At 39.7% G+C, this 72,089-nt stretch overlaps 1 protein-coding gene across 1 annotated transcript; it reads left to right on the top strand.

Annotated features, from left to right (window-relative positions):
• The first annotated feature begins 31,049 nt into the window (after positions 1-31,049).
• On the top strand, positions 31,050-59,820 carry LOC124599560. The gene is made up of 6 exons (XM_047136087.1): positions 31,050-31,203; positions 31,303-31,371; positions 31,490-31,818; positions 33,634-33,890; positions 36,250-36,451; positions 59,284-59,820. The coding sequence occupies exons 1-6, from the start codon at positions 31,136-31,138 to the stop codon at positions 59,460-59,462; spliced, it is 1,104 nt and encodes a 367-aa protein (XP_046992043.1). The 5' UTR covers positions 31,050-31,135; the 3' UTR covers positions 59,463-59,820.
• Positions 59,821-72,089: the final 12,269 nt, after the last annotated feature.

Genomic DNA, 72,089 nt, shown 5'->3' with positions numbered 1-72,089 from the left:
ACAGTGTAATAGATGTTCTGGTACTGTTGTTGCTTAGACTGTGGGATAGGAAATTTTACGAAGGTGTATCATAGATCAAGACAGGAAAAAAACTCCACTAAACATGGGCTCTAAAATGCATCCCTGAGGAGCTATGGACACTTGTTCATTTTCGCTGCTGTGAAACACATCTCTATTCAACAAGTGCTCATAGCTCTTAAGATATGCACTTTAGAGCCCATATTTACTCGCCTTTTTTTCTTTTTTGTTACACGCTACCACGTCTAAAAATTGGCTACCCTACGATCTTAGCAACAACAGTACCGGTACATGTATTCCACTGTCAGAGATATCAGAACGACTTTCGCTTATAACTTTTGACTCGTTTGTTTTCGGACCAGGATCCCTTAACAGTTAAGGCTCAACTCCATCATCCCTGAAAGTTTGTAACATCATCACCTTATCACCAGTACGTATAAGTTCGACGTTCCATAATGTCTTTGGATAACAACTGCGGGCATGGGTTCTACCCTCATTTTGTTCCTCAACATACCTTCTATATCCCTCGAAGTTTGTCGGTGTAATTTTGAAACACTCCGTACATAGTTTGCGTGCAACTGCGAATTTAGCAAACTTGAATAACGGTCAATTGTTAAGTGCTGCACAATCAAAATTATTAGGGGACGCTAGAACACTTTTAATGTGTAGTGAGAAGTTACGGTATCCTCAGTCTTTCGTGGACTTACAGGAAAGGTTAGTGGACAGTTACATAAGAAAAAAATAAGTGTAAGTACTATCGAGGACAGCTTAATGGAGTAGCTGAAAAACAAGGGGACTCAGCTGACGGTTTTGTAGTTCTTATTAGGAAAATCAATATTAATATGTATTAACTAACTGATTATGACAGTGCCAAAAGGCAATTTTGCAAGAAGCAGAACAACAGGCGCTTGAACCGTTTTTGGAGGGTCTACCAGCTGAAATGTCATGAAAACGTTGGACAAAACAATACCAACCGTAGTAGCCCTAGATGAGATTGGCACAGTGACTAGTCTGAGAGAAAGGAGAGTAGTACAAGTTGTTTCTTGCAAAGAAGAAAACAGCAACCAGCACTGTTATTATAAACCTAATATTTTATATTCAGCCAACATGTCAAAATGTCAGTTTTCGACAAAATAGCACGAGGAGAGTAGTTTTAAATATAGACGGTATGTGTTACAGATTGTAACGTTATGCGTACGTAGGCAAGTGATTTGGTCGACTGGAAGTGGTATGAGGGAAGTGAATTGTTGCACGGCTGAACGTTAGCGGGTCCAGGGCTCAGGGAGCGACGCAGCAGATGCGACCAGGTCACCGACGCGGACGAGCCCAGGTACACAGACTTGCAGTGTCGCTGGAAATGGGTGAATCCCAAAGCTGAGAATTAGGACGGCTGTTACTCGCATGGCCTTCTTGTAGGAGACTATGCTCCAAGAAATGGTGGAGTTTCAGAGAAGCTGAAAGATGGCTTCTTACAGATTTCCAAGAATCTATAATAATTCACGGTCAAGTATTAAAGTAAATCTGAATATATCTGCGACATCAGAAAAATTGACAAAACAATATTGAAATATCTTTAACCTCTGAAACAACAATTTTTAAACGCTTCATATGGTTACAACATACGGTATCTCAGATGTATCTGCGACCTCAAAAAAATGATACCCAACCATTGACACAACAATATTTCAATATCTTTAACCTCTGAAACAACAATTTTTAAACGCTTAATATGGTTACAACGTAAGGTATCTCAGATGGTAGCATTGAACTACCGTTATCATCTCTGGAAGATAAGTACCTGTTTCTATTTTATTCCTTGATTTATTACGATTTTTATAACTTTGCATTATGTATATGTTTGTCAGGTCATCATATCCTCCATACATACACAGCAAAAAAAAAAAAAAAAAAAAAAAAAAAAAAAAAAAAAAAAAAAAAAGGGTTCAAATGGCTCTGAGCACTATGGGACTTAACATCTATTGTCATCAGTCCCCTAGAACTTAGAACTACTTAAACCTAACTAACCTAAGGACATCACACAACACCCAGTCATCACGAGGCAGAGAAAATCCCTGACCCCGCCGGGAATCGAACCCGGGAACCCGGGCGTGGGAAGCGAGAACGCTATCGCACGACCACGAGCTACACAGCAAAAGAGTGTAGCATGAACACCTCAAATTTTGTCATACTCCTGTACTTATTTCAAGAACAGATTACTATTTTCTCAGTAACTTTATTTAAATGTTGATTGCAAGTGCTAATTTAAAAGATGGTCAGTTGCATGTGTTAGCAGACACCACGATTGAAAAGAGAACCAAAAGATGCTTCTGTCAAGAAAGTATAATTAATAGCCTAATCAATATTCAGCAACAAGTCGTTGTCATTTAATGGGAGTGCACTCTCACAAAAATACTAACTTATTTGTTTATGAACAAATATTTATTTGTAATTATTGTGAATGATCTGAATGTGACCGAATTTTTATAATATTTCTTTATTTAAATATTGTTGTAATACATTATGAGGGTTGTCCAGGAACTAACGCACTGCATTTTTTTCTTTGACGGTTCTTTATTGAACATAATGAGAATCACACACACGAAAGAAAGGTGTTTTATGTACGCACTCCATGTAATCTCCATCCCGTTACATGACCTTCCTCGAGTGCGAAACAAGGGCGTGTATGTCCTGTCAGTTCCAATCCTTGTCCTGGTGGCGGAGGCAGTGCTTCACTGTGTGAATCACCTCATCGTCCTCATGTCTCCCAGGAATGGCATCCTTTTTAATGTCCCAAACAAGTGGACGTCCAAGGGGGTTAGGTTGGGGCTATCAAGTGTGACAACCGTGGATGGTCTCCCCGAGCGCTGCAAATCGTGGAGCTCCACCAAACCGCCTCCTGATGCCATACCCTCCATGCCCACTGACTAACTGTACTTCAGTCGACAGCAGATACTCCATAGCCTTTGCACAAGTGTTTGTGAATATTCTCCACAGTTTCTTTCTATGCAGTGAGAAATTCCATGATGGCACATTGCTTGTAACGTACATCACCTACAGACGCCGTTTTGAAACTGTCCTGCAGCTATGTTATCTGTCGGAACTGATGGAAACTTAGCGCACTCACTCAGGAGACTTCAAATAATACACATATAAAATTACGCATAATACACATATAAAATTACGCATTCGTAGTCTTGTTTTCGGATGAGAAAATAATGCGGTGCATTGCTTTCCGGACAACCCCTGCAGTTTAGTCCAAGAGAGTTAAAATGAGTTGAATCATGTCTTTAGAACTTTAGAACATTGTATTTTTGGTGGGGACAGCCTTCAGCCAATGGAAAAGCAGACAGTAGCTTAACGCTCTGGGAGTAAATTGGAGACAGGGGCTTTTTTGAGTGAAGACCTCAAGGGAGCGATTCTGGGCACTTCTATGACTGTGTTTGAAGAAAGCAGACCTACCTGTGGTAATTTAATTATGTAGCTGATGGATTCTGGATGCTGGATGCCCACTATTATACTTTACCTTGTGCGGGAACTTTATATTTCGAGAGGTGTGAACGAGTTCCAGTGTAGGACTCTAATTGCTTCTGCTTGTATTACGTAACTAACGATAGACAGAGTATGAGTTCTTCCTTGTCATCTTGCATGTGTTAATTTTTAAGTCATCTTGTTAAACTCTGAACTGTTTTGAGCTGGTGAACATTTCGTGTATTGTGATTACGAAATGGACTTAGTTTTCGCCTATCTTTGAAGACTATTCAATTTGGAGGTTTTGCTACCATTCTCGTAACACTCTCGTCGTAACTTTGGTGCACTTGATGAGGGTAATTTCTGTCTGTAGTTTTATTGGTGTAGAACCACTTCCCATTTTTTTGATATGTCCTTTCTCGAGTAAACATTATTCAACATAATTCTTTGTCATCTACATCAATTACAGAGGTTAGGACAGAAGTCTTGTTATTTAATTATTCATTTACCTTCTATTTGTGTTTCTGTGTATTTTATTAACTCGCAGTTCTAGCTAATGCATAGACTATTTGACTGTAGGATGACAGTTGCCAAATATTATTTGCAGCATTTAAGCTGTGGAGCATGAAAGCAGACGTACAGGCTCGACTCTTTGACTACATCGAGCTATTATTTTTAAACGGAGCCATTCATAGCTCAAATACCTCAGGTATGAGTAATAGCAGGTAAAGACGCAACTGGTTTGCTTGTATGGGATTATGTCTGGAAGAGCAACTACACTAGCATTAATAGTGAGGTATCTTCGTTATATCTTTTCTCGTCTGGGATATGAGTGCAATCCCTTTAGAACTGATAGGAAGTGAACAGGGCTTACTATGTCAGACTTTTAATAGTTATCCAGTCAATATTTTTATGATGGTAGAATATTGTTATACATTAAATGGCAAGCAGTGCATCCAAACCACATCCTTTTAATTACTAATATGGGTATGGATGTAGGAAACCTCGAAAACACCATGACATTGGTCGGTAAAACCAGTTCTTAACTGCCTAGGGTTGAACCAAAACGGTCCACATCCTCCTAGCTTGACACGTTCTTGTGTAGTGGTGGCAACTGGACTACACAGGTCATAACTCTGGCTGGATGCCGCGCTGTATTGCACCTCATATAGCTTAAGAGCAATGTGGCGCCAGGAGGTCCAAACACTTTTTCGACCTTTATATATTTCACGATTTTTTTTCCTCTTGCGGCGCAGAAATTAGTGTTTCTTCCGCATTTGGGTCCACAGATGAAGGTGAATATACACTGAAGAGTCAAATAAACTGGTACATCAGCCTAAAATCGTCAGCCGCCCCCCCCCCCCCACACTCCAAGCACACATATACCATGAATCCTGCAGGGCTGTCCATAAATCCGTAAGAGTAAGAGGAAGTGGAGATCTCTTCTGAACAACGCGTTGCAAGGCATCCCAGATATGCTCAACAATGTTCATGTGTGGGGAGTTTGGCGTCCAGCGGAAGTGTTTAAACTCAAAAGAGTGTTCCTGGAGCCACTCTGTAGCAATTCTGCCCGTGTAGGGTGTCGCATTGCCCTACTGGAATTGGCCAAGTCCGTCGGAATGCACAATGAACATGAATGGATACAGGTGATCAGACAGGATGCTTACGCACGTTTCACCAGTCAGGGTCGTATCTAGACGTATCGGGGGCCCCATATCACTCGAACTGCACAGGCTCCACACCATTACAGAGCCTCCACGACCTTGAACAGTCCCCTGCCGTCATGCAGAGGCCGTGGATTCTTGTGGTTGTCTCCATACCTGTACACTTCCATCTGCTCGATAGAATTTGAAACGAGACTCATCCGACCAGGCAACATGTTTCCAGTCATCAACAGTCGAATGTCGGTGTTGACGGGTACAGGCAACGCATAAAGCTTTGTGTCGTGCAACCACCAAGGTACACGAGTGGGCCTTCGGCTCCAAAAGCCCATATCGATGATATTTCGTTGAATGGTTCGCACGCTGACACTTGTTGATGACCCAGCACTGAAATCGGCAGCAATTTGCGGAAGGGTTGCACTTGTGTCACGTTGAGCGATTCCTTTCAGTCGTCGTTGGTCCCATTTTTGCAGGATCTTTTTCCTGACACAGCGGTTTCGGGAATTTGAAGTTCTACCGGATTTCTGATATTCACACCTCGGAGAGGATTGTCCCATCGCTCGTGCGCCGACTATAATGCCACGTTCAAACTCACTTAAATCATGATAACCTGCCTTTGTAGCAGCAGTAGCCGATCTAGCTTATTGTCTCATACAGGCGTTGCCGACCGCAGCGCCACATTCTGCCTGTTTACATGTCTCTGTATTTGAATACAGATGCCTATACCAGTTTCTTTGGCGCTTCAGTGTACAGAGTTTGCATCTCGCCGTGAGTCATGCACGGATAGCCAGATGGCAAGCCGACCGCTCGCGGTTAGTGGGGTTCAGCACAAATTTTCATCGTCCTCATTCCATTGTATAGCTGATGGTTGTCCAAATCCGCAATTGCGAATACATTTAATGTATTTCATAATGGCTGTAGTCGCCGCAATGCCTCTTCCTTTTGGCACCCAAGCAGGTCCAAAGGAACTTTGCATCGTAATTCAGAATAACACAGGCACTTCAGTATCCTATTTATCTGCCGAAACCAGGCACGGGATTTCAAGTAAAATGTCTCACCTGTACGGGAATATACGTAATGGCTATACGAGTACTGGTTGTAGACGCATGGTTGACGACGCACCGAAGTTTGGCTCTGGCCTTGAGTTGTGCACAGATAGGTAAGGCGACCGCTCGCGATAAGCGGTAAATCCGGGTTCGAGTCCAGTCCAGCACAAATTTTCATTGTCGTCGTTCCAGTCTACTGCTGATGGTTGTCCATATTCACAACTGTGAATACGTTTAATGTATTACATAAGTACTCTGTAGCGTGTTGTATAAGGATGTGGGTTATGGAATCGAAAGAGGCAAATTCGTATCTCACAACGTGCTAATATTCCTTTTATCGCAGCGTTGTTAACACATTCTTGGTCTTTCTTATGAATGTAATACCTGTATTTCTCCAATATTGGATGTTATTCACCTTTTTCGTCTGATTAAAGAACGGAAGATGAAATAAATATTTGGCTGTTTATTTCCGAATATGTGGTGACTTCCGAGTGTACTGTTAGGCAGGAACCTAGGATAGCTTAAATTGCACCCAGTGAAATGATGAGCAATAACATTCATATTCTTCCTTCGCACAAATATTTCGTGAGCACCGAGCGAGGTGGCGCAGTGGTTAGCACACTGGACTCGCATTCGGGAGGACGACGGTTCAATCCCGTCTCCGGCCATCCTGATTTAGGTTTTCCGTGATTTCCCTAAATCGTTTCAGGCAAATGCCGGGATGGTTCCTTTGAAAGGGCACGGCCGATTTCCTTCCCAATCCTTCCCTAACCCGAGCTTGCGCTCCGTCTCTAATGACCTCGTTGTCGACGGGACGTTAAATACTCACCACCACCATTTCGTGAGCAACAATCATTTTCCAACTGCTCCTGCAAATCAGTGGCACTTCCAATTGGTATATTTCTGCCGTTAAGGACGTAAGTGAGCTGCCGCCCGTGCGACAGAGGCCCACAACGAACGCTAATGCAAGTTGATAGCAGTTCTACGGTCGTCGATATCGTGCGTGACGTCAAAATGACGTCACGTTTGCAGGAAGTAGTGTGAAACGAGCGTTATCGGTAAACGTAAGTTCAGTTTGTGCTGTAATTGTCAACGTTCTTTTGGTTAATGTACTCACATGGTGTAGTTCAAATCAACAGTATTTTTAACAGATCTTTACTATTTTGTGTTCATATTTTGTGCATTTGTTCCCCAGAAAATAATTCCATTGCTAAAATTTCTGGCCGATAACGCGAGTAAATTGTGGTTCTACGTGAAATCGCTAAGCAGGTCTAAGGCTTCTATCTACTGACTCGTTGACCAATCTGATGTGGCAGCACAAGAAAGCGAAAGGGTAGTGGAAGTTTCAAATTTCGCGTTTAAGAAATCGTTCACGCAGGAGACTGGTACACACATACCAACGTTTGCCCAACGCACAGAGTCCCATGTGGACGACATAGTAATAAGCATCCCTGGCGTAAAGAACCATCCGAAAGAGTTCAAAATAAATAAGGCGCCACGTCCGCATGGAACCTCAACATTGTTTTACAAAGAGAACTCCCTTACTTAGCTTGCATTTATTGCGAATCTCTTGCCCAGTGTAAAGTTCCAAGCGACTGAAAAAAAGCGTATATGACTCCTGCATACAAGAAGAGTAAATTAAAAGACTGGCAAAATTACAGCCAATGTCCTTAACATCGGTTTGCTGCAGAATTCTTGAACGTATTCTCAATTCTAATATGGTACATTTCCTAGAGACCGAAAAGTTTATGCCCACGAAGCAACACGGTTTTAGAAAGCGTCGCCCTTGTGAACCTCAACTTGCCCTTTTCTCACATGATATACTGCGCCATAGGGATGAATGGTGACGCGCAGAGTCCATATTTCTAAATTTCCGAAAAGCATTTGATACAGTGTCCCAACGCAAACCGTTAACGAAGGTACGAGCATATGGGACAGGTTTCCAGATATGTAAATGGCTCGAAGACTTCTTAAGTAATAGAAACCAGTATGTTGTACTCGACGGCGAGTGTTCATCAGAGACAAGGATAATTTATTACTTCTATACTATTAACTCTATTCACAACACATTTTGCAGACAATATCCACATATGCCACTAAGTGTGTGTACAAAATTATATCATATCACGACATATACACTCCTGGAAATTGAAATAAGAACACCGTGAATTCATTGTCCCAGGAAGGGGAAACTTTATTGACACATTCCTGGGGTCAGATACATCACATGATCACACTGACAGAACCACAGGCACATAGACACAGGCAACAGAGCATGCACAATGTCGGCACTAGTACAGTGTATATCCACCTTTCGCAGCAATGCAGGCTGCTATTCTCCCATGGAGACGATCGTAGAGATGCTGGATGTAGTCCTGTGGAACGGCTTGCCATGCCATTTCCACCTGGCGCCTCAGTTGGACCAGCGTTCGTGCTGGACGTGCAGACCGCGTGAGACGACGCTTCATCCAGTCCCAAACATGCTCAATGGGGGACAGATCCGGAGATCTTGCTGGCCAGGGTAGTTGACTTACACCTTCTAGAGCACGTTGGGTGGCACGGGATACATGCGGACGTGCATTGTCCTGTTGGAACAGCAAGTTCCCTTGCCGGTCTAGGAATGGTAGAACGATGGGTTCGATGACGGTTTGGATGTACCGTGCACTATTCAGTGTCCCCTCGACGATCACCAGTGGTGAACGGCCAGTGTAGGAGATCGCTCCCCACACCATGATGCCGGGTGTTGGCCCTGTGTGCCTCGGTCGTATGCAGTCCTGATTGTGGCGCTCACCTGCACGGCGCCAAACACGCATACGACCATCATTGGCACCAAGGCAGAAGCGACTCTCATCGCTGAAGACGACACGTCTCCATTCGTCCCTCCATTCACGCCTGTCGCGACACCACTGGAGGCGGGTTGCACGATGTTGGGGCGTGAGCGGATGACGGCCTAACGGTGTGCGGGACCGTAGCCCAGCTTCATGGAGACGGTTGCAAATGGTCCTCGCCGATACCCCAGGAGCAACAGTGTCCCTAATTTGCTGGGAAGTGGCGGTGCGGTCCCCTACGGCACTGCGTAGGATCCTACGGTCTTGGCGTGCATCCGTGCGTCGCTGCGGTCCGGTCCCAGGTCGACGGGCACGTGCACCTTCCGCCGACCACTGGCGACAACATCGATGTACTGTGGAGACCTCACGCCCCACGTGTTGAGCAATTCGGCGGTACGTCCACCCGGCCTCCCGCATGCCCACTATACGCCCTCGCTCAAAGTCCGTCAACTGCACATACGGTTCACGTCCACGCTGTCGCGGCATGCTACCAGTGTTAAAGACTGCGATGGAGCTCCGTATGCCACGGCAAACTGGCTGTCACTGACGGCGGCGGTGCACAAATGCTGCGCAGCTAGCGCCATTCGACGGCCAACACCGCGGTTCCTGGTGTGTCCGCTGTGCCGTGCGTGTGATCATTGCTTGTACAGCCCTCTCGCAGTGTCCGGAGCAAGTATGGTGGGTCTGACACACCGGTGTCAATGTGTTCTTTTTTCCATTTCCAGGAGTGTAGTTCACGAGGTATAACTTCATAATCAGTGAAATATGCGATAACCTGCCACATCAGGTATAATTTTTTAATTTCTTACTTCTTTACTACTATCTCTATTCCCCGCTGCTGCAGGGAAGTGTGATGGGACCGGTATTGTTTTCTGTATACATAAGTGATCTGGCGGACAGCGTGAGCACCAGTGTGCGGTTGTTTGCTAACGATACTGTGGTGTATGGGAAGATGCCGAAGTTGAGTAACTGTAGGAGGATACAAGGTGGCCTAGACAAAATACCTAGTTGGTGTAATCAATGGGAGCTAGCTCTAGATGAAGAAAAATGTACGTTAATACGGATGACTAGGAAAAACAGTCCCATACTCTTCGAACAGAGTATTAATGGTGTCCTTCTTGACACAATCACGTTGTTTAAATATCTGGGCATAGCGTTGCAAAGCGATATGAAACGAGCTTGAGAAGAATGTAGTAGGGAAGGCGAATGGTCGACTTCTGTTTATTGAGAGAATTTTAAGAGAAGTGCAGTTCATCTGTTAAGGAGACCACATATAGGACGCTAGTGTGACCCATTCTTGAGTGTTGCTAGCGTGTTTGGGATCCGCACCATGCTGGGTTAAAGGAAGACGTCGAAGCAATTCAAAGGCGGGCTGCTAGATTTGTTAGCAGTACGTTCGAACAAGACGCAAGCAGTACAGAGATGTATCGGGAATCAAATGAGAATCCCTAGAGGGAAGGCGACGTTCTTTTCGAGGAACACTAGTGATAAAATTTAGAGTGCCAGCATTTGAAGCTGACTGCAGGACGATTTTACTGCCGCCAACATACATTTCGCGTAAGGTGCACGAAGATAAGGTACGAGAAATTAAGCTCACACAGAAGTTTTTCCCTCGCTATATTTGCGAGTGGAACAGGAAAGGAAATGACTTGTGGTGGTACAGAGTATCTCCTGCTGCGCACCGTACGGTGGTTTGCGGAGTATACAGGGTGAGTCACCTAACGTTACCGCTGGATATATTTCGTAAACCACATCAAATATTGACGAACCGATTCCACAGACCGAACGTGAGGAGAGAGGCTAGTGTAACTGTTAAATACAAACCATACAAAATTGCACGGAAGTATGTTTTTTAACACAAACCTACGTTTTTTTAAATGGAACCACGTTAGTTTTGTTAGCACATCTGAACATATAAACAAATACGTAATCAGTGCCGTTTGTTGCATTGTAAAATGTTAATTACATCCGGAGATATGGTAACCTAAAGTTGGCGCTTCAAACCTCCGACGTTCAATTGCGTGTTGTAACGAACACGGGCCACGGTCGGCGAGCAGCATCGGCAGGGACATGTTTACGATGACGACCGTGTTTACGAGTGTGGCTGTAGTGCACTGTTGTGGTTTGGTCTAGCGGTCGCAGTGTCCGCATGTAGCGCTTGCTGCTATTGTTATTCTGCATTCGTCTCCGCACGCAGACCAACTGTAGTACACCGTGTTACCAGACGTCTGTGATAGTGTAGTGTTGTAGGAACTGTGACCATGGTGTATTCGAACTCTGAGAAGGCGGAGATGATACTCATCTATGGCGGGTGTCGACGAAATGCAGCTGAAGCCCGCAGGGTGTATGCAGAACGATACCCGGACAGAGAGCATCCAACGTGCCGCACATCGCAAAACATCTACCGCCAACTGTATGCAACAGGTATGGTCGTAGCACGCAAGCGGGTCCGTAACAGGCCCGTCACAGGAGAAGCGGGTGCAGTTGGTGTGTTAACTGCTGTTGCCATGAACCCACACATGAGTACACGGGACGTTGCGAGAGCCGGTGGACTGAGTCAAAGTAGTGGTATGCGCATACTGCATCGTCACCGCTTTCACCCGTTTCATGTGTCGCTACACCAGCACTTACATGGTGATGACTTTAATCATCGAGTGCAATTCTGTCAATGGGCATTAACAGAGAATGCGTTGCAGTTCTACCTGTTTACCGATGAAGCGGGTTTCACAAACCACGGGGCAGTGAATCTACGGAACATGCATTACTGGTCCGTGGACAATCCTCGCTGGCTCAGACAGGTAGAGCGACAGCGACCGTGGACTGTAAATTTATGGTGCGAAATCATTGGCGACCACCTCATTGGTCCTCACTTCATTGCAGGGGCCCAAACAGCTGCAACATACATTGCGTTTCTACAGAATGATCTGCCAACGTTGCTCGAAAAAGTCCCACTGGAAACGCGTCGACGTATGTGGTATCAGCATGATGGTGCACCTGCACATTCCGCAATTAACACTAGGCTGACCATTGACAGGATGTTCGACGGGCGTTTCATAGGACGTGGAGGACGCATAAATTGGCCAGCCCGTTCTCCTGATCTTACACCTCTGGACTTCTTTCTGTGGGGTACGTTAAAGGAGAATGTGTACCGTGATGTGCCTACAACCCCAGAGGATATGAAACAACGTATTGTGGCAGCCTGCAGCGACATTACACCAGATGTACTGCGGCATGTACGACATTCATTACGCCAGAGATTGCAATTGTGTGCAGCAAATGATTGCCACCACATTGAACATCTATTGGCCTGACATGTAGGGACACACTCAATTCCACTCCGTAATTGAAAACGGAAACTACGTGTGTACGTGTACCTCACCCCTCATGGTAATGTACATGTGCGTCAGTGAAAAAGACCAATAAAAAGGTGTTAGCATGTGGGCGTAATGTGCTGTTCCAGTCTCTTCTGCACCTAAGGTCCATCACCGTTCCCTTTGGATCCCTACGTAATTCGGTGCTCTCCGATACACACGATCGAACAGCGGAGTGGTACTCAAGCGTCAACTTTAGGTTACAATATCTCCGGATGTAATTAACATTTTACAATGCAACAAACGGCACTGATTACGTATTTGTGTATATGTTCAGATGTGCTAACAAAACTAACGGGGTTCCATTTAAAAAACGTAGGTTTGTGTTAAAAAACATACTTCCGTGCATTTTTGTATGGTTTGTATTAACCAGTTACACTAGCCCCTCTCCTCACGTTCGGTCTGTGGAATCGATTCGTCAGTATTTGATGTGGTTTACGAAATATATCCAGCGGTAATGTTAGGTGACTCACCCTGTATATGCAGATGTAAGCGCAGAAGATTTGAGTGTACGAGGGGCGTTTGAAAAGTCCGTGCAAAAATAAAAACTACTTAAGTGTTTGGCGTAAACCTTTTTAATTTTTCGACATAGTCTCCTCTTATACTTATACACTTCCTCCAACGCTGTTCTAATACGTTGATCCCTTGCGAATAATAGAATTGTCCAAGTCTGCAAAATAGCTATTAGTTGCTGCACTCATCTCTTCGTTTGAATAAAATCTTTGTCTCACCAGCCATTTCTTCAAATTGGGGAACAGATAGTAGTCCGAGGGAGCCAAGTATGGAGAACAGGGGGGGATGCGAAACGAGTTGGAATCCTATTTCTATTAATTTTGCGACCACAACTGCTGAGGTATGTACTCGTGCATTTTCGTGACGAAAAAGGACTTTTTTGCGGTGCAATCGCCGGCGTTTTTCTTGCAGCTCGGTTTTCAAACGGTCCAATAACGATGAATAATATGCACCTATAATAGTTTTACCCTTTTCCAGACAGTCGACGAGGATTATCCCTTGCGAATCCCAAAAGACAGTTGCCATAACCTTTCCAGCCGAAGGAATGGTCTTCGCCTTTTTTGGTGAATATTCTCCCTTGCTAACCCTTTGTTTAGATTGTTTTTTGGTCTCAGTAGTATAGTAATGTATCCATGTTTCATACACAGTGACGAAACGACGCTTAAAGTCCTGCGGATTCTTCCTGAACAGCTGCAAACAATCCTTGCAACACTTGACACGATTCCGTTTTTGGTCAAGCGTGAGCAATCGCGAAACCCATCTTGCAGATAGCTTTCTCATGTCCAAATGTTGATGCAAAATATTATGTACACGTTCATTTGAGATACCCACAGCACTAGCAATCTCACGCACCTTAACTCTTCTGTCATCCATCACCATATCATGGATTTTATCAATGATTTCTGGAGTCGTAACCTCCACAGGGCGTCCACAATGTTCAGCATCGCTTGTACCCATATGACCACTCAGAAAATTTTCAAACCACTTATAAATTGTTCTAATCGAAGGTTCAGAGTCACCGTAATGTTTATCAAGCTTCTCTTTAGTCTCCTGAGGCGTTTTGCCTTTCATAAAGTAATGTTTAATCACTACACGAAATTCTTTTTCGTCCATTTTTTGACAATCACTCGACTTCCTCGATTCACACGAATGCCAAATACAAAGAAATAGTCCTGTATGGCTCAAACTTGGTGTGCGTTCTTTCGAAAGATGCTACTAACTAAACATGACCTCGATACGCGCCGATGGTGCCAGCTCTCGGACTTTGCACGGACTTTACAAACGCCCTTCGTACATATGAATAGTATATAACTAAAAGACACTGGCTGTTAGATACTGATAAAAGGACTCTAAGGGAATAACATGCTGAGGACATTCTGTTCGCAGGTGTCTTTGTGTGATCACACCACTTCAACTGACTTGAGAATCAGACTTGAGAATCGATATTCATCCGTATAAATTTTGTGTTTCTCACGCATTATGCAGATGTTCCATCTATATTCAGTTTAACAGTGGCATTTTCCATCTTCGAACTGTAATTCAGAGCACTTTTTTCTTTACATTCAATTTCACTTTACTGCATACTGACCAATTGTAAGCTTCCTTGAGGGCTTATTTACTTTCTGTGCAAGGAGTTCTTTGTTTCTTCAGTGACTATAATATTGCCGTCATCAGCACGAGAATTTTTCTCTATGACGAACACTACTGGAAAAGTCACGGATGCATACCAGGAACATCTCGTATCGATATAAAATGACGTTGCGGTTGTTAATGGATGCAAGACTGAAGATTAATCAAGACATGTTCACAGGAACTGTCGACCTGGAAAATCCGTTCGACAATGTCAAATGGTGCAAACTGTACAAAAGTCTGAGAAAAATATGGGTAAGCTATAAGCCAAGATGCGTAATATACAATATGTAGAAGAACAGAGAGGGAACAATTAGAGCGGAAGACCAAGAAGGAAGTGCTCGGATTAAAAAGGATGTTAAGACAGTGAGTAGTCTATCGCCATACTGTCAATCTATACGTCGAAAAAGTAACGACGAAAATAAAAGAAAGATTTGAGAGTGGGATTGAAATTCAAGGTGAAACTATATCTATGATAAGATTCACTGACGACATTGTTATCCTCAGTGAAACTGAAGAAGAATTACAGGATCTGTTGAATGGAATGAACGGTCTAATGAGTATAGGATATGGTTTGAGAGTAAATCAAAGAAAGACGAAGGTAATGAGAAGTAGCAGAAATAAAGAACAGCGAGAAACTTAGCAATGGAATTGGGGATCGCGAAGGTAAGGAATTATGCTACCTAGGTAGTAAATTAACCCACGACAGATGGACCAAGGAGGGCACAAAAAGCAGACTAGCTTTGGCAAAAAGGGCATTCCAGTAAAGGGAAATCTACTAGTGTCAAATATAGGTCTTAGTTAGAGGAAGAAATTTCTGAGAATCTACGTTTGGAGCAGAGCATTGTATGGTAGTGACACATGGACTGTGGGGAAAACAGAAACAGAAAAGAATCGAAGAATCTGTGACGTGGTGCTGCAGAAAAATGTTGGAAATTAGGTGGACTGATAAGATAAGAAACGAGGAGGAAAGGAATATACGGAAAACATTGACAAGAATAAGGGGCAGGATGATAGGACGTCTTTTAAGACATCAGGGAACCGTGGTTCTAGACGGAGCTGTAGAGGGTAAAACCTTTACGGGAAGGCAGAGAAGGAATACATCTTCAAAATTTAAATGGGTAATAATCAATATTTTGTCTTTTGTAGACACCATGTAGGAGAGATGAAATTTTTATTATTTTATTTCTGATTTTCAATCACTGCTCGGCAGCTAGCTGTGTCAATATAAATTTCTGAAGAACTAGTAGTTATTGTAAATGACGAAAGAGGGAAGTTTGTACTTAGTTGTTGAGTGGTAGCTTTTGTTATTGCAGCAGTGCATCGAAGTATAGAGTTAAGTACACTGTGTCATTTGTGAGGTGACACAGCTCCTCATAAGAAGCGACTTTCTTTGAATTTTCTATTTGCTCTTTAGATAAAAGTCCTAAATTTCCTGCTTGTTTATGTATTTATGAGATTCATTTGCACGTTTTAATAACTGTCTAGAGTATGTTTCCACTGTTTTTAGAATGGTAGAAACTGTCATTGCGGTGTTAGGGTGTGAGCTGAATTGGCAACCCTTCGTTCACAGCTCCAGGCTTGGTTGGCTTTGGTCACACAGCTTCATGCTGTTATCAGTTGGCATCACTGTCGTCCCATGTGACCACCAATTGGTTCACTACCGTGGTCGCACCGGGTATTACCCTTACCGCGATTGACCCCTTACTTGTGGTCAAGTGAGAGGTCATTTCAAGATGTGGCAGGCAGCGAAAGACTTTCTGGAATGTGAGGGGGCCGACAGTTCGGCAAAGGAACAGGTTTGAGTTATTGTCTGTGTCTGATACACATAATCAGCAAGATCCAGTTGCTTGCCCTGTTTCACGGCAAGATGGAGGTTGTGCTCATCATCTGTAGCATTGTCGACAGGACTGGCTGCGGATCTTTTGTACAGAGAGGAGTGGAGGGTCTAGATTAAAGGCTCAGACAGTTCTGCGACCGTGTAGGCTGCAGATTCTTCGACTTGCGCCGTAGAGTGATGGGTTTACAGGTTCCGCTTAATCAGTCATGGATCCACTACACACATGAAGCGGTTGCATGGATAATGAGTGTGGAGAGGACTAGGCGAGTTTTTAGGTTAGAAGATCTTGGGAAAGTCCAGGAAGGGCTTCAGATTCGAAGGGTGCAGGACGGACACAGGAAGAGGGTAGATTTAGCAGCAATCAATACTGTAAACAGTTGTAGCTGTATTGGGAAAGAACCGGAGCTCCAAGTGCTAATAGAAAGTACTGAAGCTCAAGTCGTTAAAGGTAAGGCTGGAGATAAGTTCAGCCTAAATTTTTACAAAGGACATAGCCATGTTCAGAAAGGATAGATTGAATACAATGGTGGTGGTGGAGTTTTTTTTTCGAGGTAGTTTACCTGCAGTGAAACTGAAGTGGATAGTTCCTGTGAGTTAGTATGGGTAGAAGTTATACTTGACAGTTAGACTAAATTAATAATAGGTTCCTTTTACCGATCCCCAACTCAGATGAGACAATAGCTAAACATTTCAAAGAAGAGAAATACCAACCTTCAGCAGCATGCGGGCATCGAAATAATTCAGTGATGATAGATGAGAACCTGCGCCGGTCGGGCCTCGAACCCGAATTTCCCCACTTCGAGCCCCGGTCCAGTACAGGTTTTCATTTGTCACCACCGAATTATATCAGTGCTCTCATGCCGCTGACGTCAGTATTTCTCTTCCATCATATGGGCTCTATACATACGGCTGTGGAATCATGAATGTGTGGTGTATTTTCTATCGGACATGTCCAAAAGACAGACATGACACATATAATACACTCCTGGAAATGGAAAAAAGAACACATTGACACCGGTGAGTCAGACCCACCATACTTGCTCCGGACACTGCGAGAGGGCTGTACAAGCAATGATCACACGCACGGCACAGCGGACACACCAGGAACCGCGGTGTTGGCCGTCGAATGGCGCTAGCTGCGCAGCATTTGTGCACCGCCGCCGTCAGTGACAGCCAGTTTGCCGTGGCATACGGAGCTCCATCGCAGTCTTTAACACTGGTAGCATGCCGCGACAGCGTGGACGTGAACCGTATGTGCAGTTGACGGACTTTGAGCGAGGGCGTATAGTGGGCATGCGGGAGGCCGGGTGGACGTACCGCCGAATTGCTCAACACGTGGGGCGTGAGGTCTCCACAGTACATCGATGTTGTCGCCAGTGGTCGGCGGAAGGTGCACGTGCCCGTCGACCTGGGACCGGACCGCAGCGACGCACGGATGCACGCCAAGACCGTAGGATCCTACGCAGTGCCGTAGGGGACCGCACCGCCACTTCCCAGCAAATTAGGGACACTGTTGCTCCTGGGGTATCGGCGAGGACCATTCGCAACCGTCTCCATGAAGCTGGGCTACGGTCCCGCACACCGTTAGGCCGTCTTCTGCTCACGCCCCAACATCGTGCAGCCCGCCTCCAGTGGTGTCGCGACAGGCGTGAATGGAGGGACGAATGGAGACGTGTCGTCTTCAGCGATGAGAGTCGCTTCTGCCTTGGTGCCAATGATGGTCGTATGCGTGTTTGGCGCCGTGCAGGTGAGCGCCACAATCAGGACTGCATACGACCGAGGCACACAGGGCCAACACCCGGCATCATGGTGTGGGGAGCGATCTCCTACACTGGCCGTACACCACTGGTGATCGTCGAGGGGACACTGAATAGTGCACGGTACATCCAAACCGTCATCGAACCCATCGTTCTACCATTCCTAGACCGGCAAGGGAACTTGCTGTTCCAACAGGACAATGCACGTCCGCATGTATCCCGTGCCACCCAACGTGCTCTAGAAGGTGTAAGTCAACTACCCTGGCCAGCAAGATCTCCGGATCTGTCCCCCATTGAGCATGTTTGGGACTGGATGAAGCGTCGTCTCACGCGGTCTGCACGACCAGCACGAACGCTGGTCCAACTGAGGCGCCAGGTGGAAATGGCATGGCAAGCCGTTCCACAGGACTACATCCAGCATCTCTACGATCGTCTCCATGGGAGAATAGCAGCCTGCATTGCTGCGAAAGGTGGATATACACTGTACTAGTGCCGACATTGTGCATGCTCTGTTGCCTGTGTCTATGTGCCTGTGGTTCTGTCAGTGTGATCATGTGATGTATCTGACCCCAGGAATGTGTCAATAAAGCTTCCCCTTCCTGGGACAATGAATTCACGGTGTTCTTATTTCAATTTCCAGGAGTGTAGTACGTCGAGAGAAAACTTGAGTCGCATTTAAAATACGATCCCCACTCATACAATTATAGTTATTGGTGACTTCAATCTGCCCTCGATATGTTGGCGAAAATACGTGTTCAAAGTAGGTGTAGGCATAAAACGTCACCCGAAATCGTACTCGATGGTTTCTACGAAAATTATTTTGTACATTTAGTTCAGGAGCCCACTCGAAGGGTAAATAGTTGCGAAAACGTACTTGACCTCCTTGTAACAAATAATCCTGAATAAATACGGAGCATAATGACGGATACAGGATTACTGACCGCAAGGTCATTGCAGCAAGACTGAATATCGTAACGTCCAAATCACCAAAACTAAACGCAAAATACCCACTAAAAAAATATATAAAAATTCGCTTGACCCCCTCCTAAGAGACAGTCTCCGCTACTTCCAATCTCCTATGCAAGTGTAGATCAGACGTAGTTTAACTTCAAAGAAACAGCATGGATGGCAGTTAAAAAATATACACCAAATAAATTATTAAGAAATGGCACTGATCCCCCATGGTACACAAAACAGGTCAGAACACTCTTGCAGAAGTAATGAAAAAAGCAGGTCAAATTTATAAGTAAAACAGCGCAAAATCCCCAAGATTTGCAGAAGCTCGAAATTCAGTGTGATCTTCAGTGTGAGATGCTTTAATAGTTTCCACAACGAAACTCTATCTAGAAATCTGGTAGAGCACCAAAACTGTGGCCGTATCATAGTTACACAAGCAACAAGACGCAATCGATACCTTCACTGTGCGGTAGCAATGCTAATGTTACTGATGATAGTGTCACTAAAGCAGGGTTACTAAACACGGTTTTCCGAAATTCCTTCACCAAAGAAGCAGAAGTATATATTCAGGGATTCGAAGCAAGAACAACTGCCAAAATGAGCAATTTAGAAGAAATCCTGGGTGTAGCGAGGCAGCGCAAATTACTTAATAAAGGCAAGAACTTCGGTCCAGGTTGTATACCAGTTAGGTTCCTTTCAAAGTATGCTCATACAATAATTCCATATTTAGTAATCATATACAACCGCTCGCTAGTCGAAAGATCTGTACCTAAAGATTGAAATGTTGCACATGTCACATCAATACCGAAGAAAGCAAATACACTACTGGCCATTAAAATTGCTACACCAAGAAGAAATGCAGATGACGAACGGGTATTCATTGGAAAAATATATTATACTAGAACTGACATGTGATTACATTTTCACGCAATTTGGGTGCACAGATCCTGAGAAATCAGTACCCAGAACAACCCTCTTTGACCGTAATAACGGCCTCGATACGCCTGGGCATTGAGTCAAACAGAGCTTGGTTGGCGTGTACAGGTACAGCTGCCCATGCAGCTTAAACACGATACCACAGTTCATCAAGAGTAGTGACTGGCGTATTGTGATGAGCCAGATGCTCGGCCACCATTGACCAGACGTTTTCAATTGGTGAGAGATCTGGAGAATGTGCTGGCAAGGGCAGCAGTCGAACATTTTCTGTATCTAGAAAGGCCCGTATAGGACCTGCAACATGCGGTCGTGCGTTATCCTGCTGAAATGTGGGGTTTCGTAGGAATCGAATGAAGGGTAGAGCCACGGGTCGTAACATACTGAAATGTAACGTCCACTGTTCAAATTGCCGTCAATGCGAACAAGAGGTGACCGAGACGTGTAACCAATAACACCCCATCATGCCAGGTGATATGCCAGTAAGGCGATGACAATTCACGCTTCCAATGTGCGTTCACGGCGATGTCGCCAAACACGGATGCGACCATCATGATGCTGTAAACAGAACCTGGGTTCGTCCGAAAAAAATGACGTTTTGCCATTCGTGCACCCAGGGTCGTCGTCGAGTACACCACCCCAGGCGCTCCCGTCTGTGATGCAGCGTCAAGGGTAACCGCAGCCAAAGTCTCCGAGCTGATAGTCCATGCTGCTGCAAACGTCGTCGAACTGTTCGTGCAAATGGTTGTTGTCTTGCAAACGCCCCCATCTGGTGACTCAGGGATTGAGACGTGGCTGCACGATTCGTTACAGCCATGCGGATAAGATGCCTGTCATCTCGACTGCTAGTGATACGAGGCCGTTGGGATCCAGCACGGCGTTCCGTATTACCCTCCTGAACCCACCGATTCCATATTCTGCTAACAGTCATTGGATCTCGACCAACGCGAGCAGCAATGTTGCGATACGATAAACCGCAATCGTGATAGGCTACAATCCGACCTTTATCAAAGTCGGAAACGTGATGGTACGCATTTCTCCTCCTCACACGAGGCATCACAACAACGTTTCACCAGGCAACGCCGTGCTGTTTGTGTATGATAAATCGGTTGGAAACTTTCCTAATGTCAGCACGTTGTAGGTGTCGCCACCGGCGCCAACCTTGCGTGAATGCTCTGAAAAGCTAATCATTTCCATATCACAGCATCTTCTTCCTGTCGGTTAAATTTCGCGTCTGTAGCAAGTCATCTTCGTGGTGTAGCAATTTTAATGGCCAGTAGTGTAGTAATCCTCTGAATTACAGACGCGTTTCTCTAACGTCCATTTACAGTACGATTTTGGAACTTATACTGTGTTCAAATATTATGAATTACTTCGAAGACAACGATTTATTGACAAATAGCCGATACAGATTCAAAAAATATCTTCTTTGTAAAACACAGATATCTGTATTCTCGCAAAATAATGAGTGCTATCGACAGAATGTCAAATTGATTGCACATTTTTAATTTTTCAGAAAGTTTCTGACACCGCTCCTCACAAGCGACTTCTAATCAAATTGTGTGGCTAGGGTACATCGTCTGTGTTGCTACTGGATTAGTGAGTTCCTGTCAGAATGGTAGCAGTTCACGGTAACTGACGGAAAGTCGGCGAGTAAAACAGAAGTAATGTCTGGCGTTGCCCAAGTAAGTGTTGCAGGCTCTCTGCTGTTCCTGATCTACAAGGGCTATCCACAAAGTACATTACGTTTTGGAATTAAAAATAAATAAAGTATTGGAAAATATTTTTATTATATATATATATGAAAGCCACACTTAAATACTACTTTTCTACATAGTTGCCATTGAAATTAAGGCACTTATCGTAGCGATGGACGAGCTTGGAAATTCCTTCGTCGTAAAATTCGGCCGCCTGCGCCTTCAACCACGTAATGACTGTCTTTTGGGACAGAAAAGCTGTGATTTTTGTGGATTTCCTGGAAAGAAGCACTACAATTAACTCTCAAAGGTATTGCCAAACTCTGCACAACCTCAGAAGAGCAATACAAAACAAGCGCAGAGGAAAGTTGGGCCCAAAGATCTTGCTGATTCACGACAACGCCCGGCCCCACACGGCAAATGCCACTCGTGAAGTTCTCGAATCTTTTAAGTGGAAGTTGTTTCCTCATCCGCCGTACAGTCCCGACCTGGCACCGAGCGACTTCCACTTATTCCCAGCAATGAAGAAGTGGTTGGCTATGCAGCGTTTTGATGACGACGCACAGCTTCAAGAAGAGGTAACCACGTGGTTGAAGGCGCAGGCGGCCGAATTTTACGACGAAGGAATTTCCAAGCTCGTCCATTGCTACGATAAGTGCCTTAATTTAAATGGCAACTATGTAGAAAAGTAGTATTGAAGTGTGGCTTTCATCTGTATATAATAAAAAAAATTTCCAATACTTTATTTATTTTTAATTCCAAAACGTAATGTGCTTTGTGGATAGCCCTCGTATATAAACGATTAGGAGAAAATCTGAGCAGCCGTCTTAGACTCATTGCCGGTGATGTCATCAGATGTTCAAAACCAATTGCAAAATGTTTTAGACATGATATCTGTGTAATAAAACGCTCTCGGGTTTACTATCGGATATCGCGGCGAAAGCATTCATTCGTACAAGATATCTGTACGGTGGTAAAAGTGGCAACTGACTCTAAATAATGAAAAGTGTGAGGTCATCCATATCAGTACTTAAAGATATCCGCTGAATTTCGGGTACACGATAAATTACACATATCTGATGGCTGTGAATTCAACTAAGTACTTAGGGACTACCATTGCGAATAACTTAGATTAGAACGATCATGTAGACAATTTGGGTGGGGGGGGGGGGGGTAAAGCGAATCAAAGACTGCAGTTTATTGGCATAACTCTCAGAAGAATTGAACAGGTTTACTAAACAGACTGCCTGCACTATGCTTGTCCAGCCTCTTCTGGTGAATTGCTGCGCGGTGTAAGATCCGCATCAGATGGGATCGACCGAGGGCATCGAGAAAACTCAGAGTGGTAATAATTAAAAAGGAGGGATTTTTCTTTGCGGCAGCATCTCATGAAATTTCAGTCGCCAAATTTCTCCACCGAATGCGAGAATATTTTGGTAGCGCCCACCAACATGGGGGAAATGATCTTCATAATACAGCAGGGTATATCACAGCTCGCATGGAAATATTTAAATGCTCGTTTTTCTCCCGCGCTGTTTGAGAGTGGAACGGTAGAGAAATATCTTGGAGGTCATTCGATGAACCCACTGCCAGTCCACGGGACTGGAAGAAGGTCATAGCAATCTATAAAAAGGGTAGAAAATCGGATGCACATAATTACCGGCCAATTTCACTGACATTGATTTCTTGTAGAATCATGGAACATATTTTGTGGTCAGACATAGAGACCTTTCTAGACTCTGAGCAGCTCATCTGCAGAAGCCGGCCGCTGTGGCCGAGCGGTTCTACCGGTTCTACGCGCTTCAGTCCGGAACCAAGCGGCTGCTACCGTCGCAGTTTCGAATCCTGCCTCGGGCGTGGATGTGTGTGATGTCCTTAGATTAGTTGGGTTTAAGTAGTTCTAAGTCTAGTGGACTGGTGACGTCAGATGTTAAGTCCCATAGTGCTTGGAGCCATTTGAACCATCTGCAGAAACCAGTACGGTTTTAGGAAACAGCGGTCCTACGAGACACAGGTGGCCCTCTTTGTGCATGATTTACAACAGGCTCTAGATACCGGCTCCCACGTTTATGCCATATTTCGCGACTTTGGAAAGGCGTTCGACTCAGTTCCGCACTGTCGCTTGATCCAAAAAGTGCGCGCTTACGGTCTATCCAATGACATATGCGGTTGGATAGAAAGTTTTCTAACAGACAGAGAGCAGTATGTCGTCCTGAATGGGGTGACTTCAACAGAAACAAGCGTAACTTCAGGTGTGCCCCAGTGCAACGTAATAGGTCCGCTGCTTTTTACAATTTACATAAACGATCTGCTTGATGGTACTGACAGCGGCATTAGACTGTTTGCCGATGATGCTGTAGTCTACAGGAAAGTAGTATCGCACGAAAGTTGTGAACAAATCAATGAGGATTTGCGGAAAATACATGCGTGGTGTAATGACTGACAGTTGTCTCTCTATATTAGTAAGTGTAACCTACTGCGTATAACAAGGCGAAAATCCCCATTAATGTACGAATACAAAACAAATGCCCAGTTTTTGGAAGCGGTTTCATCCGTCACGTATCTGGGTGTGACTGTTCGAAATGATCACAAATGGAATGATCAGATTACACAAGTAACGGGCAAGGTGAACTCTATATTGCGGTTTGTTGGTAGAATTCTGAAGCGATGCAGTCCTTCAACAAATGAAATTGCTTACAATACATTAGTTCGTCCAGTCTTAGAGTATTGTTCGTCTGTATGGGACCCTCACCAGTTGGGTCTGATTCAAGATATTCTACATCATCAGTTATCTGCTATATTAGCAGGTCCTTTGCCTCTCCATTTTCTGCGATCCATTGCTTCCCTCTTAAGGCTGCTGTATGTTGTACCGTCCATCATGTCATCCAGTATCTGGAATCTCTTCGTTCCTCGTTTCCTTTTCCCTGCTACATAACCTTATAAAACTGTTTTTATCAGTCCGTCATTCTTTCTTAATATATGCCCAATCCAATTTCTTTTTCTTCTCTTTATTACATCTTTTCTCTTCCACTCTTCTCAGTACCTCTTCATTTTTTACTCTGTCCATCCAACTAACTCTTTCCATCCTCCGCCATGTCCAGATCTCAAAAGCCTCCAGCCTTTCTTCCTCATAGTCCATGTTTCAGCGCCATATAGAAGAACACTCCATACAAGACATTTTATGAGTCTCTTCCTGCGTTCTCTGTCCAGACCGCTGCAGAACATTCTCCTTTTCTTATAAAACGCCTCTTTTGCCATTGCTATCCTTGTTTTAATTTCTGTGGTGCACTTCCAGTCGGTGTCTATCCTGCTTCCAAGATACTTAAAATTTTGCACCTGTTGTAGTATTTCTCCATTCAGCATAATTTTTATTTCCTTATTTCCTCCTAGTGCCAATACTTCTGTTTTACTTGTGTTAATTTTCATTCCATACTTTTTTCCGTTAGTTGCAATGGTGTCCACCAAATCCTGTAATTCTTTTTCCCCTGTGGCTAGAAGGACCATGTCATCAGCAAACTTCAAACACCCTACTCTTCTTCCTCCATCTTGTACTCCTTTGTCATCTAATGAGCATTGGTCAATCATATTTTCCAAGTAGAGGTAGAAAAGAGTAGGTGATAGACAGCATCCTTGTCTTACTCTTTTTCCTAGTCTGATCCAGTTTGTACTTTCTCCTCTCACTTTAATTGAAACTTTTTGATTAAGATATAATGAGTTTATAAGTCTTCTGGTTTTCCAGTCCACTCTCTTTTCCCTCATTATAGTCGCCAGCTTGTACCAAACCACATTGTCAAATGCCTTTTCTAGATCGATGAAGCACATATATAGGTCTCTTCCTTTTTCAGTAAACCTTTCTCTCAAGATTCGTAGAAGCCCTATTGCATCTCCGGTGCCTGTATTCTGTCTAAAGCCAAACTGTTCCTCGCCAAGATTATCCTCCATTACTTTTCAAGTCTTTTATTAATTATTCTTAACATCACTTTGGCTGCATGTGAAATGAGGCTGATTGTCCTGTGCTCGCTGCATTTCTTGGTTCCTTGTTTTTTCGGCAATGGAATCATTACTGTTGTCAGAAAGTCCTCAGGCGATTCACCACTGTCATATTTTATTATATAACCTCAATATTTCTCTTATTCCATCTTGGTTCAAGCATTTTAATATTTCTCCCGGTATCGCATCTGCACCTACCGCTTTGCCATTTTTCATTGCAGCTATGGCAGACTTTACTTCTTCCATTATGATGGTTGGTCCTTTCTCGTCATCACTTACACTGTTGTGTGATTCAAGTTCCAGAGTTTCTGGTTTGCTATTTCTGTCATATAGCTCTTTCAGATTTTCTTCCCATCTCTGGAGGACATCGTCATGATCTTTGTACACTACCTCTTCGTCTTTACTCAAAATTTCCGTAGTAGCACTTCCTCTGTTTCGTTCCCATGTCATAGTCTTTACTCTGTTGTATAGTAAGTCGTATCTTCCGTTCCTGTCCAGTTCTTCAATTTCATCACATTCCTCTTTTAGCCATTTTTTCCTATCCTGCTCTGTTTCTCTTCATAGTTCATTATTTAACCTTCGGTATATCTTTCTTGCATCTTCAGTGTTCTTGTTTTTCAATTTTCTTCTCCCAAGAGATTAAGAAGGACCAAAAAAAAGGCAAGATTCGTGACTGGTACATTTAGCCATCGCGAGAGCGTTACAAATCTCATAGACAGTTTGAAGCGGGACACACTTGCAGATAGACAACGCGCTAAACGGAAGGGGCTGCCCATTAAATTCCGAAATCCGATCTTCGCCGAGGATGTAGAGCGTATATTATTACTACCAACTTTCAAATCGTGCAATGATCATCAATCAAAGATAAGGGAAATTGGAGCTCGTACTAGGGCGTTCGGACAGTCGTTTTCCCCTCGTGCGATCCACGGGGGAAAGGGGGGAGGGGGAGGGGGAATATGAGTTTCGCGCGAATTGTGCCCACCGCCGCACACTGCTTGGTGGCTTGCGGAGTATACATGTAGATGCAGATGTAGATGTTTGTGTTATTGTTTAACTATTTTTGAGCACCGCAGATGTTAACTTCCAACAAATACTTCATATGCCGCAATAACCTTTCATTAAACTATGCTTTGACAAAATGGTGGCTAAATGGGGAAACTGGAGCTTTCTGAAAAATCTTCTAACTCATTTGACTAATGAACGTGAATGAACCAGAACTACTCTCTGATATTATCTGCAGAGAGGAAGACAATTTAAAATCCAGAGAGTAAAAATGCAAATCGCTGCCTTGCTAAAAATCACAGAAGACAATATACTTAAAATACATCGTAAGGCAATAATATGTACCCTGATGAACTCCTATGTTAATGCAATTTGGCTCTGATAAGCGTTTTACTTAAAATTGAGACTTATTTGATATATATATGTTTTCTCTACTGCTCGCAACCTATTGCTAGGTGTGACTGGAACTGTTGGTCATTAGCTATGCTTTGTTCCTAATGCTTCTAGCCTATTTAGTAGAACCTTATGGACAACAGTATCTAAAGTCTCGGAAACATCTAAAATTAGGCCTATGACACATATTTATCAAATTGGACTAAAAAAATTGTACTATAACTGATTCTGTACTTCTAGCACTTCGTAGATCAAATTTCTGCATATTAAATGTGTATCTGGAAATTCCTGTATGGGTTAAAGTTCATCTTCGACAATGTGCCCTGAACTGTAAACAGTGTTAAACTACACCATTGACACATATCAGTCGGTTGGATATTGTTCTTCATAGCAGTGCCACCAACATCGGACAGCACCCGGTGCTGTGTTTTAACTCGTCACCCACCCCTACCGTCATCATTCCCACAAAAAGAAAAAATAAATTTTTTCTGTGCAGTAATTTTTTTGCTACAAGTGGTTAAATAAGCAAAGTAGAGTGCTAATTAATGAAGCAGTACAAATAACCAAAGTCGTCTTAGTGATAGATGATTAACAAGGAGGTTAGAATCTCTTTATTCTAACTTTTTCTGCCAGAAATTTTGAAATTCGTCATCAAAATCGATACCTTTGGCATCACCACTTTCAGTTTACAAACAGACAAACTAGCGGGCCATGCTTGACTTATAGTGGACCTAAGATAACTGTTAAGAGTTTTGGAAAACACCTCTCGCATTGTGGTACCGAAGCACACAAACTTAGTTTACGAGCATAATCAGCCACAAATTGTAAGAATCTTAAATACGCCAACTACGAGGATCTTCTCTTGGAACTTTGTAAGCTTGCAGAAATCATCTTAGGCGTGGGCTTTTTGCAAGGACACCGTCTTCAGAAATCTCATAACTGGCAACTTAGCTTTTTACAATCGCGGGAAGCTCAGCTTCTGCGGTTTTAACCAGTTTGCTGTGTCTAAAAGAGCAAAACGATGTGATACACAATTCATGGTTTTTCGACTTGTATCGATTTCTTGGCGAAACCTGTCGATGCTCACTGACATTGACCTTCTCAGTTGCCGATGCCGATGCCTTAAACGAGGAAAAAATAATATCTTTACAACTAGTGTCCCAGAACCTAGCAAGTCTTTGTCACCCCCCACGGAGCTACCTTCCGGTGCGAACCGCAACTTCTGCAGAGCGCTTGTTCTTCGTTATGAAACTTAATATTAAAAACACATACGTGACAGACATTGAGAATATGAGGTATGCGTCGTTCTTGGAAAGACGACGTTTCCTTTCACGAATGTGTAAGGAATATATAACTAAATCGTACGAAAGAGAGATCAGTGTGTGTGATACGTGTTTGAAATGTGATATGTTTCATAACAAACATAATTATTATAATAAACCGGACGAATTACTCTTTAACTGGCTACTGGAGAACTAGTGTTCCTTATATCAAAACATTCAGGAATAAATCCTCATTAGCTTCCAAAGTTTGGCGTCACCTCGAATACCTGTAACAAACGGAACGATCATTAGCAGAAATACGAAGCATATGAGGGAGAATACCATGGCACGAAAGACTTCACACGGAAATTGAATAATGTGTTTACAATATTATATTGTGGTAAGGTTGCGTAGATTTGAAATACCAGCACGCAATTTTTTATAGAAGTAAATGCAAGCTGGAAGCGCTTCGAAGGCCCAGCGGCCGCAACACAGCCTATGAAACCCTCAACAGGACCATGAAACTGCATTATCATACTAAGGGAGAGGAATTTAATGTGTTTTAACAATCGGGAAACGTTCACTGTTAGTAAAAAAAATAATATGATATGCCGGTAGAGCCTAAATAACAAGCGGTAAGCATCGCCGGCTAACATCGGAGGATCTCTGCTGCGAATCCTGATAACCATTAAAGATTTTCTTCGCAGCATTAAGCCTAGGATGCGTTTTTTTTTTATTTTTTTTAATAATTCATGAAGCCAAAAACGAGATGCTACTAGAACCATTAAGAAAATTAAATTGTTACGCAATCCTCCAGAGTTGGGTGAAATCACCGTGTAATAGAAAGTGGGTCGAACATTTAATTTAAAACCCTAAAAGACTTTTTCCCAGTCATCAAACGATCAACTGACATGTTCATTGCACCTAGTGAAACTTCTCAAATCAGATGGCAGATACACAAATACGACGGTGGGTGTACATTTGAATAAAGAGCTTCAATTCAGCCCCTGAAGGCTGGCTGCCGTCTCATTCTCTGTCGTTCGCCGTCGTGCGGATACCGTATGTTGACGCATGTGGTCAGCTCTCCAGGCCGTTTTGTCTACTTTCCAGACCGCGGAGAACTACATCTCGTTCAAGAAACTCCAAGTACCTCACCAGTTAACACCACGAGTGAACCCCGTACTAGTTCTCATCCCTTCCGCGCCCCCAAAGGAAAGTCCTTGGCGGTAATGGGAATCGAAATCGGATCCTTTCATGGGAGCTATCTGTCTGTTTTTCGTCATCACGTATGTGCAGCTCTCACATGACCCCTCTTCAAGGTCACCATTGAAAACTTCACTCACGATCGGTTGGTTGACTGTACGTTTTAACGACGGATTATAAAACTGTGTGCTCAGTCCATGGTCAAATAGAAGAGATTAAAATTTGATTCATACTACGCGTGGAAAATACTAAACGCTTGGAAGTAAAAGTCGCACTACAGAAATGACAATGAAGAGGAAAGAAAATCACTGTCAGCCATGAACTATGTTAAAGAACCATCACAGCATTCGCCCGAAGTAACATACAAAATAGATGAATGGCAGGGCATTTGCTACCACGCTTGAATATAAGTTCGTTGCTTACCACTGCGCCTTGGGTACGAAGGAGGGGCAATAGTCTCGACACTCGGTTAGATAAATCGTATTTGTTGGCAGCGTTAAAGACGAATAAATTTATGTAGACGTTTTAAAATGAGTTTGTAACCAGTCTCTACACACTAGGCCTCAAAGGAAGAATTATACTTCCTGCTAGACAAAAATGTTAACACATTTTTAATTACGCCTAATAATTTTAAACAGCAATAGACGTAACGCCATTATTAATGACTATTACGCTGCCTCATACATATGACACCACACATATTATTCTTGTAGTGACCGTTTTCATATGACTAGGATGTGTAACACCTAGCGAAAAATGTTCTCGTCTTTGTTATGAAACAAGTAAGTAGGAACGTGTATTTTTCCCATCTGTTTGTGGATGTATATCTGTTTCTGTCATACAGGTACAATAACAATAAAATGTGTCATTATAACATTCTACATCCTTTCGCTGATACTACATAGCACTCGTTTCTGAAGGTGTTTTTTACGAGAAAGCATTTCCTGGTATATCCTGACTTGGGTTTTGTACTGCAGAGGGGGAAAAGATAAAGTACAATGCTGTTCTGCCGAAAGAAAAAAAAGGGTTAGATTTTGCTATGTAAATTTGTAAGGCCTCATTGTGAACCACACACAGTACCTGCCTAACCACAACCTCACTTCTACGTTCATTCTGCCGTGCTTCTTGGGCTGTATCCGGAAGTAACGGGACCAACTGTTGAAAACTTAAAAAGACAGTGACAGAACAGGTTTATACGTTATAAATTTTCCATACGTTACTTATCGATTGTGACTTTCGATTTAAAGAGCATCAGTTACACCAACAATTTAGTTCTGTCAAACAAAAATCTAATTCTGTCTTTATTAAAAATAAAACGCCGTAAATTTTGATTTATAAATCACATATTTCGTTATTAGGTCAGCTTTTTATACTGGCAAATTCCTAATATATTACAAGTCATGCAGCAACGTACGAGGACTATCGACTGACGCGATTGCCACGCAGTATTTGTTTACACTCTTTGACACAGTAATGGCAACTTGATTAATTTTATTAGGTATCGTTCCTTTATTTATATTCTGTTTGTTTGTGTCAGTGTTACGTTTTCCAAATTTTTTCAAATAAAATGATGGAACAGGCAGTAGAAAGTATAGAGATGAAAACAGAAGAACCGTCTTCGCACGATTTTACAAGGTAACTTGTAAAAGACAGTTTGGTTAATTTTACGTACAGTCTCCTTATTTTTCTGTATTTGTATATAACAGGTTAACATATTATGTATTTATTGATTAGCACGATGGATCAGGGCGCGGAGAATGACGAGCCCAGAACAGATGATTCGTCGCCAAAGGAATTTACGAGGTATCTAAAAAAATTCATTCGGTCTAGAAAATAAATACAAATTAATAATGTCATATGACAGTCAATGCGACATCGTGTTTCGCTGGCCTTATCCTCCACTGTGTTCGACACTTTTCAGGCATTGCGAATATTTTCACATGGTTATTAGACCTATGCTAACACCCGGTCATGAGGGTGAACTGTGCGAATGGATGAAGGAAATGGGTTTACTTCGAAGAACCTGGAGATGTACAAATGAAGACTGTAAAGGCGTAAATGGATACATGACGTGGAATAAAGCTCGTGTTGTTGACAAATATAACTGGGCGTGCCCGAACTGTTCTAAGAAGTTATCAATAAGAGAAGGGTCATTTTTTATACACATAAAATGTGAATTGAAACAGATTTTCCAAGCAATTCTATGTTGGTGTGAACAAACTCCTGTAGCCCAAGCTTCAGCTACTTTAGGTAAGTTTGCAGAGAGGTTGTTTTCATGTAAGCCTACCTCTGTATCAGAAATATAAGTAACTGTCATATTTTGCTTTGAGAATTGTGTTCAGTGCATTTCTATTAGCAATTTATATGTACAAAGTTCATTGTACAATGATGTAGCATTTATCAGCCTAATAATAAGGAAAACCTAATGTCACATACTTAGACGTATGAATATTCACACATATGTTTAATGAAAGTGCAATTGGTTGGCTGTAACATTCTCTAACAAATCATCCCAGCTTTTCCTTGAATTGATTCTCCATCTAACTGAATTGAAGCCCAGTGTCTTCACAAACGCATTACCTTATTCGGTTATATCCAACTTATGCCTATGTCCATACATACTTGTAATAAGTTAGCTTGATAAAATCTGAGATTATGTGCTTTTTGACTGATCATCAGTAACAAATATACTTCCTAAGCTCCTTAGTGGTATTACAAGGAGTGAATTCATTTTTGGCATTTTTATTGTGATTGTTACTTGCTCAAGGGAGTGGTAAACGACCCTTTTACATTTCAACTTTGCTGAGTGTGTGTTTTCGAATCAGTGGTTAAAATACTAGATGCAGAAGACAGTTGAAGTATGAAATTTGAGAAATATTGCAATAGAGATTTCTTTCCCTAATTCTGAGTTGAGAGTGGATCTGAAATATTTGATAGTGCATCCTACTCCATTCATTGTTTAACTTCCACATTACATTTAACAAATTTAAAATATGTAATCCTTATTGAGATTCAGTGTTCAAAATGTACAGTGGCATTATGATTGTCAAACACTTGCCGTTGCATTAAGTATTTGTTTGAAATTTATCACTTTCAGCAACATTTTTACTGTTTTGAAAAATTTATTTCACCATTGTCCATGCTCAGCGGCTTTTATCAGTGAGGTCACATGTTCTATGATATCACTAACATATAAGACTTCCAAGCAACATAGTGGTATTAACAGCACACAAGTGTTGAAAAATGAGCAACTTACACTGTTTTCTTTGAAGAAGTGCGTTCATTCTTATTTATTTCAGAGTATCAATGTTTGTGTGAGAGTGGTGTATTAATAAGATAATTTACACAATTTCTCTTCAACATAAACACAATACACTCTTTATTTTATAATTGCATTACTGTTACTCTAACCTGATTAAAATTAACTGTTTGTTGACATTGAACACCTAGGAACCGAGTTCCTCCAGTCTGAGCTTGTAGTGTCATGCACATAGTGCCTGCTGTTGACAGTGGCCTAGAACAAAATGTCAACTCTCTTGGAGTGTTAACAATAGTAAGCAGCATCCAATACATTCAGAATAGGCAGTTATTAACAGTGCAAATATTGAGACCTGGCAACTGGCTGTTAAGATGTCGCTGACCACAGCAGAAGGTGTTGCATTCTGTTTTAGCAGGCATCTGTTTGACAAAGTTTTACACACGGGGCAGATGGGAGCTGTTGTGGAAACACTGTAGTGGCACATGATGGTTGTGAGCTAACAATTAATTTCAATTAGACTGTAACATCTGGCTTAATCTTGGAAATTTGGTTTTGCTAAAACACTTTAGAGAAGTGTTAGAATGTGTCATTAAAAAAGGTCACCACTGCTGCTCTTCCTTGTTTCTGGCTAGTCGAGCTTTCGCCCTGCTTTTATGATAATTACATTGACGATGTATTAAACTGTGTGCACTTCGTTCTTGGTAAAAAGTAATTTTGTTGAGAAGTTTTGTTAATATCCTAACCATTCTCAGTTATGTATATACATATATATATATATTTAAATATGCCTCTGATTCTTATTTCAGGTATTAAAGATCATGTAGTTAAACGAATCTACGACCGTTGCAGTGAAGTGGCAAGCAAGTATGTGGAAGACCACAACCATGCTTGGCTTCTTGGTGGTGACAATGCTGTAGTAGTTATTGATATATTCCCTGATGGTTACATGACGTCTAATCCAGCCGTAATTGATTGCGCTGGCAAAAAAAACACCAAGAAGGTCTTATGTATAGCTGACACAAGCCAAATGCCTGCTCGAATATGGGCTAGGATCTTGGAACAGGTGTGCCATTTAGCTTATGTTTCCAAACAGTATTTTACTGAGGGTTTAGTTGTTTCCAATTGATTTAAGAGTCTTATTAGTACAGATACTATAAGCAAGTAATACTTATCTATCCTGTGCTGAGCCAATTTAATCTCCATGTGGAATATTAAATGTAGTAAAGGCCACCAAACACACAGTTCATGCAAAATTCTGTCCGAATGTGGCATGTTTTACCCAAGGCAGTTGAGGGAAGGTGTAAGGAATGTGATCGGCACAGCTCACTGAAACAACCAAGCAGATGTTGGTGTATACTGCACATAGTATAACCATGTAAAGAGGTATGATAAGAGCAGTAACTTAGTTGAGTCCAGATTTTTGTGATCATATAAATAAGTCTTCAGGCGAGACTTTTGCATGTCACTTAACCACTTCTGCATTGTAACTGAAGTGATTGTGCCCTGATGACTAGCATAAACACTGGAAACCACACAGAATTTTCTGGTGTTGTGAACAGTGTTAATGTGATTAAATTAAAGAGGTAAGAAGTTTCTTTTTTCCAGGCTACAAATCTAAAGGTCCGCATTGAGTCATTAGTCAGTCCCGGCTATTTTTTGTCATTTATTGTGGATCGCTTTACTTATATAGAACTGATACTAATGTAAGTCAAGTTTTGCATCTGTAATGTTTGTAGTCTTTTCTTTTTTATAATGTGCCCTCAGACCCACTTTTCTGTTTTGATGCAGTTTACACCTCCTCAATTAATTATTTTCTACCAACCTTCCATGGTAAATTTTCAGGTTAACTCCACCATTTTGTTATCAAAAGGAGTTCAATCAATTACTAGTGCTTACATGGAAATTCAATGTTTCATGCTATCTGCTGTTAGGCACAATGTGAATGTTTTTAGAAAAGAGTTATCACCTCTTTCTTCTTGATCATGTGAAAATGTATGTTTCAGAATAACTTTGCCAATTGGAGCCAAAACTCAGCAATTCCAGGTTCAGTTCCTGTCAGTAGTTTGTCATAGTCAGTTAACATGCCCATTTACTTCATCTGTAAAAAATCCAGTGTGTACACATATGCAGAGATGCTAAGTAAATGTAAAAAATTAAAAGTTTGCAGGACGTAGCTAAGACGAAGTACCACATGGCCATCTAGTTATTACCACATGAACTATGTTAGCAGGCACACATAACATATTTGAAAAGCATTAATGACACTTGCTGCCTTGGCAGTTATCAAGGTTTCAATTTATGCAAAAATTGAGATTCAGTACTTGGTTTATTAAGATCTTGCAAACCACCCAATCATTATTTGAAAATGCGTACAGATGTACATTTCATTGAATGTTGACTGAATGATCTCCATGTGTTGAAATCAGATATAAATGGATTACTAACAGTACCTCACAATCTGGCTGAAGCCTTCAGAAACACATTTACTCACAGCAAGTGATAAAAATGACCAGCTGTTTTGCAGAAATATCAAACTTAATTATGGCATCATCAACCCAGGTGGACAGGCTCACTTATTTAGGTTTTTTAGGGTTCTTCTGAATTGCTTTATACAAATATCAAATTATTCCATATATACCAAAAGCAGCTCTCTCCCCGGTTCTTCCCCCATTTGAACTGATATTCCAGTAACTTAACCTATTCGAAGGTATGTTGACTGCTACAAACCTCTGCACACTTTGAAAATATAGAAAAGGATCATTTTTTCAAGCTATGTATTTCAAAATATTGTCATTCTCACATTAAAAAAAGAGTTGACATTGTCTTGTTGTATTTATGTAATGACCACTTTCTAGGCCAGGCAATAGTGACTTCTCCATTGGAATGATTTTCATTTGCTTTTTATGTTGTAACTGGAAATGATTCTGCAAATGAAGTTCTGGATGAGTTTCGAGCTTTTCTGTCAAAGTATGTTGTGCCTCCGCTCACTGTTCTTGCTGGCGAGTCCAAACCGAATGTAGATATTTGGCAGCAGTCCTGTGTATACTATCGTATCAACTGTATTTGTTGATGTAAGTGATTAAACGTGAGGGAGAGACTTCATTGTGGTGTCATATACAAAAAATTCAACACAATTGTAGATAGGTGTTTCTGGTGTGCTGACATTGCAGTTAGGTCCTTACATGATAACTGCAGTCTTGATGATGTATCTGTGATTTATAAATGTATATTGGCATAGTAAAAATACTGATGGAAAAACAACGGATGAATTTTATTATCAAGTTTTACACAAAATTTAATTGCCTTGTTGCATTTCGCACTTTCTTTTTGAGAGAATAAAACTTGTTATGAGGGACTCCCTTACCGTTACTAAATAGCTCATAATTCTTTAAATTTTAAGAAGTCTTTCCTTTGCATGACAGGAACATCAAGGAGCAGTTGAAGAAGCTCTCATATATGTTACACAGCAAATACGACCAGGATCAACTCTAGTGGCAAATGAAAGAGCACATGCATGTCCATACAGTGCTATCTGCCAGTTAAAAGGCTATCCCAGTATTATAAGTGTTGAGACACTTATGGAACTAGATCTTCCAGGTACTCGGAGAGTGCAGGAGAATTTAGGTGAGTCTTAATGAACATACTTGGACTTATTTTTTCATTACTATCTTTGTTAACAAATGTGGGTTGTGCAGTCTCTAGCTAAGTAATTAAATAGTTGGATTATTAACACTGAGGGTGAACATTAATGAAACTGACAAACTGCAGGGGCGGATTCTTGACTGCAAATGGAGGAAAAAAGGTCCTGTGAACATGTACCTGGAAATGCATAATTGCCATGCCAGATGGTGCTGATGAATGAAACTTCCTCTGACCATGTACCATGTGTTCCTTGTGTATTACAGGCTGTGTGATGGATACAGCATACTGTAAGCAGCAGAATGGTCTGATATTCATGTCAGGATGGTGTTTGTGTATGGCCAAGCAGAGAGGAACAGTCAAGAGGCAGCATGGCTATTCCAAAACAAATACAATCACAGACACCAACCACATCACATGATGTTTCAAGCCCTTTTTGGGCATTTTTGTGATCATGGGTTCTTTCAGACACAGGAATGTACAGGGAGGCAGTGGACTATGCATACACCAGATTTGGAGGACCAGGCTCTTCAGGATATTGAGACAAGTAGAAGCTTCAGTCAAGTGGTCTGCCATATGGTGTCAGCCAAAGTACGAATAAGTGTTTGTCTGAAAGAACTTGTGATCACACATACATACAAAAAGAGCTTGAAATGTTCTTTGATGTGATTGGTGTCTGTGAGCATATTTGTTTTGGTATAGTCTAGTTGCCTCTCGACCATGTCCTTCTTCTTGGTGGTACACAAATACCATCTTGACGTGTTCTCGACATGAATACCAGACCATTCTGCTGGTTACAGTACACTGCGTCAATTTCACAGTCTGCAACACAAGCGAAACACGTGGCATGTGGTCAGAGGAAGTTTCATTTGCAGATACATGTTCATGGGATCTATTTTCCTCCATTTCCAGTCAGGAATTCATCCCTGCAGTTTGTTAGTTTTTTCTGATGTTCACCCTGTATAACCACTTCTCAGTATATAATAGTTCTTTAGAACAAAATCTTTTACCAGCCATGGTAGACTATTAAAGTGGCTACACTCACTTAAATTGGGATAGTTTTGTTTTTGCTAACTGCAGAATGCTAGATAACTGCACTAAATTTAGTTGTCGTAGGACTGGAGGTTTGTATAAGGAAACAAAGAAAGAAAGAAAATAATTTAGAAGTATAGAAAGATGAAGACAAGTTATAAAGGAAAGGTTTCTTCATATTGTGCCTAAAGTTAGTAGAGAGACTACATTTTGAAATAAGACATATCAAACCACACAAGATATTTTTCAGAAGCCAAATATGATACTAAATTAGTTGTGGAAAGAAGGGCAATTCGTGTCAGGGGGAGTTGGTTCCAACTATATAGTTGGGAATGGGTGCTTATAAGTATATAAGCATAAGCAAATATAGTTAACAGATATCAGTTTTGAAACAGTAAAGTTACATAGAAAATTTTAAAAAAATATTAACGTATATTCAATTTTCGATTTCGGAAAAAATACTAGGATGTGGAAAAATATTTATATCACGTTTCTCCAACCTGTTGGGAACCTGATTTTGGTCTTAAATAATACCTTAGATTGTAAGCTTCCTAATAAAATAAAAATTTTAGGGGGTCTTCCACCAGTTGACACACACATCTGAAATCAAACTGTTTTTTGCTGTGAAGGAGAAGGTCATTTTAAATAAGTTCATCCACTCACTGTCTCAGATGCAAGGGTATCAAATTAGCATATTTAAGTATAACTCATTCCAAGCTGGCAAGTTAACTTTAAGGGTGTAAATTTATTTTCTTTCATTTGACTAATTCAGTACTTATGTAAGTTACGTGTTCAGCCAGTCACCTACTCACAGTGATAAAAAGTGTTCTTAGGCAGCAGTAGCTTGTTTGAAACCTTTATAGGCATTGAAACAATGCAACAATTGCAGAAATTCATTGTTGAGAATAACTGGCATGCAACAATTAGTCTGTTTGGGCTCAGTTGCTTTTTTTCTTTCTGTGAGACAGGCCATATCTGTTTGTGGTGCAGCCCTATCATTCCATTTGTATAAAGTATGTTTTAAGTGAATTAGTACTCACTTAATTGTAAAGGAAAATGTGAATTCTTGCACTGTTGGAATATTACTAAAAACACCATGTCATTTAGCAACCTATACCTTAGTAAAAACTCTACAAAAAATAGAAGAGCTAAGTGAATACCAACGAGATTTGATATTACTGCGATCCAATATAAGTTTTCCTCAAGATCAAGAAAGTACTACTATATGTGGACATCACAGATACTATTATTTAAGTTTTTGGAAGTCATCAAAGAACTTGTTGTGATCCTTTCAAAAAACACAAGCAGTTAAGACATCTTTGAGACCAGGTTCTTGTCTTTGTCTACAAAATTAACTGCTAAAAGAATTTATGTAAAACCAGGCCAAAAACTGCGCACATCATGTCATAAGATTTGTGGACAGAAAACTGACATCAGTGATAGAAATGAAAGTGATGCAGATGACCCGGAGGTGATATATCATTAATCAGTACTAAAAAGTAAAAGTATTGAGGATGCAAGTAAAGCTTTACATGATTTGGGGTGCTCTTCTTAAAACTTCACTCCATTCCAAATCATACGAAGGCTTCAATGGCAAAAAGCGGGTAGAAAAAGTGAAGCATGTTTTTGAAAGAAAATTGTGCCAGGCATTAGACTGCAGTATTGAAGTTTCTGACCATAGAGAAGAAAAAGTTGATGATGAAATTATTAAGAAAGCCAAAGATTTTGAGGGTTAGCTCCACCCTCTTGATCAAAAGCAAGCAAGGAAACTGAAAACATTAATTGGTGTTTTATCAATTCCTAAATCAAGCAGGGGGAAAGTTATTGCTGCTAAGTGGTAAAGGTTGTCACTAATGTCTACCAATATGCTGAATATACTTGAATGTTACCAGAAGCAAAAGACAAAGTTAGCATTCATAAGAATGTGTATATGCAAAAAAGACTCACCCTTTGTCACTTAAGGGAACTATACTTATGTTTTAAATGGAAGAATCCAAACATTAACATTGGTCTTTTGAAATTTTGTTCACTGAGATCGAAGTGATTTATTTTAGCTGAAGTGCCTGCACTCATTCAGAGAGAGAGAGAGAGAGAGAGAGAGAGTGTGTTTGTGTTTGTGTGTGTGTGTGTGTGTGTGTGTGGTATCCATCAAAATGCAAAACTGATTTCAGATGCAGAACACATTGAAGAAACATACAAAGAACTTATAAAATTTATTGTACGTGACTCTGAAAACTGCAAGTGCATGCCTAATCACTATGATAATTGTCCCAGTGATGACTGTCAGAATTATTTAAAAAGAAATTAGCTTACAAAGATGCTGATGTTGAAATAGAGTTCAGCCAGTGGGTAAACACAGATCATTGGGCAGAATTGGTAAAGCAGTCTGCAACTGTTGGTGAATGCGTGGACTTGGTGGTAACAAAATTACAGGCACTTAAAAAACACTCATTTAGATCGAAGTGTCAGTCAAAATCATTGAAAAAATTGAAAGAAAATCTAACCTCAGCAAAAGCAGTTCTGTTAATGGACTTTGCTGAAAACTTTAGTTTTGTAATTCAGAATGCAATTCAGAGTTACAACTGGACAAGAAGCATCTGTACAATCCATCCCATGTGTGTTTATGTGGTAAATGAAGAAACTAAATTGGTAATAGTGAACCACTGCTTTATAAGTTATGATATGGAATATGATGTAGCATTTGTGAATGCTGTCCAGGAAGAAATGGATAAGGGGCTGGTAGAGAATTACCCACAAGTGAAGAAAATGCATTATTTCACTGACAGATGTGCTGCTCAATGTAAGAATAGAAAAAGATTTAAAAATTTGTGTGAGCACAAAAATGATTTTTCTATTGACGCTGAGCATTCTCTTTTTGCTGCTAACCATGGTAAATCTGTGTGCAATGGTTTGGGAGGAACTATAAAACATATATTGAGAAGAGTTAGTGTTCAACTAACGAATGATGCACAAATAACAACTGCATATGGTGTTTACGATTTCTGCAAAGCTAATAATGATAAATGGTTTTTTTTTTTAATAGAGAAAGTCTGTGTAGATTTCCTATGCAAGAACCTTGAGAAGAGATTTTCGACAACCCGCACAGTACCTGGTACCAGTAATTTTCACCATTACAAACCACTTTCTTGTGTTTCCTTATAGATTAGGAGAGAACTTCTTCAGAAAAGCTGTCCTTGATTATTTTTCATTCAATGAAAATGCCCCACAGTGGACACACACTTGTCCTCGACAAAATTCTTATGTATCAACTGTATATGATGACAGGTGCTACTTTGCCTTTGTCTGAACTACTTTTTCTCCATGCTCCTGGACAAGCAGTGTCATTCTTTTGGCCTGAGAAGGAAGACTCTTGTTTTGTGCCTTTGGAAAACATTTTATGTGCTGTTGGTGTTCCTAAATCAACATTAGGCAGACTGTATTACTTTAATGAAAAAGGTATGAAGTTAACAGAATATAATTGGTCACAGTGGATTAAAAACAGAGATGCTCTTAAGGAGTTTCATTGATAGTTTCAGGGATCATCACTACTGAACATGTACATTTTAAATTAACATTATTGTGTCTATAATAATTGTTGTTTAAAGATCTTAATTTGACACCCTAAATAAAGTTAACCTGTGTAATGAAAATGTTTCAAAACTCAGGATGCTGCTTCTTTTTTCTTTTTTAAAAAATAATACCAGAGTTTCGATAAAAATAAATCTTGTATCAGCTGTCAGAAAGTGTTATACATATTTAAAAATCATTGTTCGGGCCACAGTAGCTTGATTTTCTGTATTCCCGTAAGTCAAGAATAGTTATTAACTTTTTTACCAATAAAGATACATCCCTTCTGTGATGCGTGGAGAAATATGAGAGTGATGTGTTGAAAATAAGATATGTTCTGTTATTATTATTATTATTATTATTATTATTATTACTGTCTGAAGTAATGCAATCAAAATAACAAACTTAAGTTGCAGCATTTACATTTGCAAAAAATTTCCATTTTTTTCCCCTCTAACTGTATAAAGTATGTGGAGAAATTTCACATTGACTATTGCCATGCAGAAAGTAACTAGTAGAAAAAGTTTTGTGAATCTCTGAATCAGTGTGTGTCAGGTATGGATGATCTTACTTAGAATTATTATAATTTTTTCATCACAACATAATGATTTCAGATTTATTTGTGAGTCCATTTGTAGAAAACCCATTAATAATTTTATTTTATTACAATGTGTACTGTTTTGGGGATTATTTAAGACCAATTATGAGTTCCCACCAGGTAGCAGAAATGTGATATAAGCATTTTTCAATGTGGCTGCAGTTTTTCCAGAAATTGGAAATTAACACATATTAAGTTTTTTGCATTGTTCTTTGTAACTTTACTGCTTAAATAATTCCATATCTGTTAAGTAAGTGCTTCTCTTAACTTATGAAAAAAATTCCAAATTAAAAGCTTCATGAACACCTGAGTTATGGGCATTTGTGTATACAAGTACATTTTGCATTGACATTCCTGCAGAGCTCAGTTATCAGAATATCACTACATTCAAAATTCAATATAGAAAAAACTTTGAGTGAGAGTAGAAAGATAAGCAAATGTGCAAAGTTTCATGAAAATCTGAGATGATGGGTGACATTATCTGCGTGATTTGACGAGGAATGACCCACATTGTCACAGTTTGATAGATTCGTCTGTGCAATGATACCAGAACTATGTATGTGGATTTTTTTGTACTCACATCTACATATTGTGATTGTCAGTATTGTCAAATGTTGTCTGTAATTGGGAATTTGATAAACATAATAGTGTGAACACTGGTTTCAGTTGGGCCTAAATCTAGCACAGATCCTTTTGGTGGGGTTGAGCAAAAAAGAAGTAGGGCTGCTTAAAGAAGAAGAAGAAGAAGAAGAAGAAGAAGAAGAAGAAGTCAGTAGCATCAGGTCAGAATGACTTGTGATGTGGAAGAGTTGTCAGAGTGATGGCATATGACAAGAGTGTTCTATATACTGTATCATAAATTGACTAGGTGATTGGAAGTAGAGTGGAATGCCCATACAAAACTGTAAATGTAACAGAGTATGTAATTTGTGACACCTCCTTAGACACATATATGGGCATGGGGAATCTTCTGATTTTTTAATAAGTTATTGGTTTTATTAGATAATCCACTCTGAAACAAGGTTATTGATTGTATACAGAAAATTTTCAGTGTTGCATGGGAGAAGGAGTGGTGGGAAGCATCCAAAGAATTATTGCATGAACAATTCTATTGGCTACCATAAGTTAGAGTATGAGCGTTGTAACATTCGGCAGAAATAAATGATAGCTGTATAGTTACAAACATTGCTGTTAGTTATTGGACACAATGTGTAAACATTTTGGAGATGACTAGAATATATCACATAAAGGTTTCTAGGGAAATCAACAAAATATAAGTAAAAGTTAAATTCAGTGTATCAGTAGATAAAGTAACCACTCGCTACGTAGCAAAGGCAATGAGTAATTGATAGGCACATAAACAGTATTGGAAACCTTAGTGAACTTTTGGAGAATGTCAGTCTGTGGAGCTAATTAGAAAACTCTCTCTCTCTCTCTCTCTCTCTCTCTCTCTCTCTCTCTGTGTGTGTGTGTGTGTGTGTGTGTGTGTGTGTGTGTGTGTGTGTGTGTTTTCAGAGGAGAACCATCAGAGGAAGCATGTTGTTTTGTACTTAATTGTGTGAATAAATCTTATTTCTCTGCATTTATGTTGAAATCTCAGAAGTTTCATAACTTTTCATAATACTTAAAAATTAAAAATACAGAGCAATAGCGTTCATGGCTAATTGTAGCACTAAAGTGTTATTTAATCAAATACGTAGGTAGCTGCTAATGCAGCTACATTGTTTATCAGTACTCTTTCAACTTGAAGCACATTCATTTGAATAATAAGAATACATATTGCTGACATCTGATAGGCTATGTAATTTTGTCACTGTGTTTATCTGTATTAGCTCTTTCTAAAAATAGCTGGAAAAATATGAACCAGGCTGTTAAATGATTGATTCACTCATTCTTAGTATTTTAATTATTGCTTGCAAATTATCAAGAACTGGGCATGGAATTTGTCTCCATACAACTAAAATTAACTAGATTGTTGACAGTGGTCATAGAAATTATTCATACATGTACTTTAATGATGTCATTCACATGATACAGTTAAACTGAATTTGGTATTGCTGTATAAACAATGTTCATTTAGTATTTTAACTTCTTTTGTATGCTTTCTTCAGACTTTGGGAATGGATGAAAAACTGAGGGGTAAGTTATTCTTTGCATTTTCTGTTTGAAAATGCAACTGAACCATTATGTCACTGATTTTTAAAATGCTTATAATTCTTTGTTCAGTCTGCATGTAATTGCAGGTGTTTGCACTTTGCACACTAGCTATATAGATCTTTGACAGAGGGGCCATTCTCTTCATGATGATAAAGACTGGGAGATAATATTTCTTCAGTTTTTGCAAATCAGTCTTTTTTATTTATTTTTTTTTTTTTTTTAAAAAAAGAGTAGTCAGTGAACATGGACGACGACACTTTCCTGATGGAACTTTCCATTCATAATATGCTTTTATGGTGTGTAGAAGAGGAGTATGAGCAGACTGGACATAGTGAGTTTACATCCACATATACATACATACTCCACAAAACACTGTGAGGTGCATGGTGGAGGGTACACAGTAACAGTACTAGTTATTTCCTCTCCTATATAGGGAATAAAGACTGGCTTTATACCTCTGTATGAGCCCTGATTTCTCATATCTTTTCTTCATGATCCTTACCTGAAATGTATGTTGGCAACAGTAAAATCATTCTGTGTTCAGCTTCAAATGACAGTTCTCTAAATTTTCTCTGCAGTGTTCGTCGAAAAGAATTATGCCTTCCCTCCATGGATTCCGATTTGAGTTCCTGAAACATCTCCGTGATACTTGCATGTTGTTCAGACTTACCGGTGGTAAAAAACAAACAAAACAAAACAAAAAAATTACAGGCCACCTGTGATTTCTTCAGTGTCTTCCTTTAATCTGACATTGTGCAGATCCAAAACACTGTTAGTAGTACTCAAGAACAGGTTGCACTACTGTCCTATATGCAGTCTCCTTCACAGATGACCACACTTTCTGAAATTCTCCTCGTAAATTGAAGTCAGCCATTTGCCATCTGTGCCATACTACTCACATGCTCGTTCCATTTTGTATCACTCTGAAAAGTCACACCCAGGTATTTAAATAACATGACTGTGTCAAGCAGCACAATACTAATGCTGTGTTTGAACATTATGTGTTTGTTTTTCTTACTCATCTGCATTAATTTTGAATTTTCCTACTTTTAGAGCTAGCTGCCATTATCACACCAACTAGAAATTTTGTCTAAGTCATCTTTTATCCTCCCACAGTCATTAAATTATGAAGCAACTGTAAGAAAATATGAGATAAGAAAGTAAGAGCCCATAAAATGTGTATTAATTATAATTTGAAATCTGCAACTTTAGGTTGGAATGCCTATATAACTTTTATAACTATAAGAGAACATGGTGGTTTATTGACATTAGAATATCCTAGGCTTTATGGCATGAATTCTACTGTTTCCCCATTGCTACACAATCATGATCTATCTCCAGTGAAACTGATTTCCTATGCCTTATCTGTCGCAGTACACACTCAAATGTAAGGAGTGTGAGGCAGCTGTGCTTGATTAAAAATCGAAACCTTCCTGTGATGGCAAGATTCGTAGAGACAGTACTAAAGGAGTGGACACTTTATAGATAGTCGTATCAAAGGAAAAATTTACTTGAGTAAATTATAAAATTACTGAGAGACAGAATGGCTGGTCAGTGTTTATCTTCGGGAGATACATTATTCAGTTGTGTCAGTGGGTATACACGGTAGCAGCTGAAACTATTCTAGTTTTCAAAACTTACAAATTTTTTCGTCAGGAAGGAAGTAGGGGTAAATTGGAGAAGAGTGGTCTCATCCTCACAACAGGTGGACCCTTCTCAACAAGGAGTGAGATGACCTTCCCCTCCTTTCTAATATTTCCCAACCAACCCCCTTTCTTGCCTGAAGAAGAAACTATTGGCCGTACTAGAATTTTTTTCTCCTGAATGTAAGTACTGGCCAGCCATCCTGATGCACTATAGATACACTATGTGATCAAAAGTATCTGGACACTTAGCTGAAAATGACTTACAAGTTTGTGGTGCCCTCCATCGGTAATGCTGGAATTCAGTATTGTGTTGGCCCACCCGTAGCCTTAATGACAGCTTCCACTCTCGCAGGCATACATTCAGTCAGGTGCTGGAAGGTTTCTTGGGGAATGGCAGCCCATTCTTCACAGAGTGCTGCACTGGGGAGAGGTATCAATGTTGGTCGGTGAGCCTGGCATGAAGTCAGCATTCCAAAATATCCCAAAGGTGTTCTATAGGATTCAGGTCAGGACTCTGTGCAGGCCAGTCCATTACGGGGATGTTATTGTTGTGTAACCACTCCGCCACAGGCCATGCATTATGAACAGGTGCTCGATCATGTTGAAAGATGCAATCGCCATCCACGAATTGCTCTTCGACATTGGGAAGCAAGAAGGTGCTTAAAACATCACTGTAGGCCTCTGCTGTGATAGTGCCATGCAAAACCACAAGGAGTGCAAGTCTCCTCCATGAAAAACACGACCGCACCATATTACCACTGCCTCCAAATTTTACTTTTGGCACTACACGTGCTGGCAGATGATGTTCACCGGGCATTCACCATTCTCACACCCTGCCATCCATTTGCCACCTTGTGTACCATGATTTGTCACTCCACACAGTGTTTTTCCACTGTTCAATCATCCAATGTTTACGCTCCTTATACCAAGCGAGGTGTGGTTGGGCATTCACCGGAATGAAGTGTGGTTTATGAGCAGCCACTTGACCATGAAATCAAAGTTTTCTCACCTCCCGTCTAACTGTCATAGTATGTGGTTGGCCTGTACGCTTTTGTGCAGTATGTCCTCCATCACGTTTCCACTTCACTATCATATCAGAAAAAGTTTACCTAGGGATGTTTAGGAGTGTGGAAATCTCGTGTACAGACTTACGACACAAGTGACACCCTATCGCCTGAGCACGTTCCAAGTCCGTGAGTTCCGTGGAGCACCCCATTTTGCTCTCTCATGATGTGTAATCACTATCGAGGTCACTGATATGAAGTACCTGGCAGAAGGTGACAGCACAATGCACCTAATATGAAAAACATACGTTTCTGGGGTGTCCAGATACATCTGATCACATAGTTTATTTTATTTCTACTTTTTATAAACATATCTTTTTAAATGTAGAAAGGCATGCCATAAGTTAGATGTTGAATTGTGTTTATTACTTTGATTTTCTCGTAACCTTTGCTGTCAGATATGTACTTAAATGTCATACCCTGTAAATACAGCATTTGATTCTTGAATGAAATATCTTCATTCCACGGAGATTGATAATGTGGTGAAATGCTGTTAAATTTACTTAGGGTGTCTCATTATTCTTGTTCTGTCTCCTATTTTTAACTTACAGTCTTGTCTTGGGCGGTATCACTCTCTCTCGCTCCCCCCGCCCCCTCCTCCTCTTCCTCCTTTCCCTGCCTTTCACTTTGTACTTGTATATCCTCTCTGCTCAGTTCATTTAGTGTTGTGTGTCTGTATGTCAGCTGATAACACTAAAAGGTTGCTGGTATTTGTATATTTGTGGGCAGTATCATATACATTATTACTAACAGATTTCACCTTGGTACTTCACAGTACTGAACAGAGTGTGGAGCTGGAATTTTGTTGCCTTGCTTAGCCGTTATCATAACAGCAGCAGCAGCAACAACAACAACAGATACTGGAAACTAGCTGCTTCTCGTGTTCAGAAAACAATTCTGTGGACTATCATAATTTGTGTAGCTCTCTATAGCCTCTATGTTTTGTGATAGATATCTTAATTTTCTGACACAATTCACACACAGCAATTATCTTTCTCACTTGATATACACCATGTAGTTGAAAATGCAGCCTGTTCTTATTGATGTCCTATACACTTTTGTGCTCTGAAATGGGTGTTACTTAGGTGTGTAAACCATATTTGTAAAATACAAGTGCAACTCCTAATCTTCTAACTCCATACAGACTCGTCTGTATAAAATTTCATCGCACAGCAGATAGTATGATTTCATCTTCTCTTCACCTGCACTTCTATATTTTCACTTTCCTAACAATATTCATTCATTTTCTCTTTACTGGCAGTGAAGATTCTTCTCATTTTGCTCACAACAAATGTTCCTTTTGTTTCATCCCATCTTCCTTTCTTGTGGTTTTCTTTGCACATTCATTGCCTTCCCCTAATGTCATTCTTGGATTGCTGGCATCCATTTGTCCAGCCTGCTGTGTTGTAACTTCGTACTCATTATAAATTACCATATTATTTTAAGAAGAAAACGATTTACACCTTTTAAATATTTTTGAAAAATTCTGACTTAGCACAATAGTTGTCACCTCATTCTTAAAATTACCATTTTCAATCAAATGACAGACTGTCTTCAGACATGAAGAATGACATTAATGTCGCCAAACAAGATCATTTGTAGCTAGATTAATGTTATTCATTAACTGCATCAAAATTATCTTATGCAGGGAGGAAGTAACTGATTTATTAGGCATTATGTTACCAGGATGAAGCACAAGGCCAGATTGAAGTGGCATTATCTACAGAAAATTAAGTGAACAGCTTGTTGACTCATTCACAACCAGGATGAAAAACCAAAATCAGCAATAACAGTACAGTAGTGAACACAGCAATTCAAAGTGTAATAGTGGGCCAGTCATCAGTTGAATTTTGATAGTGTTAAAAGAGTCTGGATGCTTCTATGTGCTGTTGTTTCCTGTGGACTCATTATGTGTAATTGTCCTACAGGAATTCAGACTTGTCCATTTCTATGCTGCTGCTTGTAGACTGATAGAAAAAAAAGCTTTAAGCACATTTATTTTTGTTTATGTGGTCTGTTTTAATACTTGCAGAAAGTTGTTCTTCGTTATTGTGGAATTATTTTCTTAATAGTAACAACTTCAACTATGGTTAATAGAAACATTAAAGTAGATTGGAACATGTTCCCACTATTGTTGTACAGTCACGGCATGGTTGTACATTTTTGTATCCTTCCTGTCTTCACATTATATATATACTAATGGTGCTAAATGTACTTCCTTCTACTACTGTAGATGAGTATATATTAGAGAAAAATTTTTCTTTGTGGATGGGTTAATGCTATTCCTGAATTGTTTTAGCTACTATTATATCTGGTTATATTCTAGAGATCAGTATTGCTGCAAATAAGGAATATGCCATGGAGATATAAAAAGCATTTTACATGCTAACAAAAATGAAGCTATTTACTGACTGTGATGCTAACAAAATGAGACCATTTGTTGTTAGCAGTTTTAATATGGAGTAAATCAAGGGTATGGTATGTGTTGCCCACAGACAAGTTCAGTGTGTCCTCTCTCTTCAAGGTATTTTTTCATTCACACATTTTATCACTTGTAGGAATTGATGCCATACCCCTTTGGCTACAGCTTGATGGTCATGTTGGTTAAGTGTAAGGACAGTCAGCCAAAGGTCCTCCTTCAAATTCTTGTCGGTCATAAAAACATTCACCTTGCATTGTAGTTCTAAAATGTCCCAAGTTGATTTGTTATTCAAATTAATCTTAAATTGTGGAATCACACCATAGTTCATTAGGAAACAGGCTCATGTATTGGAAAAATGCCGGGGTGTATCACTCTTTGTTAATGTGTCAATATTTTATTCCCATTCCAAATTTCATTGCCCAGTTTTCTCACAAGTTAAGTGCTGCTAATAATTGGTAGAAACAGTTGTACAGAAGTCATTGTTGAGCTGGCAGCTCATCATGCTAGTGCTGTGATTACTTGTGAACAAACCCCCCCCCCCTTTTTTTCCCCTACAGTCACTGCAATGTACAACACATTGTGGTATATATTTGAAATCCTATTTCAGGCTCTAAATTAAGTAAGTCTGTCCTTAATTTGTTTGTATGACACTATTACATGATTATAAAGTTGCACTTTTGTCTTCTCTCCATGACTGTAAGAACTAGCCACCATTTTTAAAAGTTAAATTGTGCATAATTTTGTACCCTGTACAAAACCTGTTTCTGTCTGAGAAATAAAATCAGAAAAGTTTCTCCATTATTTACTTTACAATCAGTGTTGTTGTTGTTATTTATATTTCGCATTTTTTCAGGTTAGAAAATTTAAAGTATGGCATTTTAAAGCAAAAATAACAAATGTGCCAGGCATTGAAGTCAAAGGTTATATAGAGTCTCCCATTCCTCTAAAAAGCTATTGGATACCCACCAGTTTTGACACATAAGCTTCAGTATTGACTTGTTCAGTATTGTTTGGAAATGGATAAATGTTTTTGTGGTCTAAGAAATAGAAACTTGTCCCAAATAGCTTTCCAGTTACCTTAAAGAATGATGTACATTCTCCTTTCAGTATGTTGTTGTTGTGGTCTTCAGTCCTGAGACTGGTTTGATGCAGCTCTCCATGCTACTCTATCCTGTGCAAGCTTCTTCATCTCCCAATACGTACTGCAGCCTACATCCTTCTGAATCTGCTTAGTGTTTTCATCTCTTGGTCTCCTTCTATGATTTTTACCCTCCACTCTGCCCTCCAGTACTAAATTGGTGATCCCTTTATGCCTCAGAACATGTCCTACCAACCGAGCCCTTCTTCTTGTCAAGTTGTGCCACAAACTCCTCTTCTCCCCAATCCTATTCAATACCTCTTCATTAGTTACTTGATCTACCCATCTAATCTTCAGCATTCTTCTGTAACACCACATTTCAAAGGCTTCTATTCTCTTCTTGTCCAAGCTATTTATCGTCCATGTTTCACTTCCATACATGGCTACACTCCATACAAATGCTTTCAGAAACGACTTCCTGACATTTAAATCTATACTAGATGTTAACAAATTTCTCTTCTTCAGAAACGCTTTCCTTGCCATTGCCAGTCTACATTTTATATCCCCTCTACTATGACCATCATCAATTACTTTGCTCGCCAAATAGCAAAACTCATTTACTACTTTATGTGTCTCATTTCCTAATCTAAATCCCTCAGCATCGCCCGACTTAATCTGACTACATTCCATTATCCTCGTTTTGCTTTTGTTGATGTTCATCTTATATCCTACCTTCAAGACACTGTCCATTCCGTTCAGCTGCTCTTCCAAGTCCTTTGCTGTCTCTGACAGAATTACTATGTCATCGGCGAACCTCAAAGTTTTTATTTCTTCTCCATGGATTTTAATACCTACTCCGAACTTTTCTTTTGTTTCCTGTACTGCTTGCTCAATATACAGATTGAATAACATCGGGGAGACAACCCTGTCTCACTCCCTTCCCAACCACTGCTTCTCTTTCATGCCCCTCGACTCTTATAATTGCCATCTGGTTTCTGTACAAATTGTAAATAGCCTTTCGCTCCCTGTATTGTACCCCTGCCACCTTCAGAATTTGAAAGAGCATATTCCAGTCAACATTGTCAAAAGCTTTCTCTAAGTCTACAAATGCTAGAAACGTAGGTTTGCCTTTTCTTAATCTAGCTTCTAAGATAAGTTGTAAGGTCAGTATTGCCTCACGTGTTCCGATATTTCTACGGAATCCAAACTGATCTTCCCCGAGGTCGGTTTCTACCAGTTTTTCCATTCGTCTGTAAAGAATTCGTGTTAGTATTTTGCTGCTGTGACTTATTAAACTGATAGTTTGGTAATTTCCACATCTGTCAACGCCTGCTTTCTTTGGGATTGGAATTATTATATTCTTCTTGAAGTCTGTGGGTATTTCGCCTGTCTCATACGTCTTGCTCACCAGATGGTAGAGTTTTGTCAGGACTGGCTCTCCCAAGGCTGTCAGTAGTTCTAATGGGATGTTGTCTACTCCCGGGGCCTTGTTTCGACGTAGGTCTTTTAGTGCCCTATCAAATTCTTCACGCAGTATCATATCTCCCATTTCATCTTCATCTGTATCCTTTTCCATTTCCATAATTGTCCTCAAGAACATCGCCCTTGTATAGTCCCTCTATATACTCCTTCCACCTTTCTGCTTTCCCTTCTTTGCTTAGAACTGGGTTTCCATCTGAGGTCTTGATATTCATACAAGTGGTTCTCTTTTCTCCAAAGGTCTCTTTAATTTTCCTGTAGGCAGTATCTATCTTACCCCTAGTGAGGTAAGCCTCTACATCCTTACATTTGTCCTCTAGCCACACCTGCTTAGCCATTTTACACTTTTTGTTGTTCTCATGTTTGGGACGTTTGTATTCCTTTTTACCTGCTTCATTTACTGCATTTTTATAATTTCTCCTTTCATCAATTAAATTCAGTATTTCTTCTGTCACCCAAGGATTTCTACTAGCCCTCGTCTTTTTACCTACTTGATCCTCTGCTGCCTTCACTACTTCATCCCTCAAAGCAACCCATTCTTCTTCTACTGTATTTCTTTCCCCCATTCTTGTCAATTGTTCCTTTATGCTCTTCCTGAAACTCTCTGCAACCTCTGGTTCCTTCAGTTTATCCAGGTCTCATCTCCTCAAATTCCCACCTCTTTGCAGTTTCTTCAGTTTTAATCTACAGTTCATAACCAATAGATTGTGGTCGGAGTCCACATCTGCCCCTGGAAATGTCTTACAATTTAAAACCTGGTTCCTAAATCTCTGTCTTACCATTATATATTCTATCTGATATCTTCTAGTATCTCCAGGGTTCTTCCATGTATACAACCTTCTTTCATGATTCTTGAACCAAGTGTTAGCTATGATTAAGTTATGCTGTGCGCAAAATTCTACCAGGCGGCTTCCTCTTTCATTTCTTAGCCCCAATCCATATTCACCTACTATGTTTCCTTCTCTCCCTTTGCCTACTCTCGAATTCCAATCACCCATGACTATTAAATTTTCGTCTCCCTTCACTACCTGAATAATTTCTTTTATCTCATCATACATTTCATCAATTTCTTCTTCATCTGCAGAGCTAGTTGGCATATAAACTTGTACTACTGTTGTAGGTGTGGGCTTCGTGTCTATCTTGGCCACAATAATGCGTTCCCTATGTTGTTTGTCCCACCCCCCCACGTACTATAGACCTTGCCGTTGGTGGGGAGGCTTGCGTGCCTCAGCGATACAGATGGCCGTACCGTAGGTGCAACCACAACGGAGGGGTATCTGTTGAGAGGCCAGACAAACATGTGGTTCCTGAAGAGGGGCAGCAGCCTTTTCAGTAGTTGCAGGGGCAACAGTCTGGATGATTGACTGATCTGGCCTTGTAACATTAACCAAAACGGCCTTGCTGTGCTGGTACTGCGAACGGCTGAAAGCAAGGGGAAACTACAGCCGTAATTTTTCCCGAGGACATGCAGCTTTACTGTATGATTAAATGATGATGGCGTCCTCTTGGGTAAAATATTCCGGAGGTAAAATAGTCCCCCATTCGGATCTCCGGGCGGGGACTACTCAAGAGGACGTCGTTATCAGGTGAAAGAAAACTGGCATTCTACGGATCGGAGCGTGGAATGTCAGATCCCTTAACCGGGCAGGTAGGTTAGAAAATTTAAAAAGGGAAATTGATAGGTTAAAGTTAGATATAGTGGGAATTAGTGAGTTCGGTGGCAGGAGGAACAAGACTTTTGGTCAGGTGATTACAGGGTTATAAATTCAAAATCAAATAGGGGTAATGCAGGAGTAGGTTTAATGATGAATAGGAAAATAGGAATGCGGGTAAGCTACTACCAACAGCATAGTGAACGCATTATTGTGGCCAAGATAGACACAAAGCCCATGCCTACTACAGTAGTACAAGTTTATATGCCAACTAGCTCTGCAGATGATGAAGAAATTGATGAAATGTACGAGGTGTGGCTAGAAAAAAACCGGACTAGTACTGGTGAAACAATAAAACGAATGCAATAAGGCTGAAAGTCGCGTGGCCTGTCACGTGACTCTCGCTCCGCCTACTGCTCGAGTTTCATCTGCCTCCTGCACTCAGTCTGCCCGTGGCGTCTGTTTTAAGTAGTTGACGTTTTATCTGTGCATCGGAAAATGTTGAGTGTACAGAAAGAACAGCGTGTTAACATCAAATTTTGATTCAAACTAGGAAAATCTGCAAGTGAAACGTTTGTAATGTTGCAACAAGTGTACGGCGATGATTGTTTATCGCGAACACAAGTGTTGGAGTGGTTTAAACGATTTAAAGATGGCCGCGAAGACACCAGTGATGACACTCGCACTGGCAGACCATTGTCAACAAAAACTGATGCAAACATTGAAAAAATCGGTAAACTTGTTCGACAAGATCGCCGTTTAACAATCAGAGCAGTGTCTGAGTTAACAGGAGTTGACAAGGAAAGTGTTAGGCAGATTCTTCATGAAAGTTTCAACATGAACAAAGTGTGTTCAAAAATGGTTCCAAAGTGTCTCAAAATTGAACAGAAGGAACGCCGAAGAATGATTTGTTCTGACATCCTGGAAAACATTGAAAGTGATCCCACCTTCTTACAAAATCAATGCATTGGAAAACTCCTGGTTCTCCACGACAAAAAAAAGCACGAATGTCAAAATCGAAATTCAAGGCAGTGATGATTGTTTTTTTTTTTTTTTTTTTTTACATCAAAGGGATTGTGCACATTGATTGGGTACCAGAGGGACAAACAGTGAATCAGCATTACTACATTAGCGTCCTGGCTACCCTACGTGAGCGAGTACGGAGAAAACGGAATGATTTGTGGAGAAAAAAGTCATGGATCCTTCACCAAGACAATGCCCCAGCTCACAGTGCGTTGTCAGTGAAGACGTTTTTGGCAAAACACAACATTCCCATCTTAGATCATCCACCCTACTCACCTGATTTGGCCCCCTGTGACTTTTTTCTTTTCCCTAAAGTCAAGTCAGCTTTGAAAGGAACTAGATTTGAGACTGTTGAAGCAGTAAAATAAAAAGCGATGGAAGTAATGTATCGACTTACCGAAAATGATCTGCAGCATTGCTATGAACAGTGGAAAATTCGTATGGAGCGGTGTAGAGACCCAGGAGGGGAGTACATTGAAGGAGATAACATGAAATTGTAAATAATTGTAAACAGATGTTTTTTCCAGCATCAGTCCGGTTTTTTTCTAGCCGCACCTCGTATGACGAGATAAAAGAAATTATTCAGGTAGTGAAGGGAGACGAAAATTTAATAGTCATGGGTGACTGGAATTCGACAGTAGGAAAAAGGAAGAGAAGGAAACATAGTAGGTGAATATGGATTGGGGCTAAGAAATGAAAGAGGAAGCCGCCTGGTAGAATTTTGCACAGAGCATAACTTAATCATAGCTAACACTTGGTTCAAGAATCATGAAAGAAGGTTGTATACCTGGAAGAATCCTGGAGGTACTAAAAGGTATCAGATAGATTACATAATGATAAGACAGAGATTTAGGAACCAGGTTTTAAATTGTAAGACATTTCCAGGGGCAGATGTGGATTCTGACCACAATCTATTGGTTATGAACTGCAGATTGAAACTGAAGAAACTGCAAAAAGGCGGGAATTTAAGGAGATGGGACCTGGATAAACTGAAAGAACCAGAGGTTGTACAGAGTTTCAGGGAGAGCATAAGGGAACAATTGACAGGAGTGGGGGAAAAAAATACAGTAGAAGAAGAATGGGTAGCTCTGAGGGATGAAGTAGTGAAGGCAGCAGAGGATCAAGTAGGTAAAAAGATGAGGGCTAATAGAAATCCTTGGGTAACAGAAGAAATATTGAATTTAATTGATGAAAGGAGAAAATATAAAAATGCAGTAAATGAAGTAGGCAAAAAGGAATACAAACGTCTCAAAAATGAGATCGACAGGAAGTGCAAAATGGCTAAGCAGGGATGGCTAGAGGACAAATGTAAGGATGTAGAGGCTTGTCTCACTAGGGGTAAGATAGATACTGCCTACAGGAAAATTAAAGAGACCTTTGGAGAGGAGAGAACCACTTGTATGAATATCAAGAGCTCAGATGGAAACCCAGTTCTAAGCAAAGAAGGGAAGGCAGAAAGGTGGAAGGAGTATATAGAGGGTTTATACAAGGGCGATGTACTTGAGGACAATATTATGGAAATGGAAGAGGATGTAGATGAAGATGAAATGGGAGATAAGATACTGCGTGAAGAGTTTGACAGAGCACTGAAAGACCTGAGTCGAAACAAGGCCCCGGGAGTAGACAACATCCCATTAGAACTACTGATGGCCTTGGGAGAGTCAGTCATGTCAAAACTCTACCATCTGGTGAGCAAGATGTATGAGACAGGCAAAATACCCACAGACTTCAAGAAGAATATAATAATTCCAATCCCAAAGAATGCAGGTGTTGACAGATGTGAAAATTACCGAACTATCAGTTCAATAAGTCACAGTTGCAAAATACTAACGCGAATTCTTTACAGACGAATGGAAAAACTGGTAGAAGCGGACCTCGGGGAACATCAGTTTGGATTCCGTAGAAATGTTGGAACACGTGAGGCAATACTAACCTTATGACTTATCTTAGAAGAAAGATTAAGAAAAGGCAAACCTACGTTTCTAGCATTTGTAGACTTAGAGAAAGCTTTTGACAATGTTAACTGGAATACTCTCTTTCAAATTCTGAAGGTGGCAGGGGTAAAATACAGGGAGCGAAAGGCTCTTTACAATTTGTACAGAAACCAGATAGCAGTTATAAGAGTGGAGGGGCATGAAAGGGAAGCAGTGGTTGGGAAAGGAGTGAGACAGGGTTGTAGCCTCTCCCCGATGTTATTCAATCTGTATATTGAGCAAGCAGTAAAGGAAACAAAAGAAAAATTCGGAGTAGGTATTAAAATCCATGGAGAAGAAATAAAAACTTTGAGGTTCGCCGATGACATTGTAATTCTGTCAGAGACAGCAAAGGACTTGGAAGAGAAGTTGAACGGAATGGACAGTGTCTTGAAAGGAGGATATAAGATGAACATCAACAAAAGCAAAACGAGGATAATGGAATGTAGTCAAATTAAATCGGGTGATGCTGAGGGGATTAGATTAGGAAACGAGACACTTAAAGTAGTAAAGGAGTTTTGCTATTTGGCGAGCAAAGTAATTGATGATGGTCATAGTAGAGGGGATATAAAATGTAGACTGGCAATGGCAAGGAAAGCGTTTCTGAAGAAGAGAAATTTGTTAACATCTAGTATAGATTTAAATGTCAGGAAGTCGTTTCTGAAAGCATTTGTATGGAGTGTAGCCATGTATGGAAGTGAAACATGGACGATAAATAGCTTGGACAAGAAGAGAATAGAAGCCTTTGAAATGTGGTGCTGCAGAAGAATGCTGAAGATAAGGTGGGTAGATCACGTAACTAATGAGGAGGTATTGTATAGGATTGGGGAGAAGAGAAGTTTGTGGCACAACTTGACTAGGAGGGATCGGTTGGTAGGACATGTTTTGAGGCATCAAGGGATCACAAATTTAGCATTGGGGGGCAGCGTGGAGGGTAAAAATCGTAGAGGGAGACCAAGAGATGAATACACTAAGCAGATTCAGAAGGATGTAGGTTGCAGTAGGTACTGGGAGTTGAAGAAGCTTGCACAGGATAGAGTAGCATGGAGAGCTGCATCAAACCAGTCTCAGGACTGAAGACCACAACAACAACAACAACAACAACAACATGTTGTTTGTAGTAGCTTACCCAAACTCCTATTTTTCTTATTCATTATTAAACCTACTCCTGCATTACCCCTATTTGATTTTGTATTTATAACCCTGTATTCACCTGACCAAAAGTCTTGTTCCTTCTGCCACCGAACTTCACTAATTCCCACTATATCTAACTTTAACCTATCCATTTCCCTTTTTAAATTTTCTAACCTACCTGCCCGATTAAGGGATCTGACATTCCACGCTCCGATCCGTAGAATGCCAGTTTTCTTTCTTGTGATAACGACGTCCTCCTGAGTAGTCGTCCCCCCCCCTCCCCTCCCCCTCCCAGAGATCCGAATGGGGGACTATTTTACCTCCGGAATATTTTACCCAAGAGGACGGCATCATCATTTATCCATACAGTAAAGCTGCATGCCCTCGGGAAAAATTACGGCCGTAGTTTCCCCTTGCTTTCAGCTGTTCCCAGTACCAGCACAGCAAGGCCGTTTTGGTTAATGTTACAAGGCCAGATCAGTCAGTCATCCAGACTGTTGCCCCTGCAACTACTGAAAAGGCTGCTGCCTCTCTTCAGGAACCATACGTTTGTGTGGCCTCTCAACAGATACCCCACCGTTGTGGTTGCACCTACGATATGGCTATCTGTGTCGCTGAGGCATGCAAGCCTCCCCACCAACGGCAAGTATAGTGATTCAAAAATTTAGCCAAAAATAGAAAAACTCATTTCGGAAAAGACTTCCCATTCTTAGTATTAGCAATACGCTGAACTAGAAATTACTTATTTTCTCTCTTTGTTGAGCAGTATGTTTGTTACTCCTTCATGCTGAAGCTGCTGGACGGATTTGGATGAACTTTGGACTGGAGCTAGTGTATACTCTGAATTAACATCTAGACTGCCTTTTTATTCTAAAAAATATCACTGTTTCTGGGGGATGGTCATCATATTACAGTAGATTTCTGGCTCTCCATGCATACCAAGGCAACTGTGATTTTTTCTGTGTTAGGCATGTTGCATCTATTTAGTCTCTTTTTTGGCACGTTTTGTAATTCACTACTCGGTCACATAAAAATGTTTTCTCTAAGTAAATGAATGAGTTGTGGGTGATTCGTATTCTGTCAGCTTCTCCCATCATCGCAAAATTTGCTTGCCCCCCCCCCCCCCCCCCTCATCCTCCTCCCTCCTCCTCCCCGTCCTCCTGCCCCACTCCCACTCTCTGTCCCCCTCCCCCTCCCCCTTCCCCTCTGATGTCACTGGTTTGCTGGGCTGTTAGTGACTCGCGTCTTAATATCTTCAAGAGAGAACGTCTGAGGTAGTGCATAAGCATGAATCGTGTCTCAGCGTTATCATTTCTTTAGAAATAGCTATTTAATCCCAAGTAACACTGTGGCATGCTGCTAGTGTTAAATAAGACCAAAATGTAATGTTGAGCAAAATAAAATGAAACATAATATGCGTCTCATTGTGTTTAATGAGTTGCAGTACTGTTCAAATATATAGAAAAAGCAGAAAAATCACAGGATTTCGTTGTCATGTGTAGTGAGACAGATATGTTAAAATTTGCCTGGAAGTACCAGGCTAGTATCACAGGCATTTTATTTTCAAATTTTGTTTTATGAAAGTCATTGGGATAGAAATTGTCTGATAATTAAGAGCAATTTTAGTGATGCATTATGTTTGTAAGCAGCTTTGTGTTAAGTCTGCACCTAACATAAAATTTTTATTTGTTGTTGCAGAATGGGGTAATAGTTTTGTATGTCGTTACAGCATTCTGCAATTTTTGTCTGTCGGTAACTTTTTTTTACAGCAGTATTTTTTTCCCCCCTCTAAATTATGTTACCAGGCACTACTGCCACCAAGACAGATGCTACTATGTATATTTCTATGTGTTTGTTGTATTAGCATTTGCAGTCAAATTGTAGGATCATATTAATATTGAAATTTTAAAGCCTATTAATGTACATAAGTTCATATGTTTGTAAGTGTAAATGTATGGCAGTGTCATAATAAATTATTTCTTTTCCTGATAGAGACAATCTGGCAGGCCTTAGTAGCTGTCTGTGAAGAAGTAAGAGATTTGCCAAAGAAAGCTGGAGCAATACTTCTAAATGAGTTTATGTGGCGTCAAGTGTTTGGCAGCTCCTCGTCGACAGCACTTGAGTCAATACTGCATCACATAGCAGATCAGTACTTAGAAGATGATAACTGAAGCTTTACAACAGGATTATATATGCATGTCTGCATTTCATCATCTGTAAGTGTGTGTTTACTGCTTCTACATGTTTCATTGCCTTAGGAAAAGAGCACATAACTCACACATTCATTATATTCTGCTTTCATACTGTTACTCATGCTCGTCGTGCAGTTGTGAGATGACAGCACCAAGTAAAAATATCTAATATTGTCATGCTTTTGATAGTAAATGGATTTCCAAAAGGCACATGATTCCAAATACTCACTATTAGACTCTCCACAATGGCTTGTATTTGGCAAAGTGAAATCTGTTAATTTCTTTTTAATTATTTGTGAGGATATGACATGTCTGGAGCAACATATTTTTTGTTTTATATACAGATTTGATTGTTTGTATTCTGTGGAGTAGTGCTCTGTCGTCATTGTCTTTTTGTCTTAACTAACATTTGTTGTGTATACGAATTGAAACATTTTAAATATGTCAGACTATGCAGCTCTTGTTGTGTGTTACAAGGGAAGGAATGTTAACTTTACTATCCTATTTTTATTGTGGAGTTGTTCTTACAAAAGAACTATTTTATATCAACATAAAAATGGTGACAAAATTTTCTGGACATATGTTTTTTAAATTAGTATCTGTATTTTTCTAACAAATTTGTCTTGCAGAATTATGAAACTAAATCCAGATAGCTATTAAGAAAGAAGACGGCATTTAAAAACATTCAAATACTTGTTAATAGTGTGTTTTACATGATAATGTTTATAATGATGATATTTTATTTTTTATTCATGGAACAGCTGTTGATAATGATACTGCTGGTAAATGACATATAATGCTAATGGAATTTGGCAGCTGACAATTGTTGTCATTTCTGTTTACTACACATGCTTTATTGTATTTAAGGGTGCTCATAGGTTTCAGGAAGTCATTTGCCATTAGTTTTTATTGGTGTTAGCAAATTAATGTGTCCTTGGGCAAAACTTTTAAACATGTTGTTTGTTAGTCTACTATAATCTAGTTTGTTAATATTGACAGTAAACTCTTTTGCTATAAATGCTTTCTTCCATCACTTTCATTATGACAAGATACCTTGTATTAATAAATTGATACACATAATTATTTACCCATTGACTGCCATATCACTCATTGGGTGTAGGGTACCACAGCATTTGTATGTGATTAACACCAGTAGTTTCCTACTATGCTATATCAGACAGATGTGGGTGACATTTTGTTTTTAGAGGATATCATTCACATCGGGGCCAATGCCAAGTATAGTTTTACATTTTGGAATGAGCCTTTGGGACTTTCCTCTGTGCCATTTCAGCCTCCAATCCACAACAGAAAGTGAAATTGGCATAATTACCACATGCATCTTCGCAAATAAGACATTTGTTACTATATTACTTACATCTGAAAGACCGAGATTCCTGGGGACAAAAAAATTGCTGATGATGTTTTCCAAGTAAACACCACTCAAGATGAGACCTTCGGCCTTTTTGGAATGGCCAACTGCTAGCTTCAAGGCAGTATGCATCACGATCTATTGTGGGACATGTGATCAGCATGTTGCCAATCCCTTCAGCTGTTATTGCCAGTGGATAAATATGATGCCACTTTGTTCAAGCAGCTCCTCATTTTGCCTCACAAGGGCTGTGTGAACTCCCTTTCCATACCTCCCTACCTCATTAAAAAATCTGTGTAGGTATTGGGAATTGAATCCTGGTCTTCCCACACCAAAGGCAAAGACATTAACCATTTGGCTATGGAGGTGGTCATGTTTTCCAAAGCAGTGTTCTGTAGACACCATCAAGAAGTGGAACTTTCAGGGATGTGGAATGAGTCAAGATAATATATATTAACATGTGACAAAGACTTCATAGAAACTTCACATGTACACTGTATTGATAATGAGCTGTCATTGTACTGTGTAATGCTATTCATTCTTGTAGCATTTAAATTTAATTGAGTAAATTAGTAAGAAAACCGCTACTTGGAAACAGCTGCTCTTTCTTGGGAGCATGATTTTTTGCATGCTTGCTTTGGCAACCTTTTACACTATGAGAGTATTTACAACACACATTCCAAGTAGGCATTCTGTCCCTGACTTTGAGAACTATTTCACAGGGGTCTCTCGGAGTGCTTGATTGGAGGTTTCAGTAATATTTTACTGTTGTAGTCACATATGGCAGGTGGCTTTAAGATCCTCTTGTAAGTTTCTTACTCACAGATGGTTGGTTTTTGACATCTGCATTGCCTGTTGTCAGTGGGGCAGGTTTCGCTGAAAGGAGCATGTCTCACATAAAAAGTACTCCATTCCATTACCATGATACCATTTTTATCATCTTCTACAGTCACACCTCCTTATCTAATTTCTTTAGCTTTTAGTAATGTGGAATGATCGAATGGTATGGTCATACTGCAGCACCAACCTGTGTTTTTCATTGTAAGCAGGACAGTGCCAGTTTGTAACTTCAGTAGAAGTTTTCCAAGAAGAATGATGCCCCTCATTTACAAATATTTGTGGCTGATATTCAGGTAATGTCCTTGCAAAATCCTGTGTCTTGTTGTTCATCTCAGAGTAGCTGCAACAAATTTTACTACTTTTGAAGAATTAAGTTTGCAAAGTTTTATTCCATTTTAGCTTTGTTGGGAATTTATTGACGGACTACTAGTCTGTCTCTCCAAGGAACAAATGTTCATCACCAACAAAGTTTTCTCCTTGTTTTAAAATACTTCCTGAAACTTCTCGTGCAGTACATCTCTAAGAGGATTTACTTTCCCCAAACTGTCATCAGGCATTTGTTTTCATTATCTACCAAGTGAATCAGGTGCAACAGAATGTCAGACAGTGTATTGTGGTTAATTGATTTGGTTAACCAGTGGAACCCCAATATTGCAACATTTCAAAAAATGTTCAAATGTGTGAATTCCTAAGGGACCAAACTGCTGAAGTCATTGGCCCCTAGACTTATTCACTACTTAAACTAACTTACGCTAAAAACAACACACACACACACACACCCATGCCCAGGGGAGGACTTGAACCGCTGGCGGTAGAGGCCGCACAATGTGTGACATGATGCCTCTAACTGCAAGGCCATTCTGCATGGCTTAAACATTTGTTAAAGCCCATCTACATAAGTAATCCGAAAACCTCCTTCTCTCATCTCTACATGTTATGATCCATTTACTAACTGGTGTGACAGTCTGCTGCTAAGTGTAACTAGATCCTCCATGTATCTGATAGTTTTAAGCATGGATAGGTCTAAAACTTCATTGCCCACAAACAGGGAAAGGGCATCAAATGATGAACTGGCTTTTGAAACAACTTTTTGCAAACCAGATTTGCCTGTGAAAGCAAATGATTTCTGATGTCTTCAGCATTTGATCCATTTCACATTTCCAGTTGCATGGGTATCTTCTTTCTCCTTCTACTGTATGCTTTACCAGTTCATTCTTTTCCTCTGCTTCTGTTTGCTGAATTACTGCAGCTGTGTTGTCCATTTCATAATTTCCTTGCTCTCCTCTAGCTTTTAAAATCCTTTGCATGCCGTCTTCAGTCAACCTTTCACCAGGCATTATTGGCTATGCCTGGTGACAAATCAGATTCAGATTTTCAAAGGTATTAGACAGTATGTGCCTGTCATGATGATGGTCACACGCAGGTGGCCATGCAATGACACTGCATTTGTTGCATGTGTCTGAAATTTTCTGTTCCTTTTACCTGATGTTCTGAGGTTAAAAAGGTGTGAAATATATAAATACGTGCTTCTTTCACACTACCAGCAAGTTCGGAAGTAAAATCTAAGTGGCCCCAGGAGGATTAATTTCCAAATCTACCATGACTGCCAGAGGCTGAAGAATGTCTCCTGCATCTGTTTGATGTGGCCTAGTTGAAATGGCAGACAAAGGGTTATGAACCTTTTTCATCTTGTCACAGGAAATACTTTGAACTTTAACTTAAATACTATGTGTGAAAGTTTGTTAATTACAGAGTCTAACTTTTGTTAACTTTGATTACATCTAGTGTTTTTAACAAAACAGTTCTGCTCTGCTGATTTTACTTATTAACAATGTTTGAAATATAGTTAATTCATTTAGATTCTTGCTTGTGAGTTTCACAGACATCTCAAAATAAAGTTTATCATTTGGTCAGCTATGTATTGGCAGATGTAGTACCTGACAGCGGCATTGTTTGTGAGAGATACACTTGTAGAAACCCTACAGACAGCCTTAACTGTTGGTCTGGGTTGTAGTATTTTCATTGTTCCTATGTATCTTGAAAGACTTGTCTGCTGTAAATTTGTTTGATAAGTCATTTTATGAAGTGGGCTTGTTCCTGAACAGGCCAATGTTTGCCATAGTTTTGGAAAACACTAATAATGTGTAGCTGTCTCACCAAGAAATTGTAAGAAAGTAGTCTCTTTGATTAGCTTATGATATACTTTGATTGCTTGACTACAGGCTGTGTATGAACAAGTGGACTAGAACTGTGACAAATTACCTGTTTATTTCTGAAAAATCATAATAAGCACTCCACTGTTGGCTAAATGTGAGGGGAAAAGTAGAAGATATTAATGAGCCAGTGTGAGATGCAGCAATAGTCTCCAGCTTATCTGCTGTTTCCAAACATGTTGCACAAAGCTCCTTATCACTGAACATTAATAAATTCTTTTTTCTGATGATTTACATATGTACTTATGAAAGTTCATTTTTTCTGCATTAGATGTTGATGCACAATATTGGTGTATTTTATTGATTTTTTGGTGAATGGTTCACAGCTAAGTTTGTTTATAGTACAAATACAGCACCATGGTTAGGGCTTTATTTATCCTTGTTTCATTATTGTACATATTTTTTTCAGTTACAGCAGTAAGTTTTAAATATTATTTTTATACTATTTGGTTGTTTATGTGTGTGTTTGTGGCCTTTTATTTCCTAAATTCAATGCTCTATATCGTGACAAAAACATAATCATTGTATCTGAATGTGGATTTGTTATTGTGAATAGTGTAGCCAAATACTAAATCTTACTGTGAAGCTACAAGGGTATTTCCATTTTTACTGTTGTGCCAGTTCATAGACTTGTTTAGTATATCGTTTCTTTTGTAGTTGTGAATTATGTAATATATTTTAATGAATAGTTACATTTAACCAAATGCAGTTAGGTCAATAAGATACACTGTAAAGGTGCATTCTCTGGAAGTACATAGACTGCACAACATGAAAAGCAGGTTAAACCCCTTAATATTGTGAAGCATTGTATTGGCATTCATTGTCGAAATCCAGAGTTATCTGTAGCATGTATATAATTGTGTGCATTCAGTTTCCATTTACATTATGAGACTACACTCTCCAAACACAAGCAGTATATAATTTGTAGTATGTTATTATTTAACTGTCTTGTTGCCATTACCTTTCTAACAGCTCAGTATATCATTTCATATCAGTATAATTTTATTTTGAAGTTTGAAGAATGTACCATCTGTGATTAGAAAATATCTAAAGCAACTTTCTACCAAAATACCAAGCCATTAACAGCTTCATGATTATTCTTGTTTAAAAATATTTGTTTCTCGAACATTGTAAGTCAGATGTGTGATAGACAGCAATAGTTATGAAGAGCTTCTTGACTCTGTCTCTGAAGTATTTGGTTAAGATATGACTACCTTGTGTCTAACAACACTCTTATTATAACCTGTCATTATTTTGAGCTATTCATACGTTTGTGATTATAAGATTTGTAGCTTATAATTTGCTGTGACTACTTATTTGTTGTCTACTACACTGCTCACTTTTTGGAATTAATGTGGATTATGTAATACTGTATGAGCACTTAAGAACATACCCCATGATGTGAAAAGCACATCATGAATACAAAATATAAGTGAAAAAAAACTACATCTGTATGAAATACTTGTTATTTTTAACTACAACTTTTTCTTACAGATGCTACTCAATGGTAATCAATTTACAGCAATGTATTTTGATGCTGAGCAATCATGTTGTTGTGTATTTGACTTTACTTTCACTTCCTTTTTCAAAAAGAATTACATACTTGAGAAGCCAATTCAACAGTGAAATCTCCAGATTTTCCAAGGAACTCGCATATTTTTGTAACCATAAAAAACCCTCTTGGTATGATTATTAAGAATCGTGACATAATTCTTTGGGCTTTTCTGATGATCTAGTGACTTGTTGAATAATCGGGATTTCTGCCTGATGTTCGCGCTGTTCTCATACGATATTTCAACGGCATAAATTGCTCTGATATTACATAAACCTTTTGTTCATTATAATCATACTATGTTGGGCACTTGCGAACTGGAGGGTGCCATCTGCTTTTATATTGCTATCAGATTCAAAACAAAACAGTCTTCGGAAAACTGCCTGCTGCTGTTACCATTGCAGATAATGTTGATTATGCTACAACATTTAAACTATATCAGTCAGATTTCCTGTGACTAAGTCAACCAGATAATTTTTGGCATCTAGTGGGGTTTATGGTATCAAGTGTTATATAAAAAAAACTTGTATGTACTATACCTTAGAATTATCTTGTAAGTCACAGATAGTGAAATTCAACTGCGAGCTTGTGTACATTTTAGTAATGTTGGACATTTGAGATTATGTGGAACATGAGTTATATAATTGTTAAAATTAAAATACTGATCACCCATTATTTTACACAAAGTGGCATTTTGCAATGCACTGCTTGGATTATTGCCCTTTATCAAAGTGTCACTATCAGCTGGTCATTAATAACTAAAGAGCAATGTATGCTCCAGATGGGTCAACAACAAAAATGCTGTTTGTGAAAATAAAGTCACTGTACACATGTAAATTGGTTACACAACTACTATATGAAGGGGTCGGCAGAAGAAAGTGTTAACCTCAATGTGGTTAGTATTAAGTGTGACCCATCATCTATCATATTTTTGAATGCACCAAACTGCCATGTGTACCACTACTATATAGTATTGAGTATATAAATTGATTTGTCTTTCTCCAAACATATAACATGCAGTAACACTAAATATGCTTTTGTTAGGTAAGAGTTTCTTATGTCATCCTCTTCATATATTACTTACAGAGTAAAGATTGAGGCACAACATTTTTTTTTTTTTATTTGTATCACTTTTCTTTTCACCACAATATGTGCCATGAACAGATTATTTGTATAACCAATAGTCAATAAATAGTCATTTCTCTGCTACTGCCTGAAGCAGAAAACCTGTGGATAACATATAACTATAACTGGATATCATTAGTGGTTTGCTTGTTATCTTTTCTAAGGGTGAGGTAACCATCACTGTACATAATATCTGGCCACATTCCATGTGACACTGACTTTGTGAAAAGGCTGTTGCAGTACAACTGATCTGTCGGGATTTTCCTACTACATATTGAAAAATGTCAGTATTATTAAATATATTTTATTTAAAATATTTATTTTTAACATTTTACAGTATTTGTTTATAATGTCAAAATATGTAAAAACCAAATCAGGGCCATTTTCTTTCCTGTTACTTGACATTTCTCATAAATAAGCAGCATTTATTGAAATAATTTAATGCATACTTTCTATATTGTGAAATATATTGTATATAGTTTCTCAGTGGATAAAAGGAAAGCCATATATTGTAATGTAGAGCCTCCAGAATAAAATAATACAATCAAGAGGTATAAACTGTGCTGTTTCTCTGCTAGTTTCAGACACAGATATTTTATATCAGTAGCTGGAAGTAAATTGTCATATTCTTGCCCCATATCTTTAGATTTAACATCAGAGTACATTAATTGAATTGTGAGATATTCCTGTAACATTTACAGTTTTTAATTTTTACACGTTGCACGAATGTCAATATATCTTAAGGGATGCAGGTGTGTTCTCAGGAATATCTCTTGGATGTTTTAGATTGTGTAATGATTTAAGGTTGATATGACACCATATAAAATAATTGTGCCTTCCACATGTGCAAATAGTTACCAACATAATCATCACATTTCAGAGGCTCAGAATATATTTTTCATATATTTTTGTTACGTGCCTTTTTAAGTTTCTTAATTATAAAGATTCTAATAATGATAATAAGTCTGTTATATGCAGTTGAAGATGCTGTATTTGTTAATACTCGTAGTAATTGAAAACCATACGACTGACATAATGGTGATTGGTTGATGTATATTTTCAGCAGTTCTAATGGATGTGGCCTACATGAAATGTCCTTAATGGTTGAGAAATTTGTAATACTGTATGGTGCAAATGTTTTTTGCATAATCAGAGTAATTTTTGATCTTGACTTGCTTTATTGGAATAATATCACATTAAATGTTAAAATCTGTGGTTTCTATATTTGTATATTTGAGAGAAGAGTATATCAATAAATATATACAGTTTTCTATACATTGTCCATTATGTTTGATATTGAATAATCATATATGATAATAAATCATAATATTTCTATTGTCAAATTTGTTTAATCACGCTTTGCTTCAAGAGGAGACCAGACTAAACAAAACAGAATTCTTGTATGAGCCTAAATTATGAGGTGCCTAGAAATCAAGGGAGGTAAGTGTACATAACCATGTTGTGAGAAAATGGAGCACAAGTCTCTTTAACTGTGTCTAATCTGTTGTGTAATGAGTTTTCTACTTTACTGATACACTGATTATGTATACCAGAGACTGAAAACTGCTACTTGTTCCATGTTCTGCCACTCAAGTACAGCACCCTATTAGCTCCGTATGCTTAAACTATGTTACACTATTAACCACTTGAAGATGCTGCTTTAATGCTGTGAAATCTGTTTTGAATAATTCATCACATCTGTTTTTGTGGTCTTATTCAAGTTCAATTTATCATGAATTTCCATGGCTGTGGCTACCCGTATCATAAAGCTGTACATCTGTTTTCTTATTACATTTTCCTACAAGTGCACAAGAAAGTTTTGACTTGTCTATAAAATATTTTTTGCTAAGGCTGAAGTGGCCCCTTTTTTCAGCTTAAAGGCCCTTTTCCATATTTTGCCTATTTGCTCGTTTAAACTCTTTTTAAATATACGTGTGCCATTTCTTGCAAACGAAATAAAAATCTTTAATCAGAACCACATCAACTGTCACAAGTTGAAGGTAAGTACCTCTTTCATATAAATCATCTTCATAGTTTGTAGTTTGTAAGAGGTCCGAGCAGATGTAATTTTGATGTATTGCTCATGCGCTGCCTGCGATATGCAAGGTCTCTGACCAGAGAGCAGTGTTGACTGCAGTAGGAACTGTGTAGCTGTAGCAGTAAGTTGTTGATAGTGTGGAGTCTGCTCTGGTCTGGTATGGTGTATCGTGTTGGCTGGCCCGTCGCGGTGCAGCGATGCCGCGAGGCTGCTCTTTACCTTATACAATAATACTCAGGCTCCGGCATCAGTGCACCGCGACCGGGCCAGCCAACACGATACACCATACCAGACCAGAGCAGACTCCAGACTAGCAACAACTTACTTCTGCAGCTACACAGTTCCTACTGCAGTCAACACTGCTCTCTGGTCAGAGACCTAGCATATCGCAGGCAGTGCATGAGCAATACATCGAAATTACATCTGCTTGGACCTCTTACAAGTTTCATGAAAGTACTGTTATAATTTCACATTTGTCTGATAATGTTATAGAAATGTAGCATCAAGTTTTAATACTTGGGGGTGGCCGAGCGGTTCTAGGTGCTACAGTCTGGAACTGCGCAACCGCTACGGTCACAGGTTTGAATCCTGCCTTGGGCATGGATGTGTGTGATGTCCTTAGGTTAGTTAGGTTTAAGTAGTTCTAAGTTCTAGGGGACTGATGACCTCAGAAGTTAAGTCCCGTAATGCTCAGAGCCATTTGAACCATTTTTAATACTTGGTATTTACCATTTTCCAATAAAATATTACAACTTCCAGAACTACAAAAGAAAATTCCTTCCTGTCCACATATCATACAAGGTTACCAAAATTATCATATAAATAAATTTACCTTAAAGAGTTTAGGTTATGTGCAACCTAATCAAAGAATAAATATTTTGAATATAGGTATATAGAATGAACATCAATAAAATACGTTATAAATGTGTGTTATTGTATCTCAAGTCACCAAATTTTATAGTACATGATTATTTAAAATTAAAAGGAGATCTAATGGCTGTCCTTACCTCCATGAAGGGAGTTTGTATGTAGTGTAGATTCACACAGTGAAGGGGGGGGGGGGGGGGGGAAGAAGCTATCCTAACTTTCAGAACTGTTAAACTGTTACCTTCCACTCAGAAAGAAACTAAAGTTCTGAAAGCTGAGTTAGTTTTTTTTATTTTTGTGTGTGTATGTCAACTTAACAGAAAAATTTGCCTCCAGAATGTAAGTTCTTGTCAGCCATTTAGTCTCCTTGTAATCTTGTAGTTTTTCAAGTGAGTTTACATATTGATACATTGTTTGCTTACAGTGTTATGGATTTTATATCAACAGTAAAAAATGGAAGAGACCTATTTATTTCTAAAGTTATCTACTATTTTGGGATGTATCATTGGCAGTGTACTCCACAATGTTAATAGATATTAAACTGGCTGTGCTGTGTATGTTTACACTGAGTCTTTTGTAATACCTTATTCTGAATTTCTTAATTTTTGTTTCATTTGAGTTTTGAAAAAATATATAATTATTTTTTTATTTACTGTATGTAGTCCGGTAAATCATTTTTGAATGCTGTTTGTACATATGATACAGGACAGTTTAAGGTAACTCAATTAATTTATAGTTACTACCCAGCAGAACAAACTGGTCATTTGACATGATGGCAGCACTGTCATATTTATGCCCAAGAAGCAAGAAGGGCAGGTAGCAATAATGTACACTCCATTCGCAACGAGCAGAGCGGAATCACATTTTAGGCATTATTAAAATTGCTGAATGGTGTGCCCATTTAGAACAGAATAGAGATTTCTCACATTATCTGGCCAAAATGCTTCACAGTCAGTTTCTGTAAGTCTACCTCCACTATAGTCCAATCCACAAGCTATAGCAGTTCGCTCATGTTGTGCCACAGACGGGAATGGCGTTGTTGAAGATTGCAAGCGACAGTTGCGGTATGCATATGTGCATTTTATCCTGTTGAAGGAATCGTATATCCTGCAAATTATGTCTCTTGCTTGCTTATGCAGTATTTATCACTTACCACCACCATCAGCAATGACAACTCACAACAAATGATATATAAATTCACTAAATATCTCACTATGATCACATTAGCTATGGCATTCAGAGTAGAGAGCTCAGAATACTACTGAACACATACCGGCTGTTGGAGTATGCATGACATAGTTACACAGAACAAGCCTAAACTTGACCGCCATTGTTCGTGCCTCCAACTACGTTGACATAACTGTTTTCTACAATGGTGCCTGCTGATTCATTGTCTATGGTTTCAATCACAGATGATAATGCCGAATCTTTGTTAGTAACTATGCCAACCGATATTATTATGTTCTCTGTTTCCCTGTCCATCAAAGTGTCTCTCCTCCAGTAGTCATTACACACTTTTTAACTTGCCACACAGTGTTTGAAGTCTTCTTATGTCATAACTGTAGAAGTCAATAAATAGGGCTGAATGCCAATTGAATGCATTGTCTAGGGAGTAGCAGTTCTGCTGTATAATACCATGGTCCTGGGTTTGAATCCTCCTGTGTACTTCAGATTTTTCTTTGGCGCAAAGATTTGCGCAGGGGTCCACTCAGTCTTCTGAGAGCTATTGAAAAGCTTCTTGAATATAAAAGTAGCTAAATTGACACACAAGGCACTGAGGTAGTGTTACGCCAAAATTCTTGCACTAAGCAAAGTATCAAACTATGTTTGTTTTTTAGCTGCAAAAGCTGTTATTTGTTTGGGTTAGGGTGCAATATGCCAGACGTATTACTGCCACAGATCCCATTCTGTGCAAGATTCCAGGCCAGTTGTTAGGATTTAATTCAAGATTTTGTGGCAGCAGTAAGTAGGGAACCACTTTCTTGCAAGATTTTGTCAGTGGAATAAGGAGAAGAAGGTTAGTGCTCCTTAATTATGTCAAAATTTTGCTTCCCTTGTCTCCGCGCTTTTAATTTTTTTTTGTTGCCCTTTTCTACATTATAGTCAGGCGTTTCCCAGGTATAGTCATAGTAGAGAAGTGACTGCAAAATTAAACTCTGCATTCACCACAATGAAATTCTGTCTGACATCGTTGTTTAACAGTGCTTGTCAGACACTGTTGCTTTTCAGAATTTATTTACAATGCAGTGAATATAAAAAAAAATTAATTATTTGTTTATTCAGGCATCTTTTAAACTAAAATCCCACAGATGGAACAGTTTTTTCTCAAAGTTTCTTTGCTAGGTGCTAAGCCAATTTCTGTGTGACATAAAGTTTGAAGATTTTACAAAGGTGGTTTTCATTTTATTGTTCATAATATTGCAAAAATCACTGTCAAATGATATATTATCTATAATGTTAATGAAATATTTGTTCTGTTCAGTTTACTTGTTCTGCTTTGGTGTAGATACTTGAATGCAGCTCCGCTCTGTTGATTCTTTTCTGCTAATAAATAATAACCTTTGGTCATCTTGTCTTGTGTAACTCTACTTTGGTTATTTGT

Source organism: Schistocerca americana, chromosome 1 (genome assembly GCF_021461395.2).
Source record: "Schistocerca americana isolate TAMUIC-IGC-003095 chromosome 1, iqSchAmer2.1, whole genome shotgun sequence".
Classification (NCBI taxonomy): Eukaryota; Metazoa; Arthropoda; class Insecta; order Orthoptera; family Acrididae; genus Schistocerca; species Schistocerca americana.
The sequence above is the reverse complement of the archived record's forward strand: the minus strand, read 5'-3'. Positions and strand labels throughout refer to the sequence as shown.

Excerpts from the sequence above, each read along its gene's own strand:
- LOC124599560 (XM_047136087.1), top strand. The coding sequence starts at position 31,136 with ATGATGGAACAGGCAGTAGAAAGTATAGAGATGAAAACAGAAGAACCG. Across the intron at positions 31,819-33,633 it reads CCAAGCTTCAGCTACTTTAG|GTATTAAAGATCATGTAGTT; the intron begins GTAAGTTTGCAG and ends TTCTTATTTCAG. Across the intron at positions 36,452-59,283 it reads GAGAGTGCAGGAGAATTTAG|AGACAATCTGGCAGGCCTTA; the intron begins GTGAGTCTTAAT and ends TTTTCCTGATAG.